This window comes from Danio aesculapii, chromosome 16, assembly GCF_903798145.1.
Source record: "Danio aesculapii chromosome 16, fDanAes4.1, whole genome shotgun sequence".
NCBI lineage: Eukaryota > Metazoa > Chordata > Actinopteri > Cypriniformes > Danionidae > Danio > Danio aesculapii.
This window is the reverse complement of record NC_079450.1, coordinates 54,601,109-54,673,197: the sequence shown is the minus strand read 5'-3', so window position 1 is coordinate 54,673,197 and position 72,089 is coordinate 54,601,109. Positions and strand designations below refer to the sequence as shown.

Sequence of the window (72,089 nt, the reverse complement as noted above, 5' to 3'; positions counted from 1 at the left end):
CGGAATCTGCAGAGAATATTCTGTATTTTGAGAATGTAATGATTATGCAGGTCATGTTTACCTGAGCATAACAGAAACAGAGGGAGGAAATAAAGGTTTATTAAGCTGGGGGGATGGGACGAGTTAAACCAGAACATTTACTGATTTTAACTAAGAGCGATGTCATTGTCTGGCATTATAGGAACACTTTGTTTTGGGAAAAAAAGGCTCATTTTACGAATCCCCTGGAGTTGAATAGTTGAGTTTTACCATTTTTAAATCCAGTTAGCCGTTCTTCGACTCTGGTGGGAGCACTTTTAGTTTAGCTTAGCATAAATCATGCTCAAAAATTAGCAAAAAAGAGTTTCATTTTAAAGGCTTAACCTTCTGTGGATACTTTGTGTACTTCCGTAGTTACTTGTGCGACTTTGAATTCTGGCTCATTTGTTGATTCACATTCATTCCTAACTCTGAATTCTGCCTCTTTTGTTAATTCACTTTCATTCGGGACTCTGAATTCTGCCTCTTTTGTTGATTCACTTTCATTCGGGACTCTGAATTCTGCCTCTTTTGTTGATTCACTTTCATTCGGGACTCTGAATTCTGCCTCTTTTGTTGATTCACTTTCATTCGGGACTCTGAATTCTGCCTCTATTGTTGATTCACGTTAATTCGGGACTCTGAATTCTGCCTCTTTTGTTGATTCACTTTCATTCGGGACTCTGAATTCTGCCTCTATTGATTTACACTTTGTCACAACTCTGAATTCTGCCTCTTTTGTTGATTCACGTTCATTCGCAACTCTGAATTCTGCCTCTTTTATTGATTCACTTTTATTCGCAACTCTAAATTCTGCCTCTTTTCTCGATTCACGTTCATTCGGGACTCTGAATTCTGCCTCTTTTGTTGATTCACATTCATTCGCAACTCTGAATTCTGCCTCTTTACTGATTTACACTTTGTCACAACTCTGAATTCTGCCTCTTTACTGATTTACACTTTGTCACAACTCTGAATTCTGCCTCTTTTGTCAATTCACATTCATTCACAACTCTGTATTCTGCCTCTTTTGTTGATTCACATTCATTCACAACTCTGTATTCTGCCTCTTTTGTTGATTCACATTCATTCGCAACTCTGAATTCTGCCTCTTTTGCTGATTTACATTCATTCGCAACTCTGAATTCTGCCTCTTTTGTTGATTCACATTCATTCGCAACTCTGAATTCTGCCTCTTTTGTTGATTCACATTCATTCGCAACTTTGAATTCTGCCTCTTTACTGATTTACACTTTGTCACAACTCTGAATTCTGCCTCTTTACTGATTTACACTTTGTCACAACTCTGAATTCTGCCTCTTTACTGATTTACACTTTGTCACAACTCTGAATTCTGCCTCTTTACTGATTTACACTTTGTCACAACTCTGAATTCTGCCTCTTTACTGATTTACACTTTGTCACAACTCTGAATTCTGCCTCTTTACTGATTTACACTTTGTCACAACTCTGTATTCTGCCTTTTTTGTTGATTCACATTCATTCGCAACTTTGAATTCTGCCTCTTTACTGATTTACACTTTGTCACAACTCTGAATTCTGCCTCTTTACTGATTTACACTTTGTCACAACTCTGTATTCTGCCTTTTTTGTTGATTCACATTCATTCACAACTCTGAATTCTGCCTCTTTTGTCAATTCACATTCATTCAAAACTCTGAATTCTGCCTTTTTTCTCGATTCACTTTTATTCGCAACTCTGAATTCTGCCTCTTTATTGATTTACACTTTGTCACAACTCTGAATTCTGCCTCTTTTGTTGATCCACGTTCATTCGCAACTCTGAATTCTGCCTCTTTTCTCGATTCATGTTCATTCGGGACACTGAATTCTGCCTCTTTACTGATTTACACTTTGTCACAACTCTGAATTCTGCCTCTTTTGTCAATTCACATTCATTCACAACTCTGAATTCTGCCTCTTTTGTTGATTCACATTCATTCACAACTCTGAATTCTGCCTCTTTTGTTGATTCACATTCATTCGCAACTCTGAATTCTGCCTCTTTTATTGATTCACGTTCATTCACAACTCTGAATTCTGCATCTTTTATTGATTCACGTTCATTCACAACTCTGAATTCTGCATCTTTTATTGATTCACGTTCATTCACATCTCTGAATTCTGCCTCTTTTATTGATTCACGTTCATTCACAACTCTGAATTCTGCCTCTTTTCTTGATTCACGTTCATTCTCATCTCTGAATTCTGCCTCTTTTATTGATTCACTTTCATTCGCAACTCTGAATTCTGCCTCTTTTCTTGATTTTGACTGTATTTGTGTGGAAATTCACTGAATATCTGACAGCACAGTAAGTTGTAAGTTGTACAAAAACGATTCATTACTCTACAGTGAGCTATTGTGTGATCTCTGACTTTGATATCTGGGCTCAGTGCTGCTTCTCATTGCTTTATTACACAAATTCAGCATTCCTGCGATAGCTTGGATGAAGGGCCTCCTCTATGCAGAAGCTTTGGACCATGGAGCAGGCAATGATCTAATAAAATTGGGAAAGATTTCAACAGTTGTCTCCAAGGTGAAAGTTCGGCCCCAGCACGTGTGGTTCACTTGAGTCCACGGGGAACACCAACACTCAGAACATCTGAAGTCAAGTCACACATTTATGATCTCATGATGGCCGTAGTGAGCAGAAACACACAGCTGAGGAAGCACTTGAGCTGCTGGAAGCTAGCAGACATAGAAAAACCCTTACCTTTGAGTACCAGTTTTTACATTTGTGAATTAGTACTTTGTATGTAGGTACTGTATATGGCAACCTGTCCTCCAACTTATACAACCATGTTGATATTTTTCACGTGTCGTCGCAGCATTAGGTGAATGCCCCCCCTGGTGGGCAAAACATTACTATCTCCCACTGACTGCCAAGTCACAGGTTGAGTAATTTCTTCTTATTAGCCAAAAAAAGGATAATTGTTGTGCAATATGTTTAACGTTACTAACCAACGAGGAGACACACCTGAGCTGTGCTTCAACAGAATTCCTTCAGAGAAAGAACACCCAGAAAGGAGAAATTTGTGGATTTGTGTCGAATGGTCGCATCCTTGACCCATAATGATCCATGTAACATACATTAACTGTCAGTATGTTTGTGTGCTCTTTATACAGTTTCTATTCTAATTTGCAATTCAGGTGCAATTTAAGTATAAACTGATATCCAAATCCAAAGTATAAATATCAGAATGTAGATGAAGAATAGGTTTACTCTTCCAACAAACGTAAAATAAACTTACACCAAATATAAAAGCAGACACTTATGTGCTATAACACCATCACTAATGATTTAATCACTGAGGAATTCATTCATTCATTTATATTCCTTCAGCTTCGTGACTTATTTATCAACCCAGTACTGGGAAACACCCATAGACACTCACATTCACACACTCAAACACTATGGCCAATTCAGTTCGCCTATAGCACATGTGTTGGGACTTGTGGGAGAAACTGGAGTACCCAGAGGAAACCCATGCCAACAAAAAACATGGAAGCTCCACACGGAAATGCCAACTGGCCCAGCCAGAACTCGAACCAGCAAACTTTTTGCTGTGAGGCAACAGTGCTACATCTATACATACATCTTTAGTTATGCGGTGACACAGAATTAGATTCTTTCTTGACTTCACACAGAAAACCAGCAACATCCTGGATTTGTTTCTTCGCTCTTCTTTATTATTTTTTATGTATTATAGAAGTATCTGATTGGATATCGGTAGATACTCAAAATCAAATGACTCTGTCGTGAGGGCAAGACAACTGCTTGGGACATCTCTACCTTTTGGTTTATTTTAGTTTCTTAGTTTAGTTCCCCCTGTCTGTCTTTGTATTGTGTCTCTCTGTCCCTGGCCATGCCCTGCCCTGCCCTGCCCTGCACTACACTTCTGTGAGTCCCTGGCTGCTGGTGTCCTCTGTCAGGCTACTACTGGTGAGACAACAACTCTCCAGGATCTCTGGTCTGCGGTGCCTCATCCAAGGCCTTCACCACCTCATTTCTGGCCTTACCATCACTGCTCAGTCTCCCATCCTCCAAGCAGTCTGTGGCTTCTGACGTGCCATCCAGGACTCTCCAGCTAATCCCTACTACATATCACATAATTGTAAATAAACACCCCCTGCACTCATTTAGACCAGAGTCAGGACCTCAGTTTAACATCTCATCCGAAAGACGGCGGTATAGAGTCCCCTTCGCTATACTGGGGCGTTAGGACCCACACAGAGCACCCCCTGCTGGCCTCACTAACACCACTTCCAGCAGCATACTAGTTTTCCCAGGTGATCTCCCATCCAGGTACTGACCAGGCGCAGCTCTGCTTTGCTTCAGTGGGCGACCATGTGAGAGTTGCAGAGAGCTAGGTGCTGGCTAAATACAGTTATTAAACACATTATACATATGCTTACAAGTCCAGAATACAGCATGTAGCTGTGTTGATCAGTGGTGTAGTCCTAAAAAAATAGGTGGTGTACTATTGCCCACCCAATCCAAATTTTAAAAGTAGGCAAAGAAACGACGAAAGTCAATGTATCTTTGATTTCATTTGATTTATATATATATATATACACAAACTGCGCAGCTGTGGTTTGCTGACTAGCTAAAAAACGAGTTCAGGAGCGGGATTCTGCCGCCGTTTTTATATCAAATTTAAAGGGGACTGAGGCGATCATTTAGTAGTGTACAGGTAATCGCAAAGGTGTTTGGGGGGCTGAATGGAAATATAGGAGGGCTAAAGCGACGCCCATGCTGTTTTATAATTTTACTTGAACGTTTCAGCGAGACTTTATTCAGCTGATTTGTTGTGATCTTCAAAAAACTCAAATAATCAATAGACAAAAAATTAGGGAAGTCTAATCACCAAAACAAGTGAGTATACCGAGAGTATGATCCTCAGAAGTCGTAATACCCAAACAGCTCGTGGAAAAAAGTAGGCATACTGAGTATACGTGCATACGTGTATAGCAAGGACTACACCACTGGTTAATGAACATCTTTTAATGTGGAGTTAATGCTTAACAAATAATGAATTCACTATTTTGTTATCATTAATAGATGCATCATAGTGTGTAGTTATTATTAAGTGTTAATCAATATGCTAGCATTCAGCTTAAAGTGAAATTTAACTAGGTTAATTCAACACAATCTTAGCAATTCGTAACTTTTAGATTTAGTGGCTGATTTGTATGAATTCGTACGATCTAATTCAGTACAATTTATTATGATTTGCTCATCCACCAATGACTGTTGGGTTTAGGGGTGGGGTTAGGTGCCACGCCCCCTTTTTAAAATCGTCCAATATCGTACGACTAAACTCCAATTTGTACGAATTAGCCACTAAACTGACAAAACGTAAAATACTTAGGTTTTCTCGTGAGATCAGGCTGGTTAATTAGGACACTTAGGGTAATTAGGCAAGTCATTGTTTAACAGCGATTTGTTCTGTAGACATCCAAAACAAATATTGCCTAAGGGGGCTAATAATATTGACCTTATAATGGTAAAAAAAAAAACATTAATTAGACTTTCTCCAGAAGAAAAAATATTATAGGAAATACTGTGAAAAATTCCTGAATCTGCTCAACGTCATTTGGGAATTATATGAAAAAAAAATTCACAGGAGGGCGAACAATTTTGACTTCAACTGTATATATTCACCAGGATATCCTACTGTGCCTCTCAGCGGCTGTGAAAACACATCATATCCACATTATGGAATAGCATGACTGTGTAAATGCAGTCTTCCGCAACAAAATTCCTTTCACTCAAATTTACGCCACACATGCACAAAGCACCAGCGTATCGTGTGCACGCTGCTTACATCCATTTAATCAGCAGAGAGAATTGCAATCACAGGATAAAAGAGGAGCAGTAAAAGCAGCGAGGGTACGGAGCGAGTGGTTCCAGGATTGATCGTCCCACGCTGATTATGCCGACCTCCTGAACTGCATTTAAACACACTGCAACTCGAACTGTTTCCTGTGTAGAAGGTCATCGGTGCGAGTCTACGTTTACACAGCGCACAGGTGTCCAGCAGGGACATTAGGACTGGATTAGCAGGTAGAATTAGATCAGAAAGAAGGTCTGTTTTGTGTGCCCAGAAAAAAAACTAAACAAAAGCACATTTATTTTCACCGTGAAACTACCAGTGATCCGCTTCATGAGTCCGGTTGATATAATTGAATCCATCAGCATTCCACAAAGCAGGCCATCTGTGGTAAAAACATAGCCTTCAACAACTATAATCTGATGATCACGTTTCCTAAATGTTAACACATGATTGTATCTACTTGAGACTGCCTTTTGTGACTTGTACAAAATAAAATGTATTGGTTCCGCTTTACTTGTCACAATCACCAGCGATCTAAACACCATAGATCGCTGGAAAACATTCACACGAACGACACATGGACTACAGATCCCAGTCATGCAACACACACACTCACCTGCTCCAAGTCACCATTGATTAGACACTCACAGCTGTTTTTGGACTGATTACACAGACTATGTCTGCGTCCGAAACCGCATACTTCCATACTATATAGTACTCTAAAATCAGTATGCAAGCTGAGTAGTATGTCCGAATTCATAGAATTCAAAAATCAGTATGCGAGAAGTACCCGGTCGACTTACTACTTCCGGCGAGATTCTGAAGTGCACATCCCATGCATGCTACGCTATCTCATGAAGCCCCGCGAGAGAATTCATGAATGGGAGTGAAGCAACACGACTCACGTAGGTAGGCCACGTGACCATGACAAAATGGCAGCTGTAGTACGTCCGAATTCCATTCATACTTCTTACTTTCATACTGTATAGAACGTACTTTTCTAACGGCCGAGTAGTACGTTTAAATTCAAATGCAGTACCTACTGAGTAGTACGCGGTTTCAGACAGAGCCTCTATATACACTTCTCAAACACACACATGTTGCTGAGTCTTGTTTACTGTTTAGTGACATTACAACACGTTTCCTTTGTCTTGCTTTGCCGTGTCTTGATCCTCGCCTTGTTTATCTGCGTATTCCTGTCTGCTGCCTGCCTTCTGACCATCTGCCTGTGTGTTTGACTACGACTCTGGCAGCTCTGGCGGTGGCAGATCTGGCAGCTCTGGCAGCTCTGGAGGAGGCAGGGGCAGCTCTGGCAGGAACAGCTCGGGTGGTGGCAGCAGCTCTGGCAACTCCGGTGGTGGTGGCCGTTCGGGTGGCTCAGGTGATGGCGTTTCAGGAACAGATGGCTTTCCACAATACAGACAATATTCTGTAGATTTCTTTTCTAAATATCTAAAATTATTATTATTACACACAAAAAAGAAAGAAAAAAACACATTATTTCTCCAATACCCCCTGAAAATTAATAAATAAATGAATTAATTAATTAATGGTCCCAATTCTACATAATAAACCTATATAATCCTCATATTAATCATTAATTATTAATATTTAATGAGGCATCACGGCGGCGCAGTGGGTAGCACAATCACCTCACAGCAAGAAGGTCGCTGGTTCGAGTCCCGGTTGGGTCAGTTGGCATTTCTATGTGGAGTCTGCATGTTCTTCCCGTGTTGGCGTGGGTTTCCTCCGGGTGCTCCGGTTTCCCCCACAGCCCAAACACATGCGCTACAGGTAAATTGATGAGCTAAACTGGTCGTAGTGTATGAGTGTGTGTGTGTGACTGTGTTTATTAGTGTTTCCCAGTACTGTGTTGTGGCTGGATGGGCATCCGCTGTGTAAAACATATGCTGGAATAGTTGGCGGTTCATTCCGCTGTGGCGACCTCTGATAACTAAGGAACTAAGCTGAAGGAAAATGAATGAATTGGTTTATTCATTCATTCATTTTCTTTTCGGCTTAGTCCCTTTATTAATCTGGGGTCGCCACAGAGGAATGAACCGCCATGAATTGGTTTCTTTTATGAATTGGTCAAATTTAAATGGATAGTTATGCTAACAAGGACACCTTACAATAAAGTGTAACCAAAGCACCTGATCATGCTAAAAGTGAACCATTTCACAGAATAAATGGACTTATGTAACTCCAGTCGCTTTAGTGTATGGTATGAACCGTTTCTCATGTAGTTGACTGTAATAGCAGCCGCTCTATGGGTGGCCGTTCAGCAAATCCATCTGTCCACCTGTGGATCTTTATTACCCACAGTTCTCTGTGACCGCAGGGATCAGTAAGAAAAGCTGGACTTTCAGAGAACACCTGCGCTTTGTGACTGATCCACAATCAAAGCGGGACTTCAGCAGATCCACACGTGCTCAAATGCTCAGATTCAACTCTAATACTGAGGAGATTCTGAGGAGGTGCCACTTTACTTTTCATTTCAGGTCATTTAATTACAGTTACTTATGATGCATTGTGGGGGGATGCGGTGGCGCAGTGGGTAGCATTGTCGCCTCGCAGCCAGAAGGTTGCTGGTTCGAGCTTCAGCTGGGTCAGTTGGCATTTCTGTGTGGAGTTTGCATGTTCTTCCCGTGTTTCCTCCGGATGCTCAGGTTTCCCCCACAAGTCCAAAGACATGTGGTATTGGGTAAAACATATGCTGGATAAGTTGGCGGTTCATTCCGCAGTGGCGACCCCTGATTAATAAAGGGACTAAGCTAAAAGAAAATGAATGAATGATGCACTGCTCCAAATGCTGTACATAAAATCAAGAGTTCTGGATCAATTAACTCAGAGAAGCAGAGTAAGTAATTAAGTAGATTGAACATGCTTGAGAAACAATGAACTGTGTCAGAAATTGATGTCAATATATGGTATGCATGAAATATTGTGTCATTGCTTTTGAAATGTCTTGATACATACATTAACCGGCCACTTTATTAGGTACACCTTACTAGTAGCGTGTTGGACACCCTTTTGCCTTCAGAACTGTCTTAATCCTTCGTGGAGTAGATTCAACAAGGCACTGGACATATTCCTCAGAGATTTTGCTCCATATTGACATGACAGTATCACACAGTTGCTGCAGATTTGTCGGCTGCACATCCATTATGCCAATCTCCCGTTCCACCACATCCCAAAGGTGCTCTATTGGATTCATGTCTGGTGACTGTGGAGGCCATTTGAGTACAGTGAACTCATTGTCATGTTCAAGTAACCTGTCTGAGATGATTCAGGCTTTATGACAACACCGGCTCATTGTGAAAACGTAGCCCTGCGGACGTTTCTGGAGACAGCGAATTACGTAGGCGGAGGTACGTATGGCTGCATTTAATTTCTTTAAACGGGGTTTCGAGTCTGGTGAAGAGCGGTTCCAGAAAGCAGGTAGGACAAAAACAGAATCCAAAATATAAAACAAACAAATGAATAGCAGGGTGAGAATGTGGTAAAATCTGAAAACGTGGTAAAAAAGTCAGACGAGGGCTTTTATTTTTTTTAATTGTTTTTGAAACGTGTTGGTTGGGTTTAGGGAAGCGGCTGGGCGAGTCAATCGATAAAATTGGTTGGGTTTAGGGAAGGGGGAGGGTGGGTCAGCCGATCGTTCGCTCAGTCAGTCAGAAAGTCTGTCCAAAAGTGAGTCGACAGCGGCCTCTGGTGGGTTTACTTGAGAACAGCAGGCGCGAATGGCACTCGCGAGGGAAATGTGAGATATCGAAAAGCGTACACGGCGACCTCTGGCGGATTCGCAAAAACTGCAGAAAAACATGCCGCCGGGACGTATTTCGCGGCCTCCGGAAACGTACGTGGAGGTACGTTTTCAGAATGAGCCTGGGTTGCTTTATGACATGGTGCCTTATCCTGCTGGAAGTAGCCATCAGAAGATGGAGACACTGTGGTCATAAAGGGATGGACATGGTCAGCAAGAATACTCAGGTAGGCTGTGGCGTTGACACGATGCTCAGTTGGTACTAATGACTCCAAAGTGTGCCAAGAAAACATCCCCCGCATCATTACACCACCACCACCAGCCTGAACCGTTGATACAAGGCAGGATGGATCCATGCTTTCATGTTGTTGACACCAAATTCTGACCCGACCATCTAAATGTGGCAGCAGAAATTTATTTTGAGTTTTTTTCCAATTTAAAGCAATAACACGCTTCACTCAGAGTAAACTAAAATCTAATTTGCGTTTATAGTTGTTGTTGCGTCTATAGTTTGCGTTTGCATGTGTTCAGATCCAGGTTTACAGGGTACACATGGAATAAACATAATTTAAGAACCAAATGTAGATTTTCTTCAATTAATTTACCAAACACGATACGGATCTCTTTCGAAAATCTTTGGATCTCATGCATTAGCCAATTCATCTCCTAACATGAACGAACAATGAACAATACATTTACTACAGTATTTATTCATGTTAATGAAAATACAGTCGTTCATTTTTAGTGCATGCTAACTCACGGTGCATTGACCAATGCTAACAAAGCATACATTTGGATGATATTAATGCATTAATAAACGATGAATAATAAACGCAAGTATTGTTCACAATTAAATCATGTTAGTAAACACTTTAACTACTGAAACATTGTAAAGTGTGACCAAAAAATGACGTATTTTAGATTTGAATTGAATGCATTTGCATACCACCATCATCATCACGCACGTGCGCAAATCCAGAACACAAGGCCATGGAGCCCCTCACATCCTTTATTTAGGATCATGTTCTATATGAGTTTGGAAAAGCCCCAACGCCTGTTTCTTCACTTACCGCGCGCTTTTTCCACACAGCCGAAATGGCTTTTACACATTCGCTGCCTCCTAAAAGCTGGAAAATAGCGGAGCTGAAATTGAAGTCAGTCGGTGCCTTGTTCACACAGGAATATTCATTACCACCGAAAACCCTTTTCCCATCTTAGCCAAATCATGTTTCGCTCCAATGTAAAGTGAAAGCATATGCTGTTTGTTAGCCGGGGAAGTACAGTATCAGCATTCATAACGCTGTAATACCTATCACTTTCCCTAGGCCTGGAATAATCTGATCAAGATTTGTTTGCTCTTTGCGTTTGATCTCGTCCTAAATCCAGATCCTGACAACGGTGGAAGCTGCTGTGTCTTCTTCAAAAGGTAATCTTTAGAACAAATGCAGCGGGGGATTTTTATTAAACCTTTATTCAATCATTGTCTCTTTTTCTGCGGTAAGGGTAAAATAATATCAATGCATTCAAATCTTCCTTCGCTCCCCCATAAAGCCTCCAGTAGCACCGTCGTCCTGCTGCACTGCATGCAATATGTGTATAACTCATATTTATGATATACTGTATGTGCAATATTGACTTATTCCTTCTGCTTGTATAGGTTTTAATACATTTAATGTATACCTGTGTACTGTGGCAACACAATGCTTTGTGCAATCTTACCCATTATTCGCAACATAGGCTCATTCTGGAAACGTAGTCCTACATACATTGATATACATGTGATGGCGAATTATGTAGCCAACCGCTTACTTTATCAGACAGCCCTGAAAAAGCTTTAGCTGACACTGTAGCAAAGTCTGCTATCAGTCAGAGGTGAATCTGGCCTGTGATATCTGATAGTTTTATTTTAATAATTTATTTTCTTTCAATCAGGGTGCAACAGTGTTTTGTGTAAGGTTTAAAGGGCTCTTATTTTATCATGTTACATCAGATGCCCATTAAAAGTGTTTAATTTCTACTATTAATCCAAGGTAAAACTGGGCTGTGATATCCAATAGTTTTATTTTAATCATATTTTAAATCAGGGCAAATGGTGTTTTGTGATAGGTTTAAAGGACTCTTATTTTGTATTCTCACATCAGATGGCCATGAAAAAAAAGGTTTAGTTGACACGATGGTAAATCAATCTGAGGTAAAACTCTTGTGATATCTAATAATTTTATTTTAATATTTTTAAAATCAGTGCTTAACAGTGTGTTCTGTAAGCTTTAACAGGCTCTTATTTTAAAATTCCACATGAGATGGCCAATGAAAAGATTTAGTTGACATCGTGGGAGTGTCTACAATCAATCTAAGGTGTAGCTGGCTTGTGAAATTAACTCATTTCATTATTATACCTTTTTGAATACAGTGATAAAGCAGTATTGTTTATGAGATTTGAATTTTAATCCGTATGGACGGCTTTTCCACTGTTACCAGTTTGTCCATTGGCTCGCTACATACGTCCACGGATTTTAGACGCAGAGAAGAGTTGACCACGACGGCAGGGTTAGAGTCTGGCAAAGAACGGTTCCAGAAAGCAGGTAAGACAAAAACAGAAGCCAAAAAAATAAAATAAACAAGTGAATCCCTACTGAAAAATCCAGCTTAAACCAGCCTAGGCTGGTTGGCTGGTTTTAGCTGGTTGACCAGCCTGGTTTTAGAGGGGTTTTGGCCATTAGCCTGGTTTAAGCTGGACATAGCTGGTTTTGGCTGGTCAAGCTGGTTTTAGCTGGTCATTTTCCAGCCTGACCAGCTAAAACCAGGCTGGAAATGACTGGAAACCAGCCTGGAAATGGCCAAAACCCCTCTAAAACCAGGCTGGTCGACCAGCTAAAACCAGCCAACCAGCCTAGGCTGGTTTAAGCTGGATTTTTCAGCAGGGATAACAGGGTGAGAATGTGGTAAAATCTAAAAACGTGGTAAAAATCAGGAGGCGGCTTTTCTTTTTCTGCATTGCTTTTTAAAACTGACGCTTGGATTTAGGGAAGTGGCTGGGCAGGTCAATCCGTGCTTTTGAAAACACTATTGGTTGGGTTAAGGAAGGAGGAGGGTGTGTCAGTCAATCGGTCGGTCAGTCAGTCAGTCGACAGCGGCCTCTAGTGGATTTACACAAGAACACTAGGCGCGAATGGCACTCGCAGGAGATATTTGAGATCTGAAAAAGTGTACACAGTGGTGGATTCCTAAACACAAAAACTGCAAAAAAATGTAGCTCCTGGGACATATTTGGCGCTCTCCAGAAATGTATATAGGGGTACATTTTCAGAATGAGACTGGGTTGGATAAAACGTTACCTCACGAACATGCCAGCAGGTCAAATAGGGCCACAGAGAGCGAGACAGACAGTTTACAGCTTTTCCTAGCTGGATTATGATGTACTTCCCTGTCAGTGAAAGACTGTCTAGCAAACTCACAAGCAGTAGTGATGGGTCGTTCTTGAATGATTCATTCATTTTGAAGTGACTCTCAGGGAGTGATTCGTTCATTTTGTTTTTGCGAATCCACCAGAGGCCGCTGTGTACGCTTTTTCAGATCTCAAATTTCTCTCGCGAGTGCCATTCGCGCCTGCTGTTCTCGCGTAAATCCACCAGAGGCCGCTATCGACTGACTGACTGACCGATTGACTGATCCAACCTCCTCCTTCCCTAAACCCAACCGACAGTGTTAAGCAATCCAAAAAAAGAAAGGCCGTCGCCTGATTTTTACCACGTTTTCAGATTTTACCACATTCTCACCATGTTATTTACTTGTGTCTTTTATTTTTTGCCTTTTGTTTTTGTCTTACCTGCTTTCTGGAATCGTTCTTCGCGAGACTCAAACCTCGTCGTCATGGTCAACAAACTGATAACAGCGGAAAAGCCGTCCACACAGAGGTAAGCATTAAGCTGGTAAGCTCGAAAAAGAACAGCTTCATAGCCCCGTAGCATTCATTTTAAAGACGAAATGGAGCCATACGTACCTCTGGCTACATAATTTGCAATCTCCAGAAATGTGTATGGGGTACATTTTCAGAATGAGCCTGTGTTGGTTAATAAATACCAAATACAAAACAATGATATTTCAACAAAATAAGACAAACTGGGACATCATCATGCTGTGCAAAGAATTTCGTCTTCGCTCTTATTTAAAACTCTTCACATTTGAACAGATTCTGCAAGGGGTATAGGCAAACGTTCAAACACTACTGTATTTTCCTTTTTAGTTATTGAATTAAAATACAATGAAAATATGCAGAAGAATCTCACATGATTTTTTTGCAGCACCGAACATCATCTACACTGCACAAACAAACCTTTGGCAAACCAACATGTTAAAGACAGCTAAAGCAATGTTTAGAAAGCACCAGCGTGTCTACAGTCTTCAGGAAATCAGCCTTATGTATAGTAAGCCTGGTTAAATGCCCCTGACCCCTCTTTCCTGACAGGCTCTTAGACATTTGACCTCTGCTTTACGCCCCATGAAGAAATGTGCTGAACTTGAGCTTAAATATGTGAGAGTGGGCTTCCCCAGGGATCTCATATGTCAGGGACGCATCAATAACAGAGATTTATGACCCTTCTGCCCTGAGCCCCTTCATTCTGCAGTCGCCACTCAAACACGTAAGGCTGGTACTGAGCTCTTCAGGATTATTGTTCATCGTCTATGTGGACCTGTGGTTCCTGTGCATGACACTTTTCCTCTATTAAACTTGTATTCTTTTACAAGTGATGTTTAACAGAGCAAGAACATTTTGATAGTATTTCCTGTTGTATTTTTCTTCAGGAAAAAGTTACTTTAGTTTGGTAAAGTAAAGTAAAAACTGCTAAATTAAATATTATTGGCGCCCTTAAAAGCTTTTTTCAATTGGCTAATTTTTTAAGGTAGCGAACTTAATTAAGTCTTAAAATTGCACTAAGCTGAATACCATAGTAACTTGCAAAATAACTAGTAAAATCATCATGGAAAAGCTAAAATAAATGTTTAATTAGTCAGTAGTTATTATTCTCTCCATTAAAAATCATTTGTGAAATATTTTTAAAATCATGTTTTCAACATTTTCAGAAAAAGATCATCTTACCAACAGTAAATGGTGGTGGTGATGGTGGTAGTGCTACGATCTGGGACTGTTTTGCTGCTATGGGACCTGGAAAACTTGCTGTAATAAATTAAAACATGAATTCTGTTGAAACTTTGGTTCTGCAGCAGGACAATGATCCAAAGCACACCAGCAAGTCCACTTCTGAATGACTAAAGAAAAACAAAATGAAGACTTTGGAGTGGCCTAGTCAAAATCCTGACCTGAATCTAATTGAGATGATGTGGCATGACTTAAAAAGGTGGTTCATGCTTGTTTTAAGGTCATGCCTTTCAAGCACTACTGTATTTTCCTTTTTAGAATTTTTTGCAGCATTGAACATCTACTACTGTATACTGCACAAACAAACCTTTGACAAACCATGTGGTGGTGGTATTGCAATGATCTGAGACTGTTTTGCTGCTTCGGGACCTGGAAGACTTGCTGTGATAAATTAAAACATGAATTCTTTTGTGTATTGAAATGTCTCAAAGGAGAAAATCTGGCCGTCTGTTTGTGACCTCAAAATAAAGCAAACTAGGGTTCTGCAGCATGATATTGATCCAAAACACACCAGCAAGTCCACTTCAGAATGACTAAAGAAACACAAAATGAAGACTTTGCAGTGGCCTAGTCAAAGTCCTGACCTGAATTTAATTGAGATGATGTGGCATGATCTTAAAAAGGCGGTACATACTTGTTTTAAGGTCATACCTTTCAAGCACTACACATCTACTATACTGCACAAACAAACCTTTGACAAACCATGTGATGGTAGTAGTGCAATGATCTAGGACTGTTTTGCTGCTTCAAGACCTGGAAGACTTGCTGTGATAAATAAAACCATGAATTCAGCTGTGAACCAAAATCTCCTGAAGAAGAATGTCCCACCATCTGTTTGTGACCTCAATATCAACAAACTTGAGATCTGCAGCAGGACAATGATCCAAAGCACACCAGCAAGTCCACTTCTTAATGGCTGAAGAAAAACAAAATGAAGACTTTGGCGTGGCCTAGTCAAAGTCCTGACCTGAATCCAGTTGAAATGATGTGGCATGACCTTAAAAGGGCGTTTCATGCTTGAAAACTCCAATGTGGCTGAATTAAAACAATTCCACAAAGAGCAAGTCCACTTCTGAATGACTGAACAAAAACAGAATGAAAACTTTGGAGTGGCCTAGTCAAAGTCCTGAGCTGAATCCAGTTGAGTTAATGTGGCATGACCTTAAAAATGCGGTTCATGTTTGAAAACTCTCCAATGACACTGAATTAAAACAATTCTGCAAAAATGAGTGGGCCAAAATTCCTCCACAGCACTGTAACAGACTCATTGCAAGTTATCTCATGGAAAAAGTAAATAATGCAAAGTCAGAATAAGAGTGAGTGATGACAGAGTTTTCATTTTTGGGTAATTTACATGTATATCTTAAACACCTGAAAACACAAAGCCCCCTCGCACCATCCAGTGGAAAACATTCTGGCATTTAACTTAATCTCCGGTCTTAAGTTAAAGCACTTGTTATCACACATGCGTCAGTAACTCAAGTGCTCTGAACATGAGACAGATCTTGATGTGAGCTGCTTGTTTTACCCTACTCAGAGTGTCAGTTTAGACAGAGACTTCTCTCTTAAATGGACATGCAATTTTTAATCAGACTGCCTGTTCCAAACCGGTCTCTAATCTTATCTATCATTTCAGTTTCCACATCTAGATTATATCTTAGTGGATAATGAGTTTGTTTGCTTGAACAGAGAGGCTGGAACAGTCTAATCTTTATCCTCCTGCAAAATCTGGATTTGGCAGAGTTACTACACTCAGTCTAGAGTCATTGTGCTTCTATTTTAGTTCCAGAAACTTACCTGTACATACAATTCACTGTAGTTTCCAGAACTACAGTGGCAGTAAAACGGCAACAACTTTCGCTTAGATTTTATTTTTCATGGTCAGCACAATTACTGATTTTTTAAAAAGCATATGGACAGATTCTGATTGGCAGTGTTTTTCTAGTTGTTCTTTTTACTAGTCCAAAACTAGCCCAATGGCCAATCACAATTAGCCCAATGACCAATCAAAACTAGCCTAAAAGTAAACCAATGGCCAATCAAAAATTTCCCAACACTAGACCAATGACCATTCAAAACAAGTTCAAAACTAGCCCAATGGTCAAACAAACTATCCCAATGACCATTCAAAACTAGCCCAATGGTCAATCAAAACTAGCCGATGACCAATCAAACTAGTCTAAAACTAACCCAATGGTCAATCAAAATTTTCCCAAAACTAGACTAATGACTATTCATAACAAGTCCAAAACTAGCCCAATGGCCAATCAAAACTAGCCTAAAACTAGGCCAATGGCCAGCCAATCAATTCTTTACTAAACCTTGACCAATGGCCAATCAAAACTAGCTCAATGGCCAATCAAATGTAGCCCAGTGACCAATCAAATTTAGTCTAAAACTAGTACAATGGTCAATCAAAACTAGCCCGATGAACAATCAAACTAGCCTAAAACTAACCCAATGGCTAATTAAAATATTCCCAAAACTAGACCAATGACCATTCAAAACAAATCTAAAACTAGCCCAATGGCTAATCTAAATTTTTTTAAAACTAGGCCAATGACCATTCAAAACAAGTTCAAAACTCACCCAATGACCAATCAAAACTAGTCCAATGGCCAATCAAAACTAGCCCGATGACCAATCAAACTATTCTAAAACTAACCCAATGGCCAGTCAAAGTATTTCCAAAACTAAACCAATGACCATTCAAAATAAGTCTAAAACTATCCCAAAGGCCAATCAAACTATCCCAATGACCAATCAAAACTAGACTAAAACTATCCCAATGGTCAATCAAAATATTCCTAAAAACTAGACCAATGACCATTCAAAACAAGTCTAAAACTAGCCCAACGGCCAATCAAAAATTTCCCAAAACTTGACTAATGGCCAATCAAAACTAGTCCAAAATTAGCCTAATGGCCATTCAAACTATCAATGACCAATCAAAACTAGACCAATGACCATTCAAAACAAGTCCAAAACTAGCCCGATGACCAATCAAACTAATCTAAAACTAACCCAATGGCCAGTCAAAATATTCCCAAAACTAGACCAATGACCATTCAAAACAAGTCCAAAACTAGCCCAACGGCCAATCAAAAATTTCCCAAAACTTTACTAATGGCCAATCAAAACTAGTCCAAAATTAGCCCAATGGCCAATCAAACGTAGCCCAATGACCAATCAAAACAAGTCCAAATCTAGGCCAATGGTCTTTTTCAATTGTTAAGATAGGAGAAGACAACAAAATCATCTTCATTACTCAAAGACTCCATTTTTTGTTTGTTTTATAAATTATTTCACAACAGATTAATTAATACACATCGGACTCGGTGTGCAAAGTTTGTGTGCGTAAGGATTTTTTCCAAATTTGATTATGGAAAAAAACGCATAGAAAACTTTAGACTTCATTGTGCAAAGACCTTCACTTGTATGAGAGGCACTATTTTATTAAATAATTCTATGGGTTGTATTTTTTTTTTATGAGCAGCAAGGTTGACTAAATTACTTACAAATTAAGTATGTAATATTTTGGGCATCTTCATTGGATGCAAATTCTTGAAACCCTCTTCCAGATTTCCAGACTCACTTAGCATTGAGAAATGTGAATGAGAGCTTTGAGTTTCCAGCAGATGAATGCTCTATGCAATGGTATTGCCAACAGCTGCTGCTCTGACATGACCGAAAACCATGACCAAATCCATCGAGATAGTTTGTACCAAGCCACAATAAGTGTTATACCACCATAGAAGATGGATCAACAACTGAAAAAAACTCATGTGCAATTACAAAATACAGACCACACAAATTTATTGACTCAGGATCCAGAAGAAAACTGTATTCCTCAGAAGACACTCTGTTTAAAAGTGCAGGAGAGTAATTCATTGCATTTACTCAAAGATCCTCAGGAGAAATAAAAATAGATTGAGACTTGAGAAAATTCTTGGCATCCAGTGTGTGTGTAGATCGATAAATGTAAATGAAATTTGCACAACTAAATCTCATGGCAACAGTTTGATTAACTGGCTAATTAGTATGAATTTGTACAATCTCGTTTTTATACAACTTGCTCATTCAGTGATGGTTGGCTTTAGGGGCATGGTTTGGAGGTATGCCTTCTTTCAAAAATCTCATGTTTTCATAGTTGTATGAATTTGTACGAATTAGTCACTTTACTGACAATATGTAAATAGTTAGATTTTCTTGGATTTGAATAACCCTGACCAATACCTCAAAATACAACACAGGCTCATTGTGAAACCGTACCCTCGTATACATTTCTGGAGAGCGCAAATTATGTAGCCAGAGCTACGTATGGCTGCATTTCGTCTTTAAACAAAAGCTACAAGCCGGTATGACACCTCAGAAGGCTTCTGTTACTTTTCGAGCTACCAAATGACCACTTACCTCCATGTGGACAGCTTTTCCACTGTTCCCAGTTTGCCCAGTGGTCCCAGAGGACTTGAGAATGTGGTAAGATCTGAAAATGTGGTAATCATCAGGTGAGGGCTTTTCTTTTTCTGGATTGCTTTTGAAAACACTGTTGGTTGGGTTTCAGGAAGGAGGTGGGTGGGGATATTGGTAGATCGGTACGTCAGTTCTGCACAAGACGTTTGGCCAGCAGAGAAATTAAATTAATCAGTTGGTCGTGCCCAACTGAGCCTGGTTTCTCTCAAGGTTTTTTTTCTTCACTTTCGCCAATTAGTGAAGGTTTTTTTCCCTCTCCACTGTCGCCACTGGCTTGCATGGTTCAGGATCTGTAGAGCTGCGCATCGTTGGTTTTGCTCTTCAGTGTTTGGACTCTCAGTGGTGATTATTAAACCACACTGAACTGAGCTCAACTGAACTGAACTTAAACAATATAAACTGAACTACACTGTTCCTATTTACTATGTCCCTTTATGTGAAGCTGCTTTGACACAATCTACATTGTATAAGCGCTATACAAATAAAGGTGAATTGAATTGAATTGAATTGAATTGAATCAGTTGACAGCGGCCTCTGGTGGATTTAAGCGAGAACAGCAGGTGCGAAGGGCACTCACGAGAGAAATTTGAGATTGAAAAGCATACACAGCAGCCTTTGGTGGATTCACGAAAACAAAAATTGCAAAACGTAGCTCCTGGGACGTATTTCGTGCTGTTCAGAAATGTTTACAGGGGTACGTATCAATAATGAGCCTGGGTTGTCAAAATGAGTTATTTTTTTCTTCTTCATTTGAGAGCAAAAAGAAGTATGAAACGATCGGTATACTTTCATGGTGTACTATTTTCGAACCTTTTGACAACGCTCACCTGTACCCTTATACACAACAATGGTTGCTGACCGAGAAGAACAGTTTCATAAGCATCAAGCAAATAGGCTTTTTCAAGAGAAGCACCACCGTGGCATGTCTTTAAATTGTTTTATATTTGCCAACATTTGGCTCTACAAAAGTTGAGGACCAAGTGCGTGAATGCAACGGGAGTTTTCTGGGAAAAAATATAAAAAGACTCCTGGGGAAAACAGTGTTAGTAGGTATGGCCAGTGTGGCCAAACTCATAGACCAGATTTGTATTTTTTTTCTAATGTAGACCCGAAGCCCAATATGCGTGCTAGCTATGATATGAAAATTGGCCCGAAACCCGGACTTATGGGCATAAAAAGTCAAGCCCTGACAGGCTCGGGCTCAAATGCAGGGCTCTAATTTTGTGTTGTCCAGAAATGTATACAGGGGTGCATATCAATATTGACACTGGGTTGTCAAAATGAGTTTTTGAAAAGAAGATTGAAATGGCTGTGCGTCGGTATACTTTGACAGTATACTATTTTCAAACCTTCCAACACTGCTCACCTGTACCCTTATACACGATGGTGGCTGACCGAGATGAACAGTTTCTTAAACATCCTGCAAATAAGCTTTTTCAAGAGAAGCACCACCATGGAGTGTCACATCTTTACATTGTTTTATATTTGCCAACATTTGGCTCTTCCAAATTTGAGAACCAAGGGGGAAATGCTACAGGTGTTTTTGGAGAAAATTTAAATAGACTGGGAGAAATAGTGTGTTAGCAGGTATGGCCAGTGTGCCCAAACTCATAGAATAAAACTGTGGTGATGAGGTGGGCTCCTCTTCTGTTGTGTGACCCCTCAGATTCTTTAAAATCTCTCCGCAAGCGATCGTACAGGTGCGGATATATCTGTAGCAGCTCTGCTACTCGACTCTATAGCGCATTCATGTGGCTAGTGTTGTTGTTTTGGTTGTTATTCTCCTGTCAGACTCTCAGGGAATGAGAAACAAATCAGGGGGAAGGAATCACGTCAAAAAGGCAGAGGTCCAGAACATGCCCACTAATTGCATAATCACCACAAACCAATGGCAGCTCAAAGGTGTTTATAGGAGCCCAAACAAACTCCCACAAAAGTTAGCATTGGGTAAACTGCCAAAACGAACTTAAAAATAACTTATAGTCCACATGAACCGGAAGCTGTGACAAGTTTTTTTGATATTGTGACGCAGTTGCTAGAGAAACGAAATATTAAATGAGAAAGCTGTGGGCGTGGCTTGTTTTTTCCACTGTGAGCTGATTGGATGTAGTAAAGTAGGCGTTCAGAAAGATGGGGAAAAGGGTTTGGGGAGAGTTATCACAACCTAACAGACTCCTCCTGCTCACCATTTGTTTGTTGGTGTCTAAACTGACAGCTAGAGGGGCGTGGATAAGTATGTTAGCCACGCCCAATGCCTAATACATACGTAATCTGAGAATTCAACTGACAACAAACAGGAAGTGCATTTTCAGATTTTAATTAAAGATTACAAGGGCAAACTCATTCCAGTTCATTCTTCTTTGATTGTGGACTTTGTTATCTTGGAAATCTTTCTGAACGTTATATACTGGATTTTTTGTACTTATTTGAGATAATATTTGAGAAGGAGGAGACCTCCACAAGAGAAACAACAGTTTTCATTTGTGATTTTCATTTCCAGGCACTGAAATGCCACGAATATGGGATGGAGTTAGACAAACCTGGCTCTATACTTACTTGAAACTACCAAAAAGAGTCATGTGGTAGCAGAAATGGAAGTCTGAATAAGTGACGTCTCTGCAGAGAGTATATATACATGGCAGTTTAAAATAACACAGGCCTGACTTCAAGGTCTGCTACTGTGGGAACAAGAAAAGTCTCTATGCTTTCTTCATGCCTTTACTTTGCATAGCAGCCAAGTGGAGATTTGGCCACTGTGCGTTCGGTAGCTGGGCTTGGATACTTATCGAGGGGAAGAACGAATATCATGTTGACAGAGAGAGAGAGAGAGAGAGAGAGGAGGAGATTTCAATAACTCCCTTTTCCACCAAAAGCCTCTTTTCTTCTCACTCTTCGCTCCCCCTCTCCGTTTCCTCCAGAGGAGTATGAGTGGGGAGGACGGAGAATAATAAATAACTTCATCATTCCAGTGTTTGATTTCAAAGCGAGGTGAAAGGCAGGGTCGGGGTACGATAAAGGAAGCAGAGGTGGACTCATGGGAAGAGGCATCTAATGATCTGGGACCTGAAAAGTGAGGGTGGGGTAAAGTGGGCCTTGCAAATTAGATCTGGAGCCACCCAGCCTTTCCTCTCCTGGAGACTATAGCGTTTCAGCTGAGGACAAAGCCTCTTGCATCCGCGGCACTGCTGACTACATGTGAACTTTATTGACCCTATTCTTGACGTATATGTATGAGCGGGTGCAGTCACTGGAATCTGTTTGGCTCAAGACTATGCTGCTTAATGTTGTAATCTCTCATTATATTATTCTACTTTTTATGTATAGTCGTGAACACACTTGTTTGTAGAGCAAGCCGTTTTCTGACGTTCATTAATCCTAGAAATTTCTCTCAGGCAACTGAATGGGAAGTTCTAGAGCAATCGAAAAAACCAATAGAGGAGGGCAAGATGGCAACTTCTGAATGTTTCTTTTCGGCTTGGTCCCTTTTTTAATCTGGGGTTGCCACAGCGGAATGAACCGCCAACTTATCCTGCATATGTTTTACGCAGCAGATGCCCATCCAGCTGCAACCCATCACTGGGAAACATCCATACACTCTCATTCACACTCTCTTTGTACAATTACCTAATCCCCTATAGCGCATGTGTTTGGACTGTGAGGGAAACCGGAGCGCCCGGAGGAAACCCAGGCCAACATGGGGAGAACATGCAAACTCCACACAAAAAACGCCAACCTACCCAGCCGAGGCTCGAAAAAGCAACCTTCTTGCTGTTATGTGACATCGCTACGCACTGCGCCACATAAATGGTGTTTAAAGGTATGAAGTATGGTGTTTTTTCGATGCTACAACACAATATCCTATTGTACAAAATGCTGGGTTCCACAATCAATCTGTGTTGGAACCGCATGAAGGAATTAAGTTAACTTATTAAGTTAGACTGAACATAAAACAAACCCCCAAAAAAAATCAAGAATTCAAACTCAAGCTCGTTTTAAATAAGTAGTTTAAACAAACAACAAACATCATTTCTTTTTGTCTATGTCAACTATAAAATAAGCTACCCAGTATGAGCTTCAACACTGTGACCCAGTGGAGATTTCAGAAAACTGCTCTCCAGTCAACCCTTGGAACAAATAAGTACATTTAAAATATCAATTACTGATCAAAAGTTTACTAAAAATGCAACCCAGGCTCATTTATGATATAAACCCCTATATACATTTCCGGAGAGCGCCAAATATGTCTCAGGGGGTACGTTTTTTTGCAGTTTTTGTTTTCGTGAATCCACCAGAGGCTGCTGTGTACGCTTTTTCAGATATCAACGTTCTTTCGCGAGTGCCAATAGCTCCTGCTGTTCTTGCATAAATCCACCAGAGGCCGCTGTCGACCAATCCCCCCACCTACCCTCTTTCCCTAAACCCAACCAACAGTGTTTTCAAAAGCAATCCAAAGAAAGAAAAGCCCTCGCGGCTGCCTGATTTTTACCCCATTTTCAGATTTTACAACGTTCTCACCCTGTTATTAACTTGTTTATTATATTTTTTGTCTTTTGTTTTTGTCTTACCTGCTTTCTGAAACCGTGCTTCGCCGGACTCTAACCTCCTCATCGCGGTAAACTCCTCGCGCCGACATAGGTGGGGACCTATTAGGCAAACTGGTAGCAGCTAAAAAGCCACACAGAGGTAAGTGGTCAGGTGGTAGCTTGAAAAGGAATCATACTGCCCCGTAGCGGTCGTTTTAGAGACAAAAGGCAGCCATATGTAGCTCTACATATTTTGCACTCTCCAGAAATGTATACAGGGGTACGTTTTCACAATGAGCCTGTGTTGCAACAGTGTACGTTTTGACAATGCTGTCATTTACTGTACTAGGGCTGTGCGATTAATCGAAATCGAATCGCGATTTGAAACATTGTGATTAGCTAATCGCAAGAGGCTGCGATGTGAAATATATATCATATAATTTCCCCCACCCAGAGCCGTCTGTGTGTGACAGTCTTACTAGCCAATTGAGCAAGCACACTTTCGTTCTGCCCAATTAGAATCGCGCAACTGAACTGCGGGACGCCCACAATAAAACAAGCAACCAGAAAAACGCGAACGAGTGGGATGATGGCGTCTGCCACTTCAAGCATATCAAAGCAAAACAGCAAGTCAGTACTATGGGAATATTTTGATTTCAAAGTCACAGACACCGAATAAAAACAGGTAATAAGAGCTGTTGAATTGTCGCCACAGCATGAGGAAATACAACAACCAGCACCTAAAAAAGCACCACAGGCGGCTGTATGAGGAGTGTCTTGCTAAAAATTCAACTAAAAGTATTGCCAGCGACACTCAATCTGGCAGCTAGCAACAGCAAAGTACAATTCAGAGTTGTTTGCAGCTGTTACACCATATGAAAAGCATCACGAAGACACCAGGAGATAACTAACGCCATAACTGTTTACTCAAGAGAAAAATTTGTGTTTAATTTCTGAATATTCATAAACAAATTTGAATAAAAGTTGGAGTTAATATCTTTTCAGTTGCTTTTTTAACTAACACTCACTGCATTTAAGCTGTGATACATAATATTGAGCTGAAGCTTGACTACAAAATCAATTGTCACAAATCAAATGGAAATCATAATCAACATTAGATATTTTTCCCAAATCGCACATCCCTATACTGTACTATTTACATTATTAGTTTTCCATTTCCAATATACCTGTCATGCACAAACACACCCTGCTGAACTCATTATTATAAACACTCAGATTTTCTGCATAATTTTATGTCCCTTCTCCTTGACCTAGCCATCAGATTGGCGCTGTTTTTCTTACTTTGTTCATTCCTAATTGCAGGTCTATAAAAACAAAGTGTAAAGACGTATTCCAGAGTGCCATGGCACTCCAAAGTCAACTCTACAGTCCATGACTCTCTCATGCAAATATTTCTGTAATGCCTTTTTTGACCCCCATTTTCCAAAAATAGAGTTACATTCATTAGCAAACGTGAGAGAGAGAGAGAGAGAGAGAGAGAGAGAGAGAGAGAGATGAAGTGTGGAGGAAAACATGGGCTCCCACCTCCGATCTCAAATGCTTTCTTCAAAAACTCTCCTGTTGTGTTCCATTGAACAAAATAACAACCTATGGGTGTGGAACAACATGGAAGTGTGGACCTTTTCAATTCGGACTAATTATTCGGAAGAGGGGGGTGTCTTAGGCAAGTAGGCTTTATTATTATTATTATTATTATTATTATTATTATTAATAATAATACTACCACTACTTAGTAGGCTTTGCTATGCTGTTAAATTAATGTGGGCTTATTCTTTTCTGAAGTCATAATACCAACTAATTTTAAGAATAGTGGAAGTTACTCCAGTTTCCCCCACAGTCCAAACACAGAGATGGGAAGTAACGAAGTATAAATACTTCATTACTGTACTTCAGTAGATTTTTCTGGTATCAGTACTTTACTCCACTACTTCATTTTCTGACAACTTTTTACTTTTACTCCCTGCATTTTTTACACAAATATCTGTACTTTTTACTTCTTGCATTTTTAAATCAGGCTCGTTACTTTCGTTCCTTCGTTTCATTTCGATCTATATTATTTCTAGTTATTTTGTGATTTGAACGCCTTTTTGATTCATTCATTCATTCATTCATTTACTTTTCGGCTTAGTCCCTTTATTAATCCGGGGTCGCCACAGCGGAATGAACCGCCAACTTATCCAGCATATGATTCACGCTGGATAATTCACGCAGCGGATGCCCTTCCAGCTGCAACCCATCTCTGAGAAACATTCATACACACTCATTCACACTCATACACTACGGACAATTGAGCCTACTCAATTCACCTGTACCACATGTCTTTTGGACTGTGGTGGAAACCGGAGCACCCGGAGGAAACCCATGCGAACTCTGGGAGAACATGCAAACTCCACACAGAAACGCCATCTGACCCAGCCGAGGCTCAAACCAGCGACCTTCTCGCAGTGAGGCGGCAGCTCTACCTACTGCGCCACCGCGTCACTGCCTTTTTGATTCAATCAATCTATTTTTTGTCATTGCGCTGCTTTTTCAACCTCTGATCACGCGCAGTAAGTAGGCTTGTTTATTAGGCTTATCATGGGGACGGCAAGAATGGCGAACATGGATGTGACAGGGAGTCAGCGATGTAAACATGATTGATGTCATGTTTATACTGGGTAATAAGATGCGTTTTGCTCGATCAGATCACAGGTAAAACGAGACGCATTCCTGTTCAAATCTGGTATTTAAATGGGATTAAAGTCTTTTGTCCACTTCTGATCATGTACTGTACCTCTCTGATCTTTCAATCTAATACTGCTAAATAAAACTTTAACAATCTTGCTTTTTTGTCAACGTTTGTACAACATTTTAGTAGTACTAAAGCAATTAGAACTGAAGAAATACTTTATGAATATGTTATGAATTGAGACTTGTTTCCTTTGTTTCCATCGAGTTCATATTTCCTAGTACAGAATTTATACTGTTTTATAGTTTTACCATGCACAGTTGAAGTCAGAATTATTAGCCCCCTGATTTATTGCCCCCCCCCTGTTTATTTTTTCCCCAATTTCTGTTTAACGGAGAGAAGATGTTTTCAACACATTTCTAATCATAATAGTTTTAATAACTCATCTCTAATAACTGATTTATTTTCTCTTTGTCATGATGACAGTAAATAATATTAGACTAGATATTCTTCAAGACACTAGTATTCAGCTTAAAGTGACATTTAAAGGCTTAACTAGGTTAATTAATAGGTTAACTAGGCAGGTTAGGGTAATTAGGCAAGTTATTGTATAATGATGGTTTGTTCTGTAGACTATCGAAAAAAAATAGCTTAAAGGGGCTAATAATATTGACCTGAAAATGGCTTTTAAAAAATTTAAAACTGCTTTTATTCTAGCCGAAATAAAACAAATAAGACTTTCTCCAGAAGAAAAAATATTATCAGACATACTGTGAAAATTTCCTTGCTCTGTTAAACATCATTTGGGAAATATTTTAAAAAGAATAGAAAATTCAAAGGAAGGCTAATAATTCTGACTTCAACTGTATATAATATAGCCTCCACTGTTGTCTTTATTTTAACTTGTTAGATAGATTGTAAAATAAATCTTTTAGAACCTCATACTGGGTGATTTATGAATAAAAAATATAATGCAAAGAATCAGGAATTTATCACGTGAATAAAGATTATGCACAAATATATTAAAAGCATTAAGGACTTTATCCATTAAATAAAATATACACAATACTCTGAAAACAAACAAACAAACCAAAAAAACTGGAGTCAAATTCATTATTAAAAGTGAATAAAAATAGAAAATGGGGGAAAAAAGTATGTTTTTATGACAAAATGAAGTGTTAAATTTAAGAAATTTATTAGTTATAAAAATAAAGGCCTACAGAATTCTGTTTTAGAGTATAGGAACATGTATGGCAGCTGTTGTTCTTAACAGCCGCAAAGTTAAGATGATACAGAGCGTCACTTTTTGAGCAGTGTTGTTGTTGGACAATATTGTAGAACAATGTTGCCTGGCTATTTTGCTGCTGAAAAATAGCTAAAACAGTTTTACAAAAAAATTAGACATGTAAGGTACTTCATATGGATGTAGATATGTAATGTAGTTACCACCGTAAAACTAAAACAGGTTGAAGTAATGAATACATTTTACTTAAGTACATTTTTGAGGCCATACTTCTTTACTTTTACTTGAGTACAAAGTGTAGTCAGTACTTCAACTTTAACCAGAGTCGTTTTAAACACGAGTATCTGTACTTCTACTTGAGTAAAAGATCTGTGTGCTTTTGCCATCTCTGTCCAAACACATGCGCTATGGGTAAATTGAACGAACAAAATCGGAGCCTGTGTGCGAATGAGTGTGTTTAGTTGTTTCCCAGTACAGAGTTGCGGCTGGGAGGACATCATATGCTGGAATAGTTGGCGGTTCATTCCGCTGTGGTGACCCCTGATAAATAAGCGACTAAGCTGAAGGAAAATGAATGAATGAAACAAACCATTAACTAGCACTACTAGCTTAATAACCGTCTAATTAGTAGTTTATTAATAGGTAATAAAATTGAAATTGAGTTTAGGTGTTAGGATTAGGGATGCAGAATAAAGATTAATAACTACTAATGAGCAGTTTATAGCAGGTAATAAGCCAGTAGTAAAAAGTATTAATTGTGACCTAAACTAAATTGCGCAAGAACAGTTCGCTTCTCTTCTCTGACCCTTGCGCTGACAGGCACACGTCCAATTTTCCCCTATAAAAGAATGAACAGTGAAAACGCTGACTGACATCAAAGTCGACGAGAAAATAAAAATCACACTTGCTTGGCTCGTCCGAGCGCATTCCTGAAAACCCAATATCTCGTCATAGCTGTATGCTTATGGAATTATGACCCGGGCACACTCTGCTGATGAACACAGTGGGCGACGCATGCAACAGCTGACGGTATACGCAGCAAAATAAACAAGCATCGTTTTCCTGCTTATTAAACGTGTTTGGCACTGGTGTGTTTGTTTCGGGTTTTTTTTTTTTTGAGGGAATTTACGACAGGCTTTGCTTTCATGTTGGCTGAGTTATGTGGTGCTCTCTGGCAGAGCTACAGTAGGAGCTTTGAAGTGCGGCCATAAATGCAGCTCAAACGCGGCCAACATTGCATGCTGTTGTAGAGGTGGAAGAAGGACACAGGTTTGAGTCAATAGCGGGAGGTGGGGGGGGGGACCAACGGTAAAAAGTACTGATATCACCAGCTGAACTCCAAGCATTTTACAGACCACATGAGAGATGAAAGTGCAGCGTGTGTTTTTAGCCACGCCAGAATGCCGGTCAAGGAGTGTAGCGCACTATTCCACGCAAAATAAGGTTTGATCTGGAGAACAAATGTTGAAATGAAAGACAGGTGGTATCAATACGCTGGCTTTTGCGAGTGCTTTGAAACGTGTGCCTACGTGACCTCTTCCTTCACACATTAGCAGGTGTTTTGTGGGTATTTATCTTAAGTAGACTGTAAAAACGCTGGCTTACAAGTCTCCTAACACAAATTAAGTTAACTTGGACAGGATTGAACACGCTGTTAGCCGTATCAGTTTGAGCCTGAATCAGACAGAATATGAAGAGGACACAGCTGAAACTCACGCCTGCTCTCTAAAATAACATCTGACAAGTGTCTTTCACATATATTCGGGTTATAAGCATGTGTAAGTCATATGAAACGTTCACATATTGTTTACGAGTTCATTTTCTGAGATGTAGAACGCAGAGAAAGCGTCCGCATAGAAAGACACTGCAGCGCTGCTGAAGATTGAGGCTGTTTACAGCTGTTTGATGGATTCTGGAAGCTATCCTTTGTCAAATGCTAGCTATATATTGGTTATAATTCTTTGGAACATAATTATAATTAAACTGTAAGCACTTCTCTCTTTGTGTCGTGTCCTTTGGAAACCCAAATACAGAAACAGAAGAAGCTCTGTGGAAATAGCAGTGTTTGGACGCCATTTTAGCTTTCTCTGCTACAACATTACAGCTCCTCTGGCCGCATGGTGTGCATGGTGAATGCGGGTAACCTGAAGTGTTTGTGATCTCACTAGCCAGGATGTAATTTTTTGTAATTCTCAAACTTCGTTTGTGTAGGCTTTGCTAATCTAACTCTGTTAAAGCTAATGTCTCCCTTTGCATTGAACTTTGAGCGTCTCACATTCAGAGATGTTGTTTATGTTCACACAGCTACATTACACATCAACTAAAGGTTCAAATATGACATCATAATAGACCACCCCTTTCATAAATAGCCTAGGTTATTATAAATTAAAAGCATTTACATGTAATATATATTTTTTGCTTTCACAAGCTTTGGAGACGTAACCAAAATTATGATTTTAAGTCATAGGTCACTTACAGCTTTCGACTGTGTTCAAAATGGCATAAAAGTTTTCAAAGTGCACTATGTAGGGAGCAGAATTATCAATATGATGATCGCTAAAACTGAACTGTGAAAAAAAACCTAAGAGAGATGACCTCAGTGCTTTTTAATCATTCCAAGTTTAAATGAACATTTGAAATAAATAGGGCATAGGGCGGATAACTGGGAATAGAACACAGCCAGGAACTCTGTTTCTAACTACAGCTCTAGAGGTGTAGTTGCAAGTGTAAAAGTTTGCTACGCTTTTTGCGAATGTTCGTTGGAACGATGGATTTGAGAAATACCAAATTAACGAACTATGTTTGTAATGACGAAACTTGCGACCTTAGTTGGCTAATGATTATTTTTGTAAACGCAGCCCAGACTAATTAACAATTCATGATTAGTTGACAATGCTAAAATTGTACATGTTTAAATAGGTATATTTTAATGAAATGATTGCAATTGAACAGCAAAAATGACAAATTCTACTAGACAGGGAACACCAGCAACAATCAAGAATGCATGATTATATGCTGTCATGGCTTTGCAATTAAAAAATGTAATTATAATGGAAGCCAATAGGGCAAAAACAGCCCCCAACATAACGAAAGGGTAATCAATCTGAACAGTACACAAGGCCACCTAATACAAAGTGGGACCTAACTTTGAGTCCCTGTAAACCACATAAACCCACACATACACACTCAACAGTGAAAATCATCAACAATCAAGAATGCATGATTATATGCTGTCATGGCTTCGCAATCAAAAAATGTCCTTATAATGGAAGCCAATAGGGCAAAAGCAGCCCCCAACACAACGAATGGGTATTCAATCTGAACAGTACACAAGGCCACCTAATATAAAGTGGGACCAACGAAGCTACCCATTAGTACAATTCATTCCAGGTGAATTCCTGCCTGAATTGGTAATACATTGCGATTATGCTTAGTTCCTTTGAAGTGAGACTCCTAATGTGCGAATGACCAGAATATGACCTGAAATCTCATCTGGAGGCCATCATCTCTATACGCAGTGAAAATATAAATCACCTAAACAAGAAAAAAAGGGCTGACTCAGAGTGGTCAGTTGTTTTAGTCATTGCTGTGTTCAGTGTGAACACGGCGAGTCTTTCATCAGCACTGACTGATGAGCACTAAGTGGTGCTAACCAGTGAGATCATGCTTAAAAAAAGATCGGCATGAAAAGAAAACGCAAAGAAAACATCAAGATGAAAAATCACAGGCATCAGAGCGCGGTGCCTCCTCTTTTAAAGTTTCCCATGCGATAAAAGCAGAAAAAAGTATGAAGCTATAGTTCATGTGAAATGCTTTGTTAGGTGTCCAAGATGTTATTTATCATTAAAAATATCCATAAATTAGCAGTTTACGGATATTTTGTGATTCGTTTTTTTATTTTTAACTATTTATTTTTGTTTTTGAATTGCATTATGGGACCTTGATTCTTCTTCCGACATCTTTCAACCTTGAAAACTTAGAAAAAGTTATCATTTTTAATAGTTTAAAGTGCTATTTTGTCTTGGTGTTGTATATTACGCTACGAAAACCTTGTAATAAGCTGCCTGCACATTTCTGTAATTTTACAGACTTATTTCTCTGTATATTACTTCTTATACATTATCATTCATTCATTTACTTTCTGGCTAAGTCCCTTTATTAATCTGGGGTCGCCACAGCGGAATGAACCGCCAACTCATCCAGCATTTGTTTTATGCAGCGGATGCCCTTCCAGCTGCAACCCATCACTGGGAAACACATACACACTTATTTACATACACTGCGGACAATTTAGCCTACCCAATTCACCTGTACTGCAAGTCTTTGGACACTGGTGGAAACCGGAGCACCCGGAGGAAGCCCACGTGAAGCCCTTATACATTATATTATTTCAAATTACAAAAATGTCAATAGAAATCACTTGGTTAAATTGTAGAGTTGAACTTTCAACATCAAAAATCGACAGAGCAGGGATATTATAAACTGTAATGTCAATATTATTAACCATCCTTAAGAATGTTTTGTATTGGCTATAGAACAAACCACTGTTGTCCATTAACTTGCCTAATTAACTCAACCTAAGTAAGCCTTTAAATTGCACTTTAAGCTGAATACTAGTATCTTGCAAAACAACTAGTCAAATATTTTGTACTTTCATCATAATTAGTTAACGGAAATTATTAGAGCCTGTATGGATGACCTTACCATCACAAAGACAACGGTCCCAGAGAGCAGGTGGATCCTACAAGGACTTAAGAGACTCATTGCCTGGGTTAGGATGAGTTTTAAGCCCTCCAAGTTAAGGTCCATGGTGCTGAAGAAGGGGAAAGGGGTTGACAAGTTCCGTTTTTCCATCTCAGGCAGTGTCATTCCAACGATCACAGAGCAACCTGACTCCAGCCTGAAAGACTCTGCAGCCATCCAGAAGTCCAGAAAACAACTTGGAGCTTGGCTTACCAAGGCTGACAAATCCGGCCAGTCTGGTAGATTCAAAGTCTGGAACTATCAGCACTCTATTCTGCCCTGAGTCTTGTGGCCTCTGCTGATCTATGCAGTCCCAATGTCAACAGTTGAGTCCTTAGAAAGGAAGATCAGTGACTTTCTGAGGAAATGGCTGGACCTTCCATGAGGTCTTACAAGCGCTTACTAGCACTTCAGTGGCCTCACAGAAAAATTCATGGTGGTACGCACCAGAGAAGCCCTACGGACAGGGACTGCAGGGACTGCAAGGTGTCATCAGCCAGCATTGAGGTGAGGACAGGCAGAAAATGAAATGCTGGGAAAGCAGTGGAGGTGGCGGAGTCACACCTGAGACAAAAGGCTTTGTTGGGCACTGTGGCAAAAGACAAAGTGGGCTTCAAAACAACTAATCATTCTGGAGCTTACAGTGCTTTGGGAAGAGCATATTGAAGAAGCCAATGAGAGGAGGCGCGCTAAGTACCAGGAACTGGAGGAGGAGTGCAGGAAGAAAGGCTAGAGAATTTTCTATGAGCCCATAGAAGTAGGCTGTAGAGGCTTTGCAAAATCCTAAATTGTTTGGGCATTACAGGGGTGGAAAGAAAAGCGGCATTCGATCCGCAAGCGAAGCTGCAGAGAAGGCCACAAGGTGGCTTTGGATTAAGAGGACTGATCCGTGAACTGCTACTGGGACGCAAGTCGGGACTTGATCAACCTGGGCTGGAAAAAACCCAAAACACCCAATGATCCCAGGATACATCACTGAGGATCTGTCCCAAAGTATCCATGAGATGTGTCTTGCATGAGCATATTTGTTAGTAAAACTGTTATGTTTAAAAAGTTGTGTTGAAATAAATCTTATTTCCATTAAACAGCACTTTTGGGTGTTCACAAAAATTCACAGAGGGCTAATAATTATGTATATACTGTATATACATTCACTGCTGTAAATTGATTTCCATGCAACCACCCACATGCTTTGAAAACCTTTCATTAATCCAAACATTACCTTTTAGCATGGAACATACCATTTGAAGAAAGTTTTATAAGACCATTCTCTCTTTGTTTTTAATCTTGGACACTCTTGCTGTACTTGTCATTGACCCATTATCCGGGAAAAAGGCTAACGCAGTGTGACACTATATTAACTTTAATGTGATGTGGTGAAGTCTGTGCTTAACCAAAAAGAACAAACAGCATCTGGAGGTGATTTGTGCCTTTAACTGTTTCCTTATAACTTTTTTTGTCGTTGGTACATTAACATTGGTGTTGCTGTGTGAAACTCCCACACTGTATGCCAACGTTTCAAATGAAAATATAGGTGAAGTATGCTTATACAATCCAACACAACGATATAGAAAGAGCTTGTGTATATATACCTTCGGCTCACCGCCCTCATTCAAGTTTTTAGCTCTTTATAAGAAAAGGTTTGGCCACCCCTGATTTAATTTTTAGGAACAAAACTCAACCCAAAATACTCATTTGAACAAACGCAAACACGCAACAGACATAGCATAGACAAAGCTTTATCTTAAGGCTAATGAGCTTAATTGTACAGGAAATTTTGTTTGGTTTTTATTGATATCCCTGTCACATTTGCTACCTTTTTTTTTCTACCTTTATAATAAATGATCTCATTTCATGCCTTTTCTGTGATGCTTCTATCTTATTTACTAATAATGTATTCATTAATATTCATTATTCAGTTATCTATGTTTATTGAGCTGTTTTTCATTTGGTCAGAGCGGCGGCCTGGCCCACCAAACATTCTTAAGAAAAAAAGGACTTAAATTTCTGCTAAATTCTTCTTATTTTCTAACGTTATTTTCTAACTTATTTTCTAACGTAAGAAAAAAAGTTATGAATATTTTGTGTCCCCAAAAAAACATCTTATTAAGGATGTTTTAGGAAGATTTTTATTAAGACAGAACTTGAAAAGAACAGACATACAACTCTGTTCTTAAATTAAAGTAAAGTTATGTTTGTTTTTGTTCATTTTTCTCATATTGTGACGTACATCCTATTGAAACGGTGCGGAAATACCGACCGATAGCCCAGTACTAAAGAACTGATAATTACACTATAAATAAATGATAGCCCTGTCTTAAATTATTGAAAGACCCACCATAAATGACTGATGGCTCCGTCCAAAATAACCAGCCTGATCTCACGAAAAAAACGTAAGTATTTTACGTTTTGTCAGTTAAGTGGCTAATTCGTACGAGTTCAGTCATACGAAATTGTACAATTTTAAAAAGGAGGCGTGGCACCTAACACCACCCCGAAACCTAACCGTCATTGGGGGATGAGCAAATCATACTAAATTGTACTGAATTGAATTAGATCGTACGAATTCATACGAATTAGCCACTAAATCAAAAAGTTACGAATTGCTGTGAGATTGTGTTGAAATAGCTGATAGCTCCGCCATAAATGACTGATAACCCCACTCTAAATGAATGACAGTCCCACCCTAACAGATTGATAAGCCCCGCCTTAAAGGATTGATAGTCCCACTCAATCGATTAAATAGAGTAATTCGATTATAAGTCGATTATAAGTGTGTATATATATATAAATTCATTATTTCAACCCTTTATTGGTGTTGCCACAGCAGAATGGACTGCCAACTTATCCAGCATATGTTTTAAGCAGCAGATGCCCTTCAGGCTGCAACCCATCACTGGGAAACGCCCATACACTCTCATTCATACACTACGGACAATTTAGCTTACCAAATTTAGCTTACCAGGGAAAGCGGAGCACCCGAAGGAAAACCCAGAGGACATATATATATATATATATATATATATATATATATATATATATATATATATATATATATATACAGCCTCTTCACTCTTGTGTATTACTCCTCCCACATATAGTGACAGCAGATTAATAAACTCACTACAGTTTGACAAATATTGCAGCTGCATACAGCATAATGTACTGATGAGGATTTTTTTAGCAAGAATGTTGTTGTTTAGATTGCAGCTATCCAGTTTATTTATAAGGATTTTAAATATTCATAATTTTTGAGATCATATCAGCCTGTCATACTGAGCAGAGCAAAGACAGTTGCACCACAAGAGGGCGACAGAGAGAGCATAATAAGTCCTTAGGGGAGAAAAACTCACCGTTTTCTTCTCGTATTTCCAACTACAGCTGATCTAATCATTATAAAACTGGTAAGTGACATTCTAAGCTGATCTCTCTGTCTTGTATGTTGTAGTGCTGTATTTATACCATAGTAATCTGCTAGTGTTTGCTTTGGCTTTTTCTGGATTCATTATTGTGATCTCCACATTGCAACAGAGAAATACTAGGAAATCTCTGTAGACTGATGGCATTTCATGCCGTTCAGCCTTATAATCTTAAAATGTGAGCAAAATCACCTGTTTTGTCATCACTTTAGACATTACGCTAGAGAATCATTCAAACACTAGCTCTGAAGTGACGTGTTTTGCAATGGTTTCTGCTGTTCTGACCATCAGCTGCAGATGTGATTGAATGGCAGAAGAAAGTAGTACCTTTTTTTAGACTCTGCGTTTGATTTTCTTTTTTTATACATGATTATGCTTTCGAACTGTTGTGTAAACGCAATATCACATTCGTAGCAGTGCAATATAGCTGTATATCACCACTGGTGGGACATCTCAAAGTGTAACAGATCCACTATGAAGCCTACAGTGGGCATGCATAAACAGACAGTGTGATTGGAGGATTGATTTAGCATTTGGGTTGGGGGGGGGGTCTATCTCAGTCATTTGTCAGCACTGAAGACAGACACAAAATGATACACAAATCCAGTTCATTCCTCCCACACAGAGACAGAGAAGGTGGAAGGAGGTAAGATTTAGGACGCAGAATGTGTGGTCTAAAGCAACTGAAATTGACCAGATTCAAAGTCAAACGGCACTTAGTTTATAAAAGATAAGAAGCCAGTGTGTGTTTAAAGAAACTTGTAGACATCCACTAAATCTGTGTGAGCAAACAGCTTAACAGAACTGCAGAACATTTTATGATACAGGGATTTTTATAGAAGTATGTAGTGCTTTTTTTAATATGTGTGAACTGAGGAAAATGGCTGGCTAAATATTTCTAAAATGCCATGTAAGTATAAACTGTATAGTTTTGATTTAGCCCATGTAAAAAATACTATGTAGTGTTGTTGAACCATATTGAACCATGTATTATACTGTTTATATTAGATCTGAAGAGTTCAGATGCAAAAACCTCTAAATGCCATCTGAAATCTTCTCCAAAAATGACCATGAAAATGACCATTATACCATATGTGTTTTGGACTTTGCACCCGGAGGAAACTCACACCAACACTGGGAGAACATGCAAACTCCACACAGAAACGTCAACTGACCCAGCCGAGGCTCGAAGCGACCTTGCTGTGAGGCAATTGTGCCACTGCGCCACCGTGCTGCCCCCCCCCCCCCCCCCCCCCCCCATATTTCAAGATGCTAAATAAATTAATTAAATAATATTTGTCCTTTTTTTTACTGTGGAACTGACAGGGAAATATGACTTATATTGTATGTGAAATATATCTTAAATGTAAAAATAACATACAGAAAAAATAAATAATAACAAAAAAATAAATAAAAAATTTGTGTTAGCACGAATGAGTTTACATGAATTAAAGTTATTACATAATAAAGAAAAATAAATAAAATTTACCAGGGTTTATGAGTCCTCAAAAAGACTGTCATAATGTACCAAACATTTATGCTTATCTTGTTTTTAGTCAATTTAAGAGAGGAAACAAGAGTCAAATTAGGCAAGAAAATTAAGGAAGATATTGCAGAATTTAACAGGAACATGCAAACAACAGCAAATAATAATAATAATAATAATAAAGACAAAAAAATATACAAATAATAATAATAAAAACACATCATACCATGTTTATACATTCAGTAATTTTACAGATTATCAGGGGGGAAAACATTTCTTGTAATATTTTATACATATCTCAGATTTTTTTGTTTTTAATTTGTTTCATTGTAGAAATCAAAATAATATTTGCTTTTGTAAACACTGTCCTCGATCAGTGACCCGTGCTGTGAATCTCGCGAGACAACACGTGATGATAAACATGGCTGCGGTTAAACTCCAGAAGAGTGTTGTGAGTCAGGCTGGGAAACACACAGCTTCTGTTATCTTTCTTCACGGCTCAGGTGCTTTTAAAAGTTATTAAAACCTCTCTCGTGCGGACGTATATTGTGCCCACTCATTTGAAAGGAAAAATAATACCGCTAACAGGACTATTGTGGCTCATATGGGACTGAATGAAAGGGTTTAGAGACGCGCTGGAAAGGTTATAGAGTCATTGGGTGAAACAGACTGCCGTGTTAAAAACGCACGTCTCACGCTTTAAATCATCGACTGACTTGATCAAAGACAAATAATCATAAGAACTGCTTCAGATAGAGCTAAAGAAATGTTAAAAGTCTACATTTATATGATACCAAACACTGCAAACGATTAAAATCTGTTTAAAGCAGTGTTTAAAAGTGTTTATAACAAATAAATTATATTATAAATACAGTGTTTATAATATAAAAGCAAAATACTCACTTAGATTAACTTGAGTGTATTCATTAATACAACTGAGGCACCCTTTAACACTAAAATATGTTGTGGTTAACTGTGTTCTCACATGAAAAAATACTATAGTAATTTATGGTAAGTACTGTAGTGTTATAACCATTCAATAGTAAAGTAACTTCCATGAATGAATCTGTTTGGGTAATTCTAGTGGTAACACAACAACTATAATAATATAAACAAATGAACCAATAACGTTACTGTTGTTTTCTACAATATTGTTAAAAACTAAAGTATTTAATACACTTAAGGCATGCTTTAACACTAAAATATATTGTGTTTAACTGTGTTCTCATATGAAAAAATACTATAGTAATTTATATTAAGTACTATAGTGTTTTTTAGCCATACTATAGTGAATTAACTTACTTGAATCTCTTTTCTGGTAATTTTAGTTATTATGGTGATACAACAATATTATATATTATAGTAATATAAACAAATGAACCAATAATGTTACTGTTGTTTTCTACAATATTGTAAAAACTAAAGTATTTAATACACTTGAGGCACCCTTTACTATACTATAGTAATTTATAGTAAGTACTATAGTGTTTTAACCATACTATAGTAAAGTAACGTACTTGAATTGATCTGTTCTGGTAATTATAGCGGTAACACAACAACTATAGAAATATAAACAAATGAACTAATACTGTGTTTTCTACAATATTCCCAATATGTATGGGAAACACCCATACACTCATTTACACACACTCTCAATTTAGTTTATTCAGTTCCCCTATAGCACATATGTTTAGACTGTGGGGGAAACCGGAGCACCCAGAGGAAACCCACGCCAACACAGGTATAACATGCACAAGAACAAGGGTATAACTCCACACAGAAATGCCAACTGGTCCAGTCGAGACTCAAACCAGCAACCTTCTTGCTGTAAGATGACAGTGCAAACCATTGAGCCACAGTGCCGTCCAAGCTTTTTACAGCCAACACTTACTGGCCACTTTATTAGGTACACCTGTCCAACTGCTCCTTACAGAAATTTCTAATCAGCCAATCACATGGCAGCAACTCACTACATGTAGACATGGTCAAGACGATCTGCTGCAGTTCAAACTGAGCACCAGAATGGGGAAGAAAGGGGATTTAAGTGACTTTGAACGTGGCGTGGTTGTTGGTGCCAGACGGGCTGGTCTGAGTAATTTAGAAACTGCTGATCTACTGGAATTTTCACGCACAACCATCTCTAGGGTTTACAGAGAATGGTCTGAAGAACAGGAAATATCCAGTGAGCGGCAGTTCTGTGGGCGCAAATGCCTTGTTGATGCCAGAGGTCAGAGGAGAATGGCCAGACTGGTTCCAGCTGATAGAAAGGCAACAGTAACTCAAATAAGCACTCGTTACAACCGAGGTCTGCAGAAGAGCATCTCTGAACACACAACACGTCCAACCTTGAGGCGGATGGGCTACAGCAGCAGAAGACCACACCGGGTGCCGCTCCTGTCAGCTAAGAACAGGAAACTGAGGCTACAATTCACACAGGCTCACCAAAACTGGACAATAGAAGATTGGAGAAACGTTGCCTGGTCTGATGAGTCTCCATTTCTGCTGCCACATTCGGATGGTCGAGTCAGAATTTGGCATCAACACCAAAGCATGGATCCATCCTGCCTTGTATCAACGGTTCAGGCTGGTGATGGTGGTGTAATGGTGTGGGGGATATTTTCTTGGCACACTTTGGGTCCATTAGCACCAACTGAGCATCGTGTCAACGCAAACAGCCTACCTGAGTATTGTTGCTGACCATGTCCATCCCTTTATGACCACAGTGTCTCCATCTTCTAATGGCTACTTCCAGCAGGATAACGTACCATGTCACAAAGCGTGAATCATCTCAGACTCGTTTCTGGAATATGACAATGAGTTCACTGTACTCAAATGGCCTCCAAAGTCACCAGAGCTCAATCCAGTAGAGCACCTTTGGGATGTGATGGAAGGGGAGATTCACATCATGGATGTGCAGCCGACAAATCTGCAGCAACTGTGTGATGCTATCATGCCAATACAGAGCAAAATCTCTGAGGAATATTTCCAGTACCTCATTGAATCTATGCCATGCAGGATTAAGGCAGTTCTGGGGTCTAACCCAGTACTAGTAATGTGTACCTAATAAAGTGGCCGTTTAAATGTTTGTGAATAATGTCATCTGTTTCTTTCAGGAGACACCGGGCCAGGCCTGCGCAGCTGGGTTTTGGATGTTTTAGGACAAAATTTGGCATTTGAAAACATCCGGGTGATTTATCCCACAGCGCCACTCAGGTAAACATCTGTGCTCTCATCTCAAGCAGCGTTCGGGCTCGAAAATGGTTGAACTTCAAGGTTTTAAATATGCTTGAAAATATAATTGTCCTGTTTTTGCTATACTTCATCAAGACATGTATTTCAAAACATTTTTGATGGAAATAATATACTGGATTTCATCACTTTAGTGAGAGAAAGTATCTGTGTTTGTGTGTGTACGGGTTTTTGTGACATATCAGAACACAAATCTATATAATGACAAAGGTATAAGACAGGTATTACAGAGAGATGGTGAATTATGAGGACATTGCTGGTGTGTGTGTGTGTGTGCGTGCATGCATGTGCATACAGTATGTGTTTGTGTGTGTTTTTGTGACATACAGTATCATATCTATACAATGCCATAGCTATGACACAGGTATTCCGAGAAAGTGGTGAATTATGAGGACGTTGCTGGTGTGTATGTTTGTGTGTGTGTATGTGTGTATGTTTGTGTGTGTGTTTGAGTGTGTGCATGTATGTGTGTGTGTACGTGTTTTGTGACATATCAGAACACAAGCAATAAAGTAACATAGGTATGACACAGGTATTACAGAAAAGAGGTGAATTATGAGGACATTGTAGATTTGTGTGTGTATGCGTTTTTGTGACATCAGGACAAAAGTCTATGTAATAACAAAGGTATAACACAGGTATTACAGAAAGGTGGTGAATTATGAGGACGATGTTGATGTGTGTGTGTGTGTTTTTGTGACATATCAGGACACAAACTATATAATGACAGGAATGCCACAGGTATTACAAAAAGGTGTTGGATTATGAGGACATTGCTGATGTGCTGATGTGTGTGTAAGTTTTTGTGACATATCAGGACACAAACCTATATAATGACAAAGGAATAACAGTGGTATTTCAGAAAGGTGGTGAATTATGAGGACATTGCAGATGTGTGTGTGTGAGTACATGTTTTTGCGACATATCAGGACACAAATCTACATAATGACAGGTATGACACAGGTGTTACAGAAAGGTGAATTATGAGGACATTTCTAATGTGTGTGCATGTACGTATGTGTGTGTGTGTGGTTTTTAGTGACATATCAGGTCACAAATCTATATAATGCATAGGTATGACAGGCATTACAAGAAGGTAGTGAATTATGAGGACGTTGCTGGTGTGTGTTTGTGTGTACATGTTTTTGCGACATATCATGCCACAAATCAACATAATGCCATAGGTATGACAGGTATTACAAGAAGGTGGGGAATTATGAGGACATTGCTGGTGCGTGTACATGTTTTTGTGACATATCAGGACAGAAGTCTGTATAATGACAGAGGTATGACACGGGTATTACCAGAAGGTCGTGAATTATGAGGACGATTCTGGTGTGTGTGTGTGTGTGTGTGTGTGTGTTTTGTGACATCAGGACAGAAATGTATATAATGACATGGGTATGACAGGTATTACAAGAAGGTGTTGTATTATGAGGACATTGCTGGTGTGTGTACGTGTCTTTGTGACATATCAGGACACATATCTATATCATGACATGGGCATGACAGGTATTATAAGAAGGTGGTGAATTATCAGGACATTACTGATGTGTGTGTGTGTGTGTGTTTGTGACACATCAGTCAATATAATGACACCTGTATCACAAGAAGGTGGTGAATTATGAGGACATTGAGGTGTGTGTGTGTTGTGACAAATCAGGACAAAAATATATAATGACAGGTATAACACAGGTATTACCAGAAGGTGGTGATTTATAAGGACATTGTTTTGTGTGTGTGTGTGTGTGTGTGTGTGTGTGTGTGTGTGTGTGTGTGTGTGTGTGTGTGTTTGTGACATATCAGGACACAAATCTATATAATGACGTATGACACAGGTAATACAAGAAGGTGGTGAATTATGCGGAACTTGCTTATGTGTGTGTGTTTGTGTGTGTCTTCAGGCCGTACACACCCATGCGAGGGGCGCCGTCTCATGTATGGTTTGATCGTCACAAGATTTCTCAGCATTGCCCCGAGCACCTGGAGTCTATAGATTCCATGTGTGATCATTTAAGTGCCATTGTGCAGGATGAGCTCCGAGCCGGGATCCCAAAACACAGGATGGTTATTGGTAAGACCATTGGCTTATCTCTGTCCTATCGTCTCCAGACCTCCCTATACCCATCCATCTCTCCCTGCCCGATTGCTTTCTCTTAAACACACACACACACACTCCACTTGTTCCAAATTAAGCAGAGTCTCAGACCGCTGCTCATAAGTCTCTCCCTCGTTGTGTAAAGTGAAGAATGAAACTTATCAAGTTACTTACTCCTTTCATTTGTTGCCAGAATGAGCCCAAAAGAATTTCTGGATGACTCTCGGGTTTCTGCTCAGCTCAATCTCAAAATATTTGGGTTATCAGGTTTGCATATTAGATAAAAGTGGCAGAAAATCATCCCTTTAAGAAGGGATATCAGGTAATGGGTTGCACAAAAAAGCATGCTACTATTTGCTTTGAGATTTAACCTCTTGAAGGGATCGTTTAGGGACTCGTTTCTTTAATTAAACAAGAAGTTATTTTGAAAATGGTTGGAAACTGGTAACCTTTGACTTCCATGGTATTTGTTTTTCCTTGCTTTCTTCAGAATATCTTTTGTGTTCAACAGACGATAGAAACTCCAGTGTTTCCTCTAGGATTTTTTCCAACTTTCCAGCTTTTTTTACACAGATCTACCAACTACCTGTGGCGTTATTTCAATGACAAATGTCGTGAGCGCAGTATTAGAAGTCGAGGACTGGGAATCTCCCATACATTCACACAGACACACTCATACACTACGGCCAATTTAGTTCATCCAATTCCCCTATAGCGCATGTGTTTGGACTGTGAGGGAAACCAGAGCACCCGGAGGAACATGCCAACACGGGGAGAATATGCAAACTCCACACGGCTGGGGCTCGCACCAGCGACCTTCTTGCTGTGAGGCGACAGTGCTAACCACTGAGCCACCGTGCTGCCTCCAACAGTATGTAGTTTGTCACAATCGGTTTAGGATTTAATTGCAATTTAGTGAAGTAAGCTTAAGCTTCTCGCTGGTGGGACGGTGAGGGATAGTTCACCACAAAATTCTACCATCATTTACGTATAAATGTCTTTCTGCTGAACACAACTGAAGATATTAGTATTATTAGTCTTTTTTTTTCTTCTATGGCAGTAAATGGGTGGTGAGATTTGTTTGATCACTCTAAAAGTCTTCCTTTGTGTAATGAAATTGACGTGGGCGAGTAAATGATGGTGTAAATTTCACTTTTGGGTGAACTATCCCTTTAAATACAATGGCAACAGTTGTAGGGTTAGCCAACGAACCAATATCACAGAAATACCCTGAAATAGTTGCAAGTAAAATGTGAAAAGTGCAAGAAATAAAGAAAAAAAAGAGCGTCTTTGTGTGAAAAGACTGTGTGTGGAAGGACAGAAAAGCCCCTGAACTCGCTTCCAAAGAAACTGATTCAAAAAACACATGTTCCTGTGAGACTGCTGAAATATTATCTTCCTAAATCATAACATTTTGTCATTAACTATAAATACTCATTGGAGTCACTCTACACGCTGGAGAAACGCAGTGGTCTGAACGCTGAGTCCACTTCTCAGGCTGACGGACTGACAAGCGCCAGAACTTTCCATGGAAAACTCCTTCATGTATAGATTGCGCTTTTCATTCTTTTAGGTGTCGTAGAGTTAATAGGGGAAGCCAAAGTCAAACATGCGTGCTCAGAAATGGGTTTAGCCTGCATCGTCTAATGTATCTGTTCATTTTGTGTTTTCCTTTAATTTACAGTTGTGAATTGCGTTATGGGATGTTGATCTCTTTTTTTTGACTTTTAATGTTAAAAATTCAACTCTACAGTTTAACAAAGTGACATTTTAGTAGTCTGAAATAATATAATGTGTAAGAAATAATATATGAAGAGTTCAGATGCAAAACCCTCTAAATCTGTCAGCATTTTCTATCAGGCTCCTCTGATTAGGTTTAATTTTATATGTAATGATAAGGTTATTAGCTGGTAAATAAAATAAATTTGTTTCATAAATGTCACTTTAGACTATTCTATGGTTTTTAACAAGGTAGATTTTCTTTTGCGTCAAAACCAGCTAAATCCACTAGTGCTTTTTTTAGCAAAAACCTCTAAATCCACCTATCGGGACAAGACAGTGTGTTTAGTTGAAAACGAAGATGCCATTAGAGATTATTTTACCAAACATAAAGCACATTACACACACCACCTAAAATTAAAAATACATCTGTCAAGTAAGTGGCGGTTCATTCCGCTGTGGTAAACCGGGGAAAAAGCAGAAGGAAAATGAATGAATGAAATCTGTCAAGTAAATGCGTTAATCAATAACATTAAAACTGACATTAATTAAATCTGAACAATCTGTTGTCATTTCTGATCATTGGGATTCAGATTTAATGCAAGTAGAGCATTGTAAACATTGTAAACTAAGCTTGGATTCAAATATTGTAGTTTAAAACATTGTGAAACATCAATATCTGTGCATTGTCTATTAATATAAAAGCTTATCAGATCTATAGGTATTATGAAGTAGGCTGATATAATATAAAATTATATGTATCTTTTAAAAATAGCCTACATTAGCAGATAAACCACAAGGTAGGCCTACTTGGCAAAAATGGATGCCTCTCAGACAATTTTAGAAGCTGTCATTCATTCATTCTCACCATACTCAAGGTCTTGGTCTCTTGTTTATCCTCATAGCATCCACGTGGGATAAAAGAACGGCATCTTAACTTCGTCTTTCGTGAAACGCAGTTGCCGTTTAATGTATAGTAAATCAGACTCATTCAAAGTAGCGCCGCTGCACAAACAAACGTTATGAATGCGTGCTACACTTCCGACTGTGCAGTGTGTTTTCTTTGTCTTATAATGAACAGAAATTTGAGGTAAGAGACGTTTTCATTTGCCATTCACTGATAGTCAGACAGGATCATCAAACTCCGTCTTTTAAAATAGAAATCTGAAGTGGAATAAAACCGTCTCCTAATAAAAGCTGGAGTATCAACACTCTGCTACATTGTAAACATATGATTCGATTTGCGCCTTCTGATTGGTTCTCGGGATATAGCGGCTTTTGCTGTCAAAGGCAAGTAGAGTTTAGCGGCTTTTGCCAACAAACTGTTATTTCTGAATGCGTTGACGCTGCGATTTAGATGATTTGAGCCAAATCTATTTGTTGAACATGTAATACGTGCCTAAAGCATTCACTCAATGTCATGATCTCATTTTTGGCGGAAATGGTATTTAGCGGCTTTTGCATCTGAACTCTTCATATAGAGAAATATAGAGTCTGTAAAATAACAGAAAATGTGCTGCAGTTTATTACAAGGTTTCTGTAGCGTAATATACAACACCAACCCAGACAATATAGCACTGCCAACTATTAAACTATTAAAAATGTGTTATGAAGTCACTTTTTTGGAAGGTTAAAAGAAAGATCAACGTCCTATAATGCAATTAAACCGCATTAATAAAAGGGGAAAATAAAAAAAATGAAAACAAGAATCACAAAATACAGAAAACTGCTAATTTATGGGTATTTTTTACAGTGTGACTTTTAAAGCATTTTTGCTTGCGAGGTGCATAAATGTAATAGACATGTTAGTTAAGGCTGATTTATACTTGTGCATCAAACACGCGTATGCTCTGATGCAGCCTTCGTGCGGTCACATAGCCCTCAGGGTGAATGACGCAGATGCTGATGTGCACCTCTCGAAAAAGGTAACTACTCGTTGCAACGACCAGTAGAGCGAGCTCTGTGATTGGACAGCTTGGTAGCTGTGGCCAGTGTGGGCGGGACCAAGAGCTGCTCGTGACCGAGGGCTGTGCGGAGCGAGTGTTTACAAGTGTCGAATCCCATGAAGGAGCTCTAGATGGAGACTGTTGTTTTGAGTTTACCTTATGATTAACATTGCATGTCTGCTGGTTCTAACCTCTGAATGAGCGAGTTTGAGCTACTTAAAAACAGTCTTCAGAGATATATCATGCATATTAAGGAAGTTGCACCTCATTCACAATAGAGCGCGCACCAAGTCTTACTCACGAATTAATGCTGAAAGCTTAAAGACGTCACGTTGTACCCGCTGGGGTACAATGATGTCAATCGCGGTGATGTAGCTTAAAACAACCAATTTTCACTCTTTAGTGAAATATATGTGTCCTGGTAGTGTTTTTAGCAGCGTGGGACACATATTTGACTGTCAACTTCTCAAAACATGTGTTTTGGTGACCCTTTAAATGGATATTTAACCCAAAAAAGTCAGTGGTTACAGATTTCCGTCTTTCTTCAAAACATCTTTTGTGTTCAACAGAAGAAAGAAACTCATGGAGGTTTGAGGAGTGAATAAATTAATTTTGGGGTATAATTTTGGTTGGCACACCGAGGAACACTTAAGAACTTGAGAAAACAGAGCTCTAAAAAACACAGAATTTTCTTAATATGCCTCATACAGGTGAGTGGGCTTGACAAACCATCTGTAAAAAACACTTTTTCATCTCTCTGACACCTTTTACAGACACTTTCTTACAGTCAGCACAAAAACACACTGTACATTTGTGAAGTGTTCCTCGCACTAGTGAGTGGGCTTAACAAACCACCTGTAGAAACCCAAATCCCCCCGTACTCTAGCACTACATTCTCAGTGCACTAACAGTTCCTCTGTATAATCAGCACTTGTTGTGTATATTGCCTCTTCTTATTGAATCGCTGAATGCCTCCTCAATTGTAAGTCGCTTTGGACAAAGGCGTCTACTGAATGACTAAATTTAAATGTCTTTAACACAGGTGGTTTCTCCATGGGTGGAGCCATGGCACTTCATCTGGTCTGCAGGCACCATCAGGACATTGCTGGCTGCTTCTGTCTGTCCAGCTTTCTTAACAAAGACTCAGCGGTGTATCAGGTAGATAATACCCTTCAGTAGTACAGTTGAAGTCATAATAAAGCCCTTATTATTAATTTCTTTCAAATATTTCCCCAATGATGTTTAACAGATTCAGGAATTTTTCATAGTATTTCCTATATTTTTTCTTCTGGAGAATGTCTTATTTGTTTTATTTCGGCTAGAATGAAAGCAGATTTTAATTGTTTTAAAACCTTTTTAAGGTCAATATTATGAGCCCCTTTAAGCAGTATTTGTTTTTCGATAGTCTACAGAACAAACCACTGTTATACAATAGCCGCGTTTCCACTATCGCGCCTAAAGCGAGCGAGCCAAGGCCAGTCGCGTTTCCACTATCACTTCCGGGGCGTAATCGGGCCAAAATGGGGCTTCCTTGGGGCCAGCGTCCAGCCTTTTTCGGCCCGCCGAATACCTTGGGCCAAGGAGGGCCAACTGGGGCTTCGGGGCGGGGTTACATACAAAGGCGGAGTTTTCCTGTCAGGTAAAGAGGAGACCAGATGCTTTCTTCCCTTACATTTGTTTTGCTATCGCGCTTGATCAACTCACTTGCCTTGCAGCCAAAATCTGTGTTCGAAGTAAATGCCGCCGAACTCGAATGTCCTTATCCAGGGATCGCTGTCTGGCCTTACACCAACAGACCACAAACAGTAAAAAAGCAATCGCTTCGGTGTTCTCCATCTTCCAGCTCTCGTAGTGATGCCAGGTTGTGTTTGTGGTTATAATTTGAGTTTTTTGTTTCCGCTGAAGTGGGCGGGTTGTTTGACGGGTTGTGTGACGTTTGATTCGGGGGACGTTCTGGGGGCGGTGTTTGCGTGACGCGCTGCGAGCAACTAGCCCGACAGTAGAAACGCGACATGATTTCGGCCTCATTTCTCAACCTCCCGGGCTATTGGCCCGGCCTGGCCCGATTAAAGCCCTGGCTCGCACTGGCCCGATAGTGGAAATGCGGCTATTGACTTGCCTAATGAACCTAACTTGCCAAATGAACCTAGTTAAGCCTTTAAATGTCACTTTAAGCCAGGGTTTCAAACTGCCGACCTACAGGCCATTTACGGCCCGCCCTCCTCCTCCCTCCTTCACGCAACTGATGTCGAAAATGTGACAAGATTGGACCTGCCAAAACACACAGGCCATAAGCTGAACCTAGAAAAAGTGTCTAGAAATTTTTGTTCCCACATCTGGGCTCTACTTTTTGAATGAATTTCTGGATAGACACGACCCTTATGAATTTTGTGGTTAAAGCCCTCCACAAAAATATTGCAGATTTTGTCAGGAAGCAAAACTGTGTAAAATTAGGAATTAACAAAAAAACTAAAATCTTATGCTGCTAATTTGGCCTGTAACTTTATTAATATGCATTTTATCAACTCAAAACATCAACATCTCTCAGTGATTGGTTGAGAATAACACACGTGGCTTTAAAATCTGTGGCTGATTTAAACGTTGAAATATATGTCCATAAGTGCTCTACTTTTGCTGAAGCTCATTCATTCATTTTCTTGTCGGCTTAGTCCCTTTATTAATCCGGGGTCGCCACAGCGGAATGAACCGACAACTTATCCAGCACATGTTTTACACAGCGGATGCCCTTCCGGCTGCAACCTATCTCTGGGAAACATCCATAGACACTCATACACTACGGACACTTTAGCCTTCCCAATTCACCTGTACCGCATGTCTTTGGACTGTGGGGGAAACCGGAGCACTCAGAGGAAACCCACGCAAACGCAGGGAGAACATGCAAACTCCACACAGAAACGCCAACTGACCCAGCCGAGGCTCAAACCAGCGACTTTCGTGCTGTGAGGCGACAGCACTACCTACTGCCAACTAAATATTTAAGAGTCCTTTGATTATTATCAGTTTTATACCACTTGTATTTTGTTGTACAAACACTTCCTTGTGGCCTACACGTTATGCTGGTGGTGTAACAAATATGATCATTTTATGAGTATTTACTTATTTATTTTATTTATTTTATGATCATTTTGCTAATATTCATTTCAAATGATCTCATTTAATAGAGTTTCCTCAAAAGCTTATTAGGATTTGCATTAAAACTATGTACATTAATAAAATTGTATTGCTAGTTGAATTGAACTTGTTAAAGTTAATGTGAATATCTACATTTCTCCTCTTTGTTGTAGTTTTACATAAAAAGAAAGATATTGAGAAGAACAATTGCCGGTAAAGTCACTAAAGGTACCCGAACTGCTTTCAGCTGTTCCTACACTATTGGGACAATAAAATTGGTTGGGAAAGCATAATTATTTGTAGTATTTTCTTAGCAGATTAAACTCCCCCTTTAATATGTACAAGACACAAAAAGCTCCAGTTTTGACTGAATATACACTCTGTAGGAATGATTGAGTGTGTGTCTAACGCTTGGCAATACACACAACAACCGCAGATATATTTCAGCAGCTGATGTGTGACGTGATAAACGTGCTGATTCGCATCATCACTGATGACAGGTAATGCACGAAATATAAACGTCATGTCTGTTGTCCTAAGATGCATTATTTATGTCAGGTGTCCACTTTTTTGGGGGCTTAAATGTTAAGATGGCCCTCCTAGAATAGTCAGTACCTGAAATGGTCCCCCGTCAATTTGAGTTTGAGACCACTGGTGTACAGAACAAACCACTGTTATACAATGACTTGCCTAATTACCCTAACTTTAACCTAATTAAGCCTTTAAATGTCACTTTAAGCTGTATAGAAGTGTCTTGAAGAATATCTGGTCTAATATTATTTACTGTCATCATGACAAAGATAAAATAAATCAGTTATTAGAGAAGAGTTATTAAAACTATTATGATTAGAAATGTGTTGAAATAAATCTGCTCTCTGTTAAACAGAAATTGAGGGGAAAAATAAACAGGAGAGCTAATAATTCTGACTTCAACTGTATTTTTGGTATCATAATGTCAAACACAGGGAAAAGAATCTTTATTGTCTCCCATACAGGCAGTAGAAACTGCACAGCGCCCCCTACCTGAGCTCCTGCAGTGTCACGGCACATCAGACGAGCTGGTTTTCCATGACTGGGGCGAGAAGACGAACACGCTGCTGAAAAAAGCTGGACTCAATGCATCTTTCCATTCCTTCCCAGACCTCAACCATCAGTTGTGTCGACAAGAACTGGAGTTGCTTCGCTCCTGGATCCTGAAGAAGCTTTCCATTTAAAGAGTCCTTAATTCTGGACAATGACCACGGCCTCTTCGTCCAGTTACCAGTATTTACATGTTGTCATGCAATATGAATATATTAATTTTGTTTAACATAATCTTAAAGGGGGGGCACAGTTGCTCAGTGGTTAGCGCTGTGGCTTTACAGCAAGAAGGTCACTAGTTCGAGTCCCGGCTGGGTCAGTTGGCATTTCTGTGTGGAGTTTGCATGTTCTCCCCATATTGGCGTGGGTTTCCTCGGGTGCTCCGGTTTCCCCAACAGTCCAAACACATGCGCTATAGGGGAATTGATGAACTAAATTGCCTGTAGTGTGTGAATGAGAGCGTATGGGTGTTTCCCAGTAATAGGTTGCGGCCGGAAAGTTGCCACAGTGAAATGAACCACCAACTATCCCACCATATGTTTTACACAGTGGATGTCATTCCAGCCACATCCCAGTATTGGGAAACACCCATACACTCATTCACACACACACACCTATACACTACGGCCTATTTAGTTCATCAGTTGACCTTTAGCGCATGTGTTTGGACTGTGGGGGAAACCGGAGCACCCGGCGCTATAGGTGAATTGCCACTACACCACGGGCGCCGACAAAAATATTAATTATTGTTTTAGAGTGTTACAAAAATGATGCTGAATTGATGGCGCATCCACAGCTGTATCCTATCTAGAGTACACCATAAACAGTAACATGATTCAAATACAGAAAATCATGATTTCAGAGTATTTGTACAAGTCGGGATTCCAACCCAAAAGGCATTTTCAGCACAGTAACAGCGTGCACACGCACAGTCCACTAGGTAATGTGAGACAGAAGATTTTTCTGACCCTGTCAGTCAAACGCAGATTCGTCAGGTCTTGAAACGCTTCGGAAATGAGCGATGCTTTGAATCGCTTTAGTCACGTGACCAGGTGCTCTCCAGAGAGCTTTCAGTCGCTCGCCGCGCTTCTATATTTAAATTACGTTTTTGGGCAGATAATACATGAACAAACTGCCATGTTTAACTATTATCATCACCTTTTGGACTATTATGAACTCGCAATGACGGAATTACTCTCTAACAGAGGCTACATGTGCTGCTGAAGATTACAGACACAGATGAGAGGTTTACACTGACTGTAGGCTATATTTAGTGTTGTTTTTGAACCCAAATAAGGACTAAATGTCTGCTGTGTGTAGTTTATCTGTAATTGGTAACATATCAGAGACTGTAAGGGGCTGTATGTGTTCATCTAACAGAGGCTACATGTGCTGCTAAAGATTAAAGATACAGATGAGAGGTTTACACTGACTGTGGGCTATATGTTGCATGTTGTTTCTGAACCCAAATAAGGACGAAATGTATGCTGTGTGTAGTTTTTCTGTAATCGATGCTTTGAATCGTTTTAGTCACGTGACCAGGTGTTTCGAAACACTTTAGTCACGTGACCTGGGTATTTCGGATCATGCGTTTCGAAACACTTGCACTTCAGGATCTCGACACTTTGTCGAAACGTCAGTTTAACGTCAGCCATACCTAGAAAGCACGTGCTCTCATAATTAATTAAGAAGCAGGGCCTTCCCATAGGATAAGAAAACTCATCTATGAATAATAACGAGAAACCGACGCGAAAATGTCGCCCCAAAAATGATTTTAAAGCCGGAAGATGAAATTAGCTGACAAAATTATCCAAATTTTTAATGAGTTTTTACCATAATTAAAGCTGACAGGAGCTAACGTTGTCTTAGCTGATGCTCAACACACACACATCTGTTCAAATCTTTAACAAAAGGTACTCCATGTTGTCTTAAGCAATATTTTTTCGATTGTCTAACTATCAATATACAACGACTTGCTTAATTAACCTAGTTAAGCCTTTAAATGTCACTTTAAGCTGAATACTAGTGTCTTGAAGAATATCTAGTCTAATATTATGTACTGTCATCATGGCAAAGATAAAATAAATCAGTTATTAGAGATGAGTTATTAAAACTGTCATGTTTAGGAATGTGTTGGAAAAAAATGTCTCTGTTAAACAGAAATTGGGGAAAAAATAAACAGGGGGGCTAATAATTCAGACTTCAGCTGTACATATAAATGTTCATACGTTTTTTTAAAGTGAAAATATTCAAAACTTTAAGGATTTAAGACGCTCTTGTTAAACTCGCTCTTGTGAAAGGGCCGTATAAACCTGGATTTACCAGCATGAGCTCCACCTCACAAAGGCTCTACTGATTGTGCAGACTTCATAGCCTGTAGCGCAAACCGCTTGAAAGTGTTCAGTCAGGCACATTCTGCAGGCCGTGATGATGACTCTTCCATGGAGTCTGGTTTGGCCTGTGGATTCTGTGGTCAGGCCGAAACGGCAGGTAGAACTATCACACCGGAGGGGAGAAATGCCACTCGACTCTGTGGTTTGGACGTAAAATCCGGTCTGTTTGGCACCGTCCCGTTTCCTGCAGAGCGAGGTATCTCTTCTACCCCCTTTTTTTCCCCTCCGCACCATTAATGTTCGCCATGAAATCTGCTCTACATGTGTTTGGAGGTTTGCTCGGTTTTCTTGATCGTCCCGAATGGTAGCTTCATTAATGGTTATAGGGAGGAAGTGGTTGGCAGGTTTAAAGTCCTGTAGATGTTCTGCTTGGTTTGTTTTGTGAGGCTACAGGCCAGTACCAACATGCGCCATCTGGACACTGCACTCAAAAAACGATGACTTTTGCTGCTTGTTCAGACTACTTATTTAAAATGAGCTGAAACAACACAACTCTTGAGTTTTTTTAGGGAACATCTTAATTGTTTTATGTTCAATCAACTTAAATTTGTAAAAACAATTATGTTAAATGAATCAGTTTGTGTTGGGACAACATGAAGGAATTGTATGCAATCCTGAATTTTTTGCATTTAAAATGCTGGGTTCCTTCATGTTGTCCCAAAGCAATTCAATTAAGTTGCCTTAATTGTTTTTACAAATTTAAGTAAGTAAGAAAACACGTTCACACTAGCTAAACATACCGTACTATGACGTCAAACGAACCCGGTGCAGACCAAAAGTGATAGTGTGAAAGCACCCAGGGGTGTAGCAACCGGGGGGGACGGGGGGATCCGTACCCCTCACTTTTAGAGACAGACCATTTAGAAACAGGTGATTAATAATTATATGAACGTAAGATCTCATACAGCTGTGCCCCCCACTTTTAAAATGTCCGCTACGCCCCTGAAAGTGTTATTTATTGCTGCTCAGTAACCAAATAATACAGCACAAATTAATAAGGAAAAACAAACAATAGTCCATTTGTCTTTAGACTTAAAAATAAGTGAAAAAAGTGGCATTTAAACATAAGTAATAACTTTACATTGAAAATAAAAGACAGAACAACTGAATAAATAAATAAAAATAAGAATAAATTTAAATAGTATTTGTCTAATGTAAATCTAAGCTAGATATTAGATAAGTATTTCCCTATTAAAGAGAAAAAATGTAGTCGAAGGCTGCTGAACCGCTGTCTGAAAGACACTGTTGATCAACTACATTACACAGTTGTTTGGTATTTGAATGGCCTTTAGTTAACAGACTCAAGCATAGTTCAAATCAGCCTTTAATCCAGTGTGCGTGTGTATTGTGTACAAGCTTGGAACGTTAAACTAGCGCACAGTTGGCGTAACTTTATTTTGTTGCAGCAGTTTTGTTCCGTGCAGAAACACAGTGTTGACAAGCCTTTGCGATTAATTAACCGTGACGAATTAAAGTGTGATTTATAGTGAAATCTGTTAATCATTGCATCCCTAATTCATTCATGTTGTGCCAACGCAAATTTATAAATATAAGTTGATTGGACATAAAAAAATTAAGTTGTCCCAAAAAAAAAAATTAAGAATTATGTTGTTTCAGATCATCTCAAATAGTTTAAATAAGCAGCAAAGATTGATTTAAAATTAATTTGTTAAAGATACTGCAAATATAACTTGCAAGGAGCACAGAGAGACTATACTATTCCCACGCCAACGCGGGTAACATGCAAACTCCACACAGAAATGCCAACTGACCCAGCCGGGATTCGAACCAGTTTGCTTCTCCTCTAGATTAAAGATAACAAATTAAATTATACATAATGTCAAATATTTGATCCAGATAAATGCAGCCTTGATGCAGCTTCTAATAGTTAAGCATAAATCTATTTGACCTCTTTCAGCGTTCTTTGAAGTGTTTAGGTTTTACCAAATGAATGCTCCATATTCAGAGCCGGACTGCACATTTGAATCTGTGTGTGCTTGGATTAAAGTTTTTTTTTGGGGTAACGGGATCTTTCTACGTTTTTTTTTTTTCCTCCTTACATAATTTCCGCTACGCTCAATAGTATTAGTGTGCTTGCAGATCTGAGTTTGCCCAGTCAGCTGGATTTTGCACTTCAGTGTGTTTGATTTCCATATTTTGCTTTAATACAGCAGCAGAGCTTGGATAGTTATAAGCAAATTGCTGCTTCTTTTTTTTTCTTGCATTGCTTTTATGCCCGCTGTCATTCTGACATATATACCCAAATGTTTTGGCAATGGGAAGCTATGTCTTTCTTTGCCAACGAGGCTTGTTAAATTCAGTTGAACCCCAAAAGTTATGTAACATCCCGCTCTATTCAGTAGCATTTAAGGACTGCTCTGAACACATTCAGCACAGCAGACCGTTTCTGAAGCATGCAGAAGTGCAACAGTGGGTGAACGGCTTTTGAGCATTTCTCACACTACAGAGCCAAAGTCATGGTGTTTACTAGGGCTGTGCGATTTGGGGAAAATATCTAATTGCAATTATATCTTTTGACAGATATTGCCATTTGATTTACAATTTAATTATGTAGTCAAGCTCAATAATGCGTAAGTCTTGGCAACAATTCTGCGCCAGCTCTTAGTTTTACAAATGACCTGTTTATGTTGTGTGTCTGTGACTTTGAAACCAAGATATTCCCATATTACCGACATGCTGTTTTTCTATGATATTAATTCCTCTATTAATGCTTCTGAAGCAGCAGACGCGTCACCTTCCTGTTTGTTTCCTTTCTTTCTTTTATTCTTGGCGTTCCGCATAGTTCAGTTGTGCAATTCTGATTGGGCAGAATGAAAGTGTGCTCGCTCAATTGGCTAGAAAGACTGTCACACACAAACAGCAGTGACGCATTTGCTCTGGACAGGGGTAATTAAATAATACATACATATACATACATACATACATACATACATATAATATATATATATATATATATATATATATATATTATATATATATACATATATTTGGCGTGAAGCTCTAAATGGAGCTCAGGTACATTCTGTTTCCACTGATCATTCAATTCAGTTAATTGGACATGATTTGAAAAGGCATACACCTGTTTATATAAGGTCCCAGGGTTGACAATGCATGTCAAAGCACAAACCAAGCATGAAGACAAAGGAATTGTCTCGTGGCACAGGGCTGGGGAAGATTACAGAAATATTTCTGCTGCTCTGAAAGTTCCAGTGTCCTTTGACCAACTAAAATGTACTCTAAAGTCCAGCACAGAGCAAGTCTATGCTGCCTATGTGCCTATGCGGGCCCTAACGCTTACACATTGCTGAACACAGGATGTACAGCAACACACAAATATCTTTACAAATGAAAACAATTAAAGGATTAAAATGATACAGAAATGATTATTTTCTACATGAATATAAAAACCCCTTCCTCCATGCCTTCTTCATCTTGGGCGGCTTTTTATTGTTATTATTATTGGCAGTATTAATTATTATATGCGTCTTTATATTTGCTTTAATAAAAACAGGTTTAGATTTGTCCACCTGTCGGGTTTTGGAGACGTCTGCATCACCAGATGGGGCATCATAACAGGATTATAACATGTGTTTGGATATAATAATGGTTGTTATTGTTCATTTAATCAATTGCTGGAAATTAGAACTGAATTTGGAAATAGTTTTGAAACAAATCTTTGCGCTTAACAATGAAATTAAAGATGTAGGTAAATGGATGTCTTCAGTCGAGTGAGTTTCCTCAAAAAAAAAAAAAAAAAAAAAAGAGTAGAAGAGAAAGAAAAGAGGCTGAGTGGAGTCCGTCGTGTAAATAGCAAATGCACCATGGCGCGACGCAACTGACTCTTAATGGGAATGGGAGATAAGGCTCTGATTGGTTTAATGCAGGTTATGCTGAAAACACACCCAGAACTCATTAAGAGAATAAGCTCAACCCTGTTAGACCATGCGCCGGGGCGCAGAACATAATTTTCCATCTCTAAAATGGCAAAAGTGGATTCAGACAAGCCCTTAATGCTTTTGCGCCATGCGCTTAGACTTTGTGCCTTGACCAGTAAAATAGAGCCTGCACACTCAAAAAAATATGTTTGCTGTTTATTCAAACTACTTGTTTTAAATGAGCTGAAACCATTTCTCTAGGGTTTTACTTAATTGTTTTACTTTCAATCCACTTAAATATGTAAAAACTAAATAGCTAACTCAATTCATTCATGTTGTCCCAACACAAATCGATTAAGCTGACTTAATTGTTTTTTACATTTTTAAGTAAATTTGTCTCCTCCACCTTTTGGCTGATCCGAAAAATGGTTCGATCCATGACTAAAAAACCATAATGTGATCCGAATCGTGAGATTTGTGATTTGTTACACCACTAATGACAGTAGATAATATTTGACTAGATATTTTTCAGGATACTAGTATTCAGCCTAAAGTGACATTTAAAGGCTTAACTGGGTTAATTAAGCATTGTGTTACAATGGTTTGTTCAGTAGACAATCGGAATCAAATATTGCTCAACAGGGCTAATAATATTGACCTTAAAAAACTGCTTTTATTCTAACCGAAATAAAACAACTAAGACTTTCTCCAGAAGAATAAAATATTATAGGAAATACTGTGAAAATTTCCTTGCTCTGTTAAACATCAATTGAGAAATATTTAAAAAAGATGAAAAAAGTTCACAGGACGGCTAATAGTTGTGACTTCAGCTCTGTGTCCTTTTCTTTTTCAGTTTTAAGTCAGTCCATTCTCTCTCACACTTCCAGCTGTGTGTAGACAGAAAGTCTCTCACACACTCCCTTTACTCCTCCTGGAGCCAGACTGCAGGGAGAGATGACGGTAATGAAGACGGCTCCTCGGGGTCTGCTCCTCATGGGGTAATATCAGGTGAGGAAATGAACACACATCAGTGTCTTTTAAAGCTTAAAGGAGTAACTCTCACATAATGAAATTTCTGTCATCATTTACTCAGAAGAATCTTCACACAGCTTTTTGTCAATAGGACATCTCAATTATGGCTGAAAAGCTCTGAAAAAAGACAACCCCTCCCCCGAAACCACCGTTAAATCATCATAAAGAGAGGTCCATAAAAGCTGTGCACTATTTTCCAAATCTTCTAAAGCCAAAGTCATATTCGTGAACAAATCAGTCCCGATCAACTGGTTAACTGAATGGATTTGCTTAAGAAGTATGTTCTGCATTTTTCCACAAGTCCAGTTTACTCAATTCAGCAATAGAAAAGTTTTCTTCCTATAAAAATGACCACGTTTCCCTTATGCTGTGTTCACACCAGACGCGGTCAGAGATGGCAAACGTATACACATCCTTTACTCAAGTAGAAGTACAGATACTCATGTTTAAAACGACTCATGTTAAAGTACTCAAGTAAATGTAAAGAAGTACGGCCTGAAATAAGTACTTAAGTAAAGTAGTACTTAAGTAATCATTGCTACTACCAGGGGCGCCTGCAGGTACGCATATATCCAGCACCACCCCACCCCATCATCTCTTATTCTTATTTCAGTCTCAAAAACACTGATGCTTGCTGTGAAAAGCTACATTATTTAAGGGAATTGCCGCGAGTGAGACCGAGAAAATGAAAGCACATCATTGTATCTTAATTTTAATATATTTTTGGTTATACGTTATCTACTATATGAACAAGAATAACGAATACCATCTGAGGTGAAGTGCTTCAAAACCAGTCCGCTATATGCTTTAGCGCCAAAACACGAACTGGTTTGTTAAATAAAATAATAATCTAGCCTAAATAAAATTAACCTGAAATATTCTCCGTTTCAGAGAAGCCTGTATTAAACTGTTTTCACTGTTATTTACAAAATCATCCATTGCGCCGTTACAATTTTAATCGTTTAATCACGTGAGTAATTTGAATAGGCAGGACAGGCATTTACAAAGTATTCGCAGCATCACTGAAGTGTTTCCAGATTACCTCAGAGGAACAAACTCGGTTGGAAGGGTGAGAGATCTCAGAAACTCGTTGTGAGAATGAAGATGTCTGCTTATTTGTTCCAGTCTGTCAGATAAAATTGTTAAAACACCTCTAATGGTAGCGCTCACAAACTTGTAAACAGAGTCGCTGCCATTCCTGGAGGAGATTCGCCATCAAGACCAAGTTGTGAACTACTTCAGAAGAGCAACGCAATCAGAACAAGCATTATCCAGAGGATGACAATGTGTAGAACAGCCATAAATGAGGTTGGTGTCGTGATCTTGTTCCCTTTCGAGTGTGCATTAGCTTGGGCAAACTGAAAAAAAGGAATGCAGATTTCGTTTGATTCAAACGTTTAGAAATTAAACTTAAGGGACAGTTGATGTTTAACTTTATTAGTGATAACAAATATGAAATGTAATCATAATCTTGTTGTATCACTTGTGTAGTTTTGAATATGGAGAATGAAGCCCCGCCTATTAGCACAGGAGCCAATGAGCAATCAATGTAGACTGAGGATTCTCCGGGGGAGGGGCTCGGACCAGACGTGTGTTTTTATGACAGTTTCTGCAGCTTCGTTATGAATCCTCTGGGGTCAGCAAATGCACTGGAGTCTTAGCATATACTTGCTTTACACACATGAGAAATATATCCACATAAAGCTGGAAACCTCTACTTTTAAACGAACCAACTACACTTGAAAACAAATGTTCTCTGGTTTTGTAATCTATATGAAACCAACGTGAGGTACAGTCCATTCCATCAAATGCACATCACATGACACAGCGAACACTCGAACGCCCACAAACTTGTAAACAAAGAGTCATTTCTGGAGGAGATTCACCACCAAGACCAAGTTCTGGACTCCTTCAGAAGAGCAGCACGATCAGATGAAGCAGATCCAGAGGATGATAATGTGTAACAGCCTTAAATGAGGTTGGTGTCAGGTGCGCAAATTCAGTCCGTATTAAATGAAGATTTTGTTTGATACGAATGATTAGAAACGAAACTTAAGAGACAGTTGATGTTTAACTTCATTAGTGATTCCAAGATGCAATCTAAAATGTAATCTTAAGCTTTGGCAAACAGTTTTGGCGAATTTGATGTTCAACCCATTCAAACAGAATGCCCGAGAGGTGTTTCAAAGATGGCTGCCGAGTGAAAAGACTTGCTTTAAAGGAACTTTGATCTGGTTCCAGACAGTATTTTTGAAAAATCCCAACGAGGATGACGTGTACTGTTTACATTCCATGAACTCCCGGTGGTGACCGTTTCCCAAATCACAGAACGGCCTCATTTTCCCATGGTGCAATTACCCCGGGTGAAGAGTGTTGTTTTAAGGTGCCTCCCCACCCTGCCTTTGAGGTTTTTTTTTTACCTCTCTCTAAATTGTGCTTTGTCCACTTAGATGATAATCTGCTTCACAGCACATGTGTCAGATGGAAGGAATGCTAATCTGGAAGAGGTGCAGAGCTTGGACTTTTTTGGCAGCCAGTTTCCCACTTACTTTCCATGCGGCTGCGTTCGGGAGAAGGAGAGGTGTTGACGAATCCCAGATAGGACAGTTCAGGATTCAGGCCTCTGTCGGACAGCTGACCTCAACTCCTGTACTGATGCCACATCCAGAGCTGTAGCGATCGGTCATACAGTCACACTCGCAGTGTGTTTTCCCGAACCGTGAACCGCTCTAGAACACACACTGTATTTTATTCAATCTGTCAGACAGCGAATAAACAAGCCTTTCCTCTCTCTCGCTCTCTTTAGTCTGGAATGGAGGATCACAATTTCTGAATGAAGATGTTAAAGGAGCACTCCAACTTTTGGGAAATAGTGTAGTTTAATCGATTTAGCTGAACTCTGTGTCCGGTGGGAGCTCTTTTAGCTTAGCTTAGCATAGATCGTTGAATTGAATTAGACCAATTATTCAATTATAATCATTTATTAAGCATTAGCAAATAGTTAAGTCATTATTTGTTAAGCATTAACTCTACATTAATAGATGTTAGTATGCAGTTTATTAATACAGCTACAAATGCTGTATTCTTGACTAATAGGCACATGTATAATGTGCTTAATGATTGTGTTTTCATACTTTATTACTTCATTATAACTGAGGTTTTAATTGTCATTTATAAGGGATTTACAAAACATAAATAGTCCTCACTAGATTAGGTCACAAAACTGGATGAAGTTGAGTTAATAAAGCATTTATTAACATACAAAGTAACTATTAATATATGCCTGAATAATAAGATATACACGACCTGACGAAAGTCTTGTCGTTGATCTCACTTGTAAGAGCAACAAATAATAACAACCCAGGCTCATTCTGAAAACGTAGTCCCGAGGACGTTTCTGGAGACCGCGAATTATGTAGCCGGAGGTACGTATGGCTGCATTTCATTTTTTAAGCGAACGCTGTGGGGCGGTATGACGGTGTTCCTTTTAGCGCTCGTCGGCTGACTGCTTGCCTTCGTGTGGAGAGCTTTCCTGCCGCAACCAGTTTGTCCGGTTAACTCGTCCTGTACGTTGGCGGACTTGAGACGTAGAGAGGAGCTGACCATGACGACGACGACGACCGGGTTTGAGTCCGGAGAAGGTCGGTTCCAGAAATCAGGTAAGACTAAAACAGAATCCAAGAAATAAAGTGAAGAGGTTCATAACAGGGTGAGAATGTGGTAAAATGCGAAAACGTGGTAAAAAAAAAAAAATCAGACGAGGGCTTTTGTTTTTCTGGATGGCTTTTGCAAATTGTTGGTTGGGTTTAGGGCGAGCGGGTCAATCGGTAAAATTGGTTGGGTTCAGGGAAGGAGGAGTGTGGGTCGGCCGGCTGATTAGCCGATTGGCCGGTCGCCCAGTCAATCATTCAGCCAGTCGGACAGACAGACGTTCGTTCAACAGTGGCCTCTGGTGGGTTTACGCGAGAACAGCGCTGGCGTGAACGGTAACATCAACGGGAAACATCTGAAAAGCCAAAAAGGCGCACATAGCGGCCTCTCTCGGATTCGCGAAAACCAAAAACTGCAAAAATACGTACCTCCTGGGACGTATTTGGCGGTCTCCAGAAATGTCCTCAGGACTACGTTTTCAGAATGAGCCTGGGTTGAATAATAACTTGACTTCTAGTTGATCAGGCAAATAGTGGATTTTTCTGCGGAATCATCAGTTGAACTGCATCTCAATCATCACTAATACTGCAGGAGACCTACTGGAACCCACATGGACTCAAGATTCTCACAGAAATCGGTCAAGTTTGGTGAAGGAGAAATCATGGTTTGGGGTTACATTCAGTACGGGGCGTGTGAGTGATCTGCAGAGTGGATGATCAACATCAACAGCCTGAGGTATCAAGACATTTGTACTGCCCATTACATTACAAACCACAGGAGAGGGCAAATTCTCCAGCAGGATAGCGCTCCTTCTCATACTTCAGCCTCCACATCAAAGCTCCTGAAAGCAAAGAAGGTCAAGCTGCTCCAGGATTGGCCAGCCCCATCACCAGATTTGAACATTATTGAGCATGTCTGGGGTAAGATGGAGGAGGCATTGAAGAATCTTGATGAGCTCTGGGAGTCCTGCAAGAAGGCTTTCTTTGCCATTCCAGATGACTTTATTAATCAGTGATTTGAGTCATGTCAGAGATGTATGGATGCAGTCCTCCAAGCTCATGATGGAGTCAGACACAATATTCATTCTGTTTCCACTGCAGCATGACCACATTTTCTATACAGGACATTATTTCTGTTCAAGACTTTTGTCTAAACAAAGTCAGAGCTTACTGTCCTAATGAAATCATTAAAATCAAGGCATGATCATATTTTATTTTGGTAAAATAAGCCTAATCTAGAGGCCTTTACCTTTCATATAAGCCACTCTTGATACCAAATGATCAACTAGCAGTCCAGTTATTATTTGTTGTTACTCAAACTTGGATAGACGACAAGACTTTTGTCAGGTAGTGTATAAATGTTAATTTTAATAGTTTGAATCGTGTTGAAAAAATGTTAATTTAAATCATTTAATTACACATTCTGAATGATCTTGAATATACACCAACTATTCTTAAATAACTGCTTTGTAAATAATGCAGTATTTATTTATTAATGAAAAATGAATCAATAATAAAGTATGAAAATACAATCATTAAGCACAGATTCGATAGATTTGACAAATTAGATTTTTTTTAAAGTAACGTAATAGTTACTTTCCCTGGTAATTAGCTACTTTTATAATTATGTCACTCAGTTACTAACTCAGTTACTATTTGTGAGAAGTAATTAGTAAATATAATAATTTATATGGGCTAAGTCTCAAAAAAGTATCAAAAAAAGGCTTTTAAAAAGACTCAATTTGATGAAATGGCCAAGTTGGTGAAATAATTGGCCAAATTACCCAATAGTAGCTATGATAAGTGTTACCGCATTCACCATTAGGAGGTGGCAAAATCATTCATGTAGGAGAATTTTGCTTTCACAATCAAAAATAAATCAAGTAATTCAACCTCAGTGACAAAAAGCTCGACCCTTTCTGCTACGTGAGCAAACCTGCGATTGTTGAGTGTGTGATGTCTTCAACATACACTTATTTTTAACCATTGAATATTTTAAACACACCGAAGCCAATGGTCGCGATGTGTGTGTGTGTGTGATTGAACAGCTCAGGAACTTTTTTCACCGATAAAGCAGCAGCAGACGAACCTTACATGATGATGTCATGCTTAAATTTACTCACGTCTACCCTGAGACTGCTCTGTTTCGCTAGTCATAGCACATATATTTCATATGTGGTAATGTCACGACTAAATGACTCATGTTCTGTCTGTGTGTCTGTCTGTCTGTCTGTCTGTTTTTCTTCCCTCGCTCCTTTTTGTGTGTGTGTTTATGCGAGTTTTTATCTGGAAAACATTCGCACTTGCCAAGAGAACACTCATCCTTCTTTAAGACAGCCAACACATGGTATAAAATTTGGGAATTAAGACGTGAATACCTTTGCAGCAGATCCGACTGCTCTTACGGTGTGGATCAGCATTAGTCATGCCGCAGTTTTCAGGCTTGGTGATATCATTACAGTTTTGTGAATCACTCCGAGTGTCAGCGCTTCTGCATTTTACTGGGGATCTGCTTTAAATAATCAAAGTATAAGCACCGATGCGCGGGTCATTGTGAGAGTTTGGGGAATTTCTGAGCACACACATAATCAGATGAGTCACTATAGTCTATGTGGACGTTCTCGTCCAGCCGTCTGATTATTTGTTTTCATCGCCAGTCTGTAATGTTTGAGGGATTAGTTTATGGTTTGATTAGCTGCATTTTCAAAGACATTATAAAGACAGTAGTGATTTCTAAATTGACTTTGACTTGTATTTCATTGTTGACAATACAACCAACATTATTTAATGTGTTCCTCATTATTTGTATTGTTGTTTTGTTTTGATTTAGTTTTTTCAAAATAAACGAGTATCCCAATTTTGGTTTCTAACAGTAAAGCGTTTACCACTTTGTAATGTTGCCATTACCTTTCACAACACTCAAAAGACATTTAAGGACTGAAGACATCAAGGGATGAAGTGTTTCAGGTGTAATTTTGTCCCATTCTTTCTGCAAACAAGTCTTAATGTGGGCAACAGGGGTCTTCATTGTCACATTTTGTACTTCAAAATGCACCACACATACTCTATTGGAGACAGGTCAGGACTACAGGCAGGCCAGTCAAGTACCTTTATCCTCTTTCTTTATTTGTGTTTTACATACTGTCCTAACATTTTATGATTTGGGGTTGTACATTATCACCATCAGATTGGTGTGTTCCGGCTAGGAGACAGCTGACAGATGGTTTAAATTTGGGAATTAAGATGTGAATACCTTTGCAGCAGATCAGACTGCTCTTACGGTGTGGACGGGCATTAGTCATGCCGCCGTTTTCAGACTCATAGTGATTTACTTTGACTTGTATTTCATTGTTGACAATACAACAAACATTATTTAATGTGTTCCTCATCATTTTTATTGTTTTTTTTTTTTCAATAAACAACACATTTCAAGTTGGAACAGTAAAGCGTTTACCACTTTGTAATGTTGCCATTACCTTTCACAACACTCAAAAGACATTTAAGGACTGACGACACCAAGTGATGAAGTGTTTCAGGTGTAATTTTGTCCGATGCTTCCTGCAAACAAGTTATAAGGTGGGCAACAGTACGGAGTCTTTGTTTTCACATTTTGTGCTTCAAAATGCACCACACATTCTCTATTGGAGACAGGTCGGGACTACAGGCAGGCCAGTCAAGTACCTGTATCCTCTTTCTTTATCTGTGTTTTACATACTGTCCTAACATTTTATGATTTGGGGTTGTACATTATTGCCAACACATGGTTTAAATTTGGGAATTAAGATGTGAATACCTTTGCTGTAGATCAGACTGCTCTTACGGTGTGGACCAGCTTTAGTCATGCCGCTGTTTTCAGACTGTAAATTTACTTTGACTTGTATTTCATTGCAGACTATACAACAAACATTATTCAATGTGTTATTGCCATCAGATTGGTGTGTCTCGGCAATAAAAGTCTGCTTACCATTAAAAATGGTTAATTAACTAATTTGCCTTATTTAAATAATTTTTTATTCTTGTAATTATTATACTTTGAGATATTGTTTGTTTTTATTTGTCATTTATTTCTCATTCGCTGTATATATATTTTCAATTTGATAATGTTGTTAAGTTACATATTTTATACATCTCTATCATGATTCGGTAATACTGTACAAAATGTCAGCAGCAGATTTTAGGAGCACATGGCTCCTAATTAGAATAAAAGTCTTTTTTTTTCATTTCAACAGTCGTAGTTACCCATGTGCCATGGGTAAAAGGTGTGTTTCAATCCGACTACCACCGCAAGTGTATTTCAAACCTGTGGGACGCACTGAGCACCATCATTCAGTCTGAAAGGACCTTTAGTTGACATTCATTATTTCAAAAAATAGTTTCAAACTAAACCCTAAACCAAATATTCTCCAGGCAAAAGCACAGCAGAATGATTTCCAGGGGTGATTATTCAAATGAATTGCTTTCTTTTTTTGAACTAGTACTTTTTTATATGTACCATCCACCCAAATCAACTTACTAAAAGTGAATCAGACATCCCAACACCATTAAAGAGAGACACAGTCTAGACGTTAACTGAAGCATGTTTGATTATTGCCTCAATGTTTGATTATGGCTCACTTGGAAAAAAAATAGTTACTTTTGGAAAAAAAGCTGAAAAATGTGATTCAGTTAATAGCGTCTCGACCTTTAGTTAGTCACTGTCTAATAGAGATGATAACAGTGTGTTGTGTTTGCTGTTGCTTCACCTACAGTGTCAGTTAGCTACTCTCATTTTAAAAAGTGAGTAAACCCATTGCCTTAAAAGCAGCAAGTTGACTTTACTTTAAATAGTGAGTAAAAGCAACCTAGGCTCAATATTGATACGTACCCCTCAGTACATTTCTGGACAGCGCAAAATACATCCCAGGAGCTACGTTTATTTTTTTGCTGTGTTCCGGCAGACGTCGCTGTGTATGCTTTTTCAGATCTCAAATTTCTCTCATGAGTGCAATTCGCACCTGCTCTTCTCATGTAAATATACATGTATACAATATACATGCTACCCCTGGGAGACATTATTAGAAGACATGGGATCAGCTTTCACTGCTATGCAGATGATATGCAATTATATATTTCAACTAAACCTGACGAGACGTCTAAACTGTCCAAGCTAACTGAGTGTATTAAAGTTGTTAAAGACTGGATGACCAACAATTATCTTCTCTTAAACTCAGACAAAACAGAATTATTACTTATTGGGCCTAAATCCTGTACACAGCAGATCTCACAACTCAACCTACAATTAGAGGGATACAAAGTTAGCGTTAGCTCTACTATAAAAGATCTGGGTGTCATATTAGACAGCAATTTAACTTTTAAAAATCATATATCCCATGTCACAAAAACTGCTTTTTTTCATCTGAGAAATATCGCTAAGTGAATTAAATCCAGGTCGCTGTCAACTGACTGACTTATATCCTCACCCACCCCTTTCCCCAAACCCAGCTGACAGTTTTTTCAAAAGCACGGATAGACCCACCCTCCTCCTTCCCTAAACCCACTCCACAGTTGTTAGGTTTACGAACCAGGAAGGCTCGTAGTGCGTTCTCAAAGTATGGAAAAACGAGAAAAACCTAAAAAAAAAACCTCTCTGACGTAACGTGCAAAGTGATGGTTTATTTACAGTGTACGAGAGTGAAAATAACCCAAAAACCCAGCAACGTAACAAAATAACTAAAAACAATAGAACAAATAAACAGCAAACAAATGAGATATGTTGAGAAGGTAAATATAGTTTTAAATTTATTTAATAATATATAGAAAACGCTGCATTATATGAACTAATACAGCATAATTCTTTAACATTTAATAATGAACCTATTACAGTAAATACTAGGGATGTACCGATTCACCGTGAGCCGGTTGAAAAATCGATTCAAATATGTGTCGATTCAAAGCAAGTGTGCCACACGATCCCGACCGCTAGATCGCCCCCTGGGGGCTGGCTGCAGTACAAGTCATAAACCCTGCCTCCGTGTTAATGAACGAGACTTGAGCCCATATAAAAATATTAATTACACTTGCAATAAAATGTCCAGAAAGATGGTTCTGGTCGATTAAGGCACTGAAATAGGTGCAGATCTTCATTTTATGTCATCTATATTATTTACAGTCACTGGTTCACGACTATACATAAAAAGTGGAATAACAATAATAAAATATCTTAGGCAGATACATTACGAGCTGTTTTTAACGTCTAGAAATCAATGGTAGTGAATAAGAGCGGATGTCTCGAGCGAAAGAGATTCCAATGGCTGCTTCCCGCTCATACATAAAGAATAATGTCAATAGGTTTACTCACTTCTTTAAGTAAAGTCAACTAATCAAAGGCAACAGGTTTACTCACTTCTTTTTTAAGTAAAGCAAACTAATCGCTCTCTGTAGTATAGAGCTCTGCTGATTGGGTTTTCTGTGATTACGAAAGCAGCGGTATACGTAAGAAGCAGTATTGACTCGGAGTCCTATGAGGGCGCTCATGTTTTCATTGGGTGTTTGGGGGCCAGGCAGGGTGACAGAAACGTATTCAATTTTTTTTATTCATCCACGCTTTATTTGGGCTGCGTGGCCATAGCATTTGGGTTCTCTGGCCATCGCTGCCAGAGAACAGCTCTCGCTGCAGAGCACAAGAGCAAACAGTCGTCTCTCCAAGCACAATACATGCTGCCCGCCGCTGCTTATTTTAAAAGAGGGATCGCATTCACATTTCACACTATTAACATTTCAAAGCACGATCAAATGGCCTGAACGCATTACTGTTAATGTAGTGCACCCAGCTTCAGGCGGGAGAGAGACAGCGAGAGATTTGGTTGTGTTGATGATGATCAAAATTGAATTATATTAATAAATATGACATCAATTAGTGTGTCAAAAAACATTCTGTAAACGTTCTGTCATGTCTGAATGTAAAAATAATGCTTTCATAACATAAAAAGTACATATTTTATCCTTTTTAAATATTTACCAAGTAACGGGAAAACATAAATATAATATAAATATTAGGGGTGTAACGGATCACGGTTGATCCGTGACTCGGACAGATCACAACCTATGGTTTGGAACACGTGACCCACAAATTAATACATTTTTTAACTTTGATTAATCCTAAATCTGTATTGATCACAGAAAGATCGCCTCTCACACATTATTTAAATCACATGAAAGCATTTAGGCTTTCCTGTAAAATATAATGATGATGGTAGAAGTTGTTGTGGGTTATTCCAGCCTGATCTCACGAGAAAAGTATTTTACGTTTTGTCAATTTAGTGGCTAACTGAAAGAGTTCAGTCGTACAAAATTGTACGATTTTAAAAAGGAGGCGTGGCACCTAACCCCACCCCTAAACCCAACCGTCATTGGGGGATGAGCAAATCGTACGAAAATGTACAAATTAGATCGTACGAATTCATACGAATTAGCCACTAAATCAAAAAGTTACGAATTGCCGTGAGATTGTGTTGGTTATTCAGATGTGGTGGGTTTCTAAGGTTATTAAAGGTGTTTTCTGTCACTTGTCAAGCCTGCATTAATGCATTCAGTGTAAGCTGCACGATTAATCATTAAAAGATCGAGATCTCAACACCTACGAGACATAAATAATAAATGATGGTGATTTGCATATGTTTATTAATCCTAAGAGATTGAGTCTTTAGTCTTTTGAGTTACTTAAGAAGTTACAAACCGTTAAATAACACAGAAGTACTGGAAGAACAGTTTATAGTTTAGATAAACCACTGATGTTTATGGTAAAGATTAAAATGACCATCATATGCATTTAACTTAATTCTCAAAAATTTAATTTGTAGGTAGCAATTACGTTATTTAACCAATAGGTGGCGACAACCAGCCATCAAAAATATACCATTGAATAATTCTTGAAAATGATCATCTAGCAATGAAACATGAAGATTTATGAGTGAAGAACTGAATCATTTATTGAAAATGAGACTGAAATAAATATGGGTTGTACAAATGATAATGTCTACATTTAGCGTTATCAGCAACAGTAGTAGGAACAGTGAATTATTCACAGTTCTGAATATATTTTACAGTTTATTTTTACTCAGCGGATTATTTCTTCATTTTATTTTTAATTAAATTACAGCTTCTAAGTTCTGTATATTAAAATCAAACATGTCTTGCAGTGCTGTTTCTGTTTAATACATACGTCTCCTCTCCTTTTTGGCTGATCTGAAAAATGGTCCGATCCATGACTAAACAACCATAATGTGATCAGAACAGTGAGATTTGTGATCCATTACACCACTAATAAATGTAATTTTAAAATCTTTATATTATTTTTATTATATTCTCCAAAAACAGACTATGAAAACAATGCATTGAAAATTCATAACCAGTGTTGGGCAGTAGCGTCTGCAACTAGTGATGCTACTAGCTTAACTACATTTGTCAGTAACATGGCGGTAGCGTCTCTACTTTATAAATCAAAAAGCGTTTCAATAGCGAAGCTATTTTTTAAGTCAAGTAGCGCAGTAGCGTCCACACAAGCTACATTTACAGATTGCAGATCAATAAGTGACGGCACCGACATTCATAGAGCTGTGAGAGCGGGTCGAGCCGATGAAAATAAATCCATATGACGATTTCTTTTTATGATGGTCGACAAAAAAATTTTGGTTGCGTTTCTGCCACCTCCTGCTCCAGTCGATGACGACGCCAAACAATTAGGCTAACACGAGAAATTTGCTTGATGGAAAGATGACTGAGGGAGGACTACATATATATTCACCTTATTCTCCGCGTACGAGTGGGCGCAGCCATTTGAATCATTTTGGCTCGAAACTTCCGGTCTTATTCACTTCCATTCATTTTTAAACGTTTTTAAACGTGATATTATAATATTATATTATTTTACTTTGTCTGTATTGTCATGCAAACACTTGTTTGTAGAGTAAGTAGTTTGACCGTTTTCTGCCGTTTACTATTCCAAGTCATTTCTCCCATAGGCAACTGAATCGGAAGTTCTATAACAATCGCAAAAACGCACTTCTGCATTGAAGAATAAGGTCAATATATATATATATATATATATATATATATATATATATATATATATATATATATATATATATGTGTGTGTGTGTGTGTGTGTGTGTGTGTGTGTGTGCGAGACAGAAAACACCTTTAATAACCTAAGAAACCCACCACATCCTGAATAACTCACCACAACTTCTTCCATCATCGTTATATTTCACAGGAAAGGCTAAAAGTTTTCATACATGTGATTTGAATGATGCGAGAGGCGATCTCTCTGTGATCAATACAAACTTAGGATTAATCTACCAGTAAAAAATGTATTAATATGGGGGTCATGTGTGTTCTGACCCATGGGTTGTGATCTGTACGATCAAACGTGATCCATTACACCTCTAGTTGCCAAGTCACCACTCTGTCATAGCATCCTTTGCTCTATACAGCATCTATAGCTGAAATACACACCGCTGACCTCAGGATAGCCCCTTTACTTCTCAAATGCATGGAAGGTGATCTCTTTTTCAGACACAATAGGATGGTGAAAGTCCCCAAACGTTTACATTAGTGCCTGGAGGAGGTTTTTTTATCATGGGCATTCCTCCAAAACACATATTATTCTCCAGTCTGAGCTATCAGGAGACAGTGCCTGCTCTGTGTTCAGAGATGCTGTAGATGGTCCTCACTATTTAAAGTCTGTGGTTATATGCAAGCGAACCAAACTCAGCACAACTTTGATGTGGCACACACGTCTAGCTAAACAGCCATCCGTTTAACTTTCCCCTTGTTTTCTTTTACACCCCTTTTTTGTTTATCTGTAGCTCACATGCTCTGTTTTCCCTTTCCATCGTGCATTTCTAACCCAAACATACAGCTGAGTAAGATCACACCCCTTTGCACCTCCACACAAATATTCTTGTGATCTCGCTGCCAAAGTAAGGTGAAGTCATGCGGGACAGCTTTTTTATAGCCTTGAATGTACACAATGAGAATGCGCGCTCTGTAATTCTGCCTTGACTCTCCCAGCGTGATATATATATATATATATAGTTGAAGTCAGAATTATTCACCCTCTTGTGAATTGTTTCAAATAATTATCAAATGATGTTGAACAGATTCAGGAATTTTTCACAGTATTTCTGATAATATTTTTTCTTCTGGAGAAAGTCTGATTTGTTTTATTTCAGCAGAAATAAAAGCAGTTTTTAATTGTTTAAAACCATTTTAAGGTCAATATTATTAGCCCCCTTAAGCAATATTTTGTTTCGTTTGTCTACAGAACAAACCACTGTTATACATTAACTTGCCTAATTACCCTAACTTTACCCTAATTAACCTAGTGAAGCCTTTAAATGTCACTTTAAGCTGTATACTAGTATCTTGAATCAATCAGTTTGCATTGGGGCAACATTAAAGAATTACTGTAAGCTGCCTGAACACATTTAAGTGGATTGAACATAAAACTATTTAGTTGGTAGGTTGAGAATTATTTATAC

The 72,089-nt window shown here is 39.0% G+C and overlaps 1 protein-coding gene across 1 annotated transcript; it reads left to right on the top strand.

Annotated features, from left to right (window-relative positions):
* Nucleotides 1-37,786: 37,786 nt before the first annotated feature.
* On the top strand, nucleotides 37,787-55,011 carry lyplal1 (lysophospholipase like 1). The gene is made up of 5 exons (XM_056475739.1): nucleotides 37,787-37,877; nucleotides 40,488-40,587; nucleotides 42,528-42,697; nucleotides 47,429-47,544; nucleotides 50,514-55,011. The coding sequence occupies exons 1-5, from the start codon at nucleotides 37,787-37,789 to the stop codon at nucleotides 50,730-50,732; spliced, it is 696 nt and encodes a 231-aa protein (XP_056331714.1). The 3' UTR covers nucleotides 50,733-55,011.
* Nucleotides 55,012-72,089: the final 17,078 nt, after the last annotated feature.

Excerpts from the sequence above, each read along its gene's own strand:
- lyplal1 (XM_056475739.1), top strand. The coding sequence starts at position 37,787 with ATGATAAACATGGCTGCGGTTAAACTCCAGAAGAGTGTTGTGAGTCAG. Across the intron at positions 40,588-42,527 it reads TATCCCACAGCGCCACTCAG|GCCGTACACACCCATGCGAG; the intron begins GTAAACATCTGT and ends GTGTGTCTTCAG. Across the intron at positions 47,545-50,513 it reads AAGACTCAGCGGTGTATCAG|GCAGTAGAAACTGCACAGCG; the intron begins GTAGATAATACC and ends TCTCCCATACAG.